The following is a 71,136-nucleotide window of genomic DNA, read 5'->3' on the forward strand; positions in this document are numbered from 1 at the left end:
ATTTACCCTAACCAAGGCCAAGGATTTGGAAAGAACTGGGGTTGAATGAGTACACGCTCCGTTATCGGTTTCCATCCCAGTAAAAGAAGCTCTGGTGACCAAAGACCCAAGGAAAACTGTTTGTTTGTACAACTCACTGATTACAGATCCTAAGCATGCCAGGGTTAGATTGAGAACAATCATCCTTCACCATTTGGATCCAAAGAGAGAGAGTGCTTCATAGGACATTCCCTCCTCGTGGATTCCAAACTGGGTGCCTGATTGGGTAATGTCAAAGTCAGATTCAGGACTCACATAATTTGTCAGACCACTCTGTTTATTAGCAAAGCACTTTGCCAATGCACCCAGATATGGGAGCCCCCTGCAAAGGCTCAAGCTAACTTATTTATACAGATAAGCCAATTTAACATAAGAGACAAAAGGAAGCAGAAACTGACAAATATACATACATATCTTACTTGCATACTAATGTTTACCAATCTCCCAGCTCAGTAGGAGCTCTAAGTTAATTAGTTTGAGGACCCATTGTCTCACACTCCTTAATGTTTCTCTTCTTGACAACTATATTTCAACAAACCCTTCAAGTAGCATTTCTTTAATGAATTCTAATTTCAATATAATTCATTCTATTTTCACAGAAACAAGGACTTTCAGGCTGTGGAAATGATGGTAACCAATGAGGCAACGAACGTGTCCGGTTCCAATTTCAGACGTCCAGATACTCGCATGTTGAGTCCTGATTCTCTGGTTTTGTGTCTGATGCTCCAGCTTCACAATAAAGCTGATGTTGGCACAGCTGCCCCAATGTAGCTGCACTGGTGTAGCATGCTATTACAGATGCTCTAAGCCAATGGGAGAGATCTCTCCCGTCGGACTTCATTAGTCCAGCCCCCTCAAGCTATATGTCCTGCTGACGTAGCGCTATCTACACAGGGCGTTAGGGCTGTGTAACTACATTGCTCAACTCTGGATTTTTCACACCCCTGAGCAATATAGTTATACCGATAAATGCCTTTAGTGTAGGACAGTTTTCTCTTGTGTTTTATGCATTTACATCCCTTCTCCTCTACCTCCTCCTACTTTGAAAGATTAAAAAGTGTGAAAAGAGAGATTTTTTTTTTCCTCGTGATGCAAACATTCCCACATAGGAGACCCCTTCCACCAACACACATGGCAGAAGAGCCAGCGATATATGAACTCAGAGAATTGGTTGGGACCTACGTTGGGACAAACCAGAACTAGAGCCAAGGTTCAGTTGTTGGCAACGGGGATTAAAAGAAAATGAACTCATATGACAAGAATTTGAGCTCTTTGAATATGTTACTGTTTCCAATGAAAATGAATTGATTGGTTAAAGAGTAGGAGACTAATTGTGTGATAATCTGAATCACTTTGTAAAACAAAGTGTCTTGTTTTTTGTTTTGTTAGTCATCCAGGAAGTGACAGCTGATCTTGAAAAGTTAATTTGCTTTAATTTACCCCCTGTAGTGTAAGGAGTTCTGGTAGAAAACCTCACTCCAATGGTTGGGGTGGAAGAATGTGTGTGAGAGTGTATAAGTGAATATTGGCCCAGGATAGATTTTAAATTTTTGTGTTTCAAATAGAACTTATTTTGCTTAGTTTCAAAGTCTATTTCTAGTGAAAGCAAAATTATTCAAAGAGACAATTTGTAGAAGTTTTTACAAGTTCTTACACTTAGACTGTAAGGGTCACTGACTTCCCCACTTCCCTAATTTGCAAAGGAAAGTCATCTGTCATAGGATGTGTTCAGCAGGTAGGAAAGTTGCAGTCCTCAACCACCAAGGAAAAGGCTGAAGTCCATTACCTTTTAGGTCAAGAAGCTATCTAAAGTCTGGTCTATGCTGAAAAGCGATGTTGACGTAGCCACCTCTCTCAGGGGTGTGAAAGGTCCACTCCACTGAGAGAAGTAGTTAATGTGACCTGAGCCCCAGCGTAGACAGTGTTAGGTTGTCAGAAGAATACTTCCAGTGTTTGAAGTATAGACAGAGCCTGAGACAGACTGATCCCCTATGGGAAGTGAGTCATGACATGAATTCCAATTTTGACCCATTTCCCTATATGTGAGAGAGGTACTAGTATGGAGGGCTGGGCCAGCTGTCCGATCGCCTGGTTCCTCAACTGTAGCTACAGCTCTTAGTACCCATCCACCCAAAGACTGAGAGAAACGGAGAGTTCCAACTGTTGTTATTTTAGTATCTTATTGTTCCTTTCTCTGTTTTTTTGTGCTGGCCTTTCTATTATATCAGGGGGTGAGGGTATAGCTCAGTTCATGTTGTGACAAAGCTCTGTCCTTGTCTCTATGGGTCCCACGTTTCCTGGTGGATTTTGCTAGCCTCAGAGGCTCACTGTGACCCTCCACATAGCCCTTCTCTCTCTCTAGAGGCAAGGGCCACAGCTTACTGAGCCATCATAAGCCAGCAAGGGAGGTGAGGAGAGGCAACCCTCCCTCGCAAAATCTCTGTTTCCCAGTATCCATGATTAATCAGGGAGGGGAGCGGGGAGCCCGGGCCCGCCCTCTACTCTGGGCTCCAGCCCAGGGACCCTAATAGTAGCAGCTATGGTAGCTGACTTTTGGGAAATAGGACGTGTACAATTCCCTGGGCCGCTTCCCCACAGCAGCCCCCACTCAGTATCTCCTTCGCTGTTACCTGAGGGCCTCCTTCCTTGCAGCTGATGTGGATTTGCACTGCTTGGTTCCTCCAACAGCACGGCTTCCTCCTACAGATCCTGACACGTGCGCCTCACTGACGAACTGGGAGGCTTTTCACTAGTTCCAGCCAGGCCTTGATGGGCTTCAGGTATTCCAATCAACCTAGCTATCTCCGCTGCTTTCTAGAAGGATCTTAATTGGCCCAAGGTGTCTTGATTAACCTGAAACAACTGCCGTTTGGTTACCATGGTACCAAGGATTTGTTTAGCCTGGGGCTAACATACGTGTTCCTCACTACTTTACTATAGCCGTCTTGCCTTGCCCCGTCGCAATGTGTGACAAAAGCTTATTGGTGCCAATTGGCAAAGGGGTCACTGTCATTCACAAGCAACTCCTGTCTCAGACCTGACAAATTCACCACACCTAGGACCCAGAGCAGGGGTGGTGGAATCTTCCTTACAGTGGGGGGGCCACCGGCGTCCGAACTGTGACGCCCCCATGACACCCCTTTCCCCCCAGCCCTCACTCACTCCGCCCCTTCTCCCTGAGGCCCCAATCTCACACCGCCCCTTCTCCCTGATGCCACCTCTCCCTCCGAGGCCACACCCACAGAACGCCTCTTCCCCCAAGGCTCCACCTGGTTCCCCCCTCCGTCGTCCGTTCTTAGGGCTACTAAAAAGTGCTGGGCCCATGGCCCTCTGAACCCCCCTTGTCCTGCACCCTGACACACAGCCAGGCAGGCAGCAGTGTGTGTGAGTGTGTGTATGTGACAGAAACTGCTGGGCCGTGCTGAGCCAGTGTGGGAAGTGGGGGCTGATGTCGGGGCTGTCCCGCTCCCCCTGACTCAGGACTGGGGTGTCCCCCCTCCCCCTGACTCAGGACTGGGCTGTCCCCCCTCCCCCTGACTCAGGACTGGGGTATCCCGCTCCCCGTGACTCTGGACTGGGGTGTCCCGCTCCCCCTGACTCAGGACTGGTTGCTTCCAGCAGCTGTCTGAACTTAGGGACAGCGTGCCAACACACTCACTCTTCCACAACACACACGCTCCCCGAACACACACACTGTCTGTCCCCAACACACACAGACTCTCTGCCCACCACGCCCATGGCAGCTGAAAAGCAGCTGGCAATCGAGTCGGATGCCCATGGAACAATGGGATAGAGAAACCTGCCTCGTGTGGCTGCCCACGAGGCATTGCAAACCCTTCCCAAAGCACCCTGCGGCCAGTTGCACAGTGGGATAGCGTCCCACAATGCACTGCTCTCTGTGGCGATCCAAGAGCTGCTAGCCTGGATGCGCTCCGGTGACACAAGCAGCCTAGTGTGGACATGCAACAGCGGCTTAATTAAAACGCTTTAACTAAAGCAGCATAACTCTGTCGTGTAGACGTAGCCTGGCTCCCACTGGGGCCAAGGATGCTCAGGCACTGAAACTGAAGAGCCACAACTTCCTCCGTAGTTGGCAGGATTCAAACCTGCACAGGGAGACCCCCCCAAGGGGTTTCGAGTCCACCACCTTAACAACTCAGCCACAACTACTTGCTTTATAGAGCGCTCTCACGACACTCTAGTTCTTTTCTCACTGAGTGATCGTTTCCAATTGTTTCCTCAGACCAGCGTCCACAACACACTCACTGCTGTGCTGTTGTGTAAGTGTGCCCAGGGCTGAACAAGAATTCCTGCTCGTTTCCCTTCTGGCTGGAGCATGAGGAGAGTGTGTTTGTGGCCAGTGATGTTGCTGTAGATTGTTGTAAAATTCCTGCCTCGATAATTCAGACAGTCCCTTTCCCGTCATATCCCCAGTACATCAGTGACTGTAATAGCAGGGGGCAGGTTTTCTGTGGGGCACAGAGCTTTGCCAGGGGGTTGGTGTCTCCTTCCTTTCCTCACCCTGGAGGAAACTCAGCTTTTCATTCCATCTTTAATGTGTCATGGAATAACAACAGCAGCATGAAGAAAGAGGTGGGCAGGGTGGGCCTCAGGGGAGGGGCACAGAGGTGCAAGTGGTGGGCAGGGCAGGATGGAGAGCCACGGGTGGCAGGCTGGGTGGGTCTCATGGGTGGGGCTGAGAGGTGGGAGCGGCGGCCATGGTGGGTCTCAGGGGAGGGGTCAGAGAGGTGTGGGTGGCGGGCAGACCTTGGGGTAGGGGGCGGAGAGGAATGAGCAGCCGGCAATGAGGCCTCGGGGAGAGAGGAGCGAGCGAAGGGTGGACCAGCAGGCCTCAGCCGAAGAGGCAGAGTGGGGTGGGAAGAAGTCCTCCTGTTAACCCAGTGCTATCTACACCGGGATTAGGCTGATATAACTGCATTGCTCAGGGAAGGTAAAATTTTTAACACCCCAAAGTAATGTTGTTACTGACTTAATTTTGTAGGATAGACCTGTCCAAAGAATCACACACACACCTTGGGAGTAAAACTTCACCCGCTTCTCTGCTTTACAGAATCGAAACACAAGAAACGCTTGTCAGGGCCCAGTGCGGGTTGGCAGGGAGTCAGGTGTGGGCAGACACCATACGTTAGCCAGAGGAAAGCACCATGGATTAGCTGGTTTAAGGCACCTGTCTTCTAAACAGGAGATCCTGGGTTCAACTCCCAGTAGTGGCTTTTAAGGCACCTGATACTGGCTCCTATCAGAAGACAAATAACAGAGTTAGATGGACCTTTGGTCTAGCCCATTGTAGCCATTCTTGTTGTTTAAATTACACTCATAGGCACAGATAATAGAGTGACTGAAAGTTTGGGTGTGAAGGGCTGATAGGTCAGTGTTCCAGTCCCCTCGCAAACGACCCCCTCCCTCTGGGACAAGGGCAGGTCCGAGCTCTCACACCAAGTGGCTCATTGGGGCTGCCAGAATCTGTGGGCGGCTCATTCAGTTTATGCTGAGGGTTGAGTCCTGCTTTGTGCACCGTGTCTGAGAATGAAAATCCTAAACCTCCCTTTGAAATAAAGAATACAGCAGCACCTGTTTTGTCACTGCCCCGAAACAGACAGAGAAATGGAGAAATGCCATTGAGTCCAGGGGAACACTTCACTGCGGTTTTACCTTTTTCACTTGCCAAACTCCCGCCCAACCTTCTGGGCTCCTAGAGCAGGGTCCTGAGCCTGAGCCGAGACACGTACCCTGCTACTTTACAACCCAAGCCGCTGTCCTGGATTAATGTGACACAGGCCACCCATGGGTGAATCATTGCACTGTAGACATATCCCAACGTTATGTCTCCACAGCGATTAAAACACCCAGGGCACCTGTCCCAGAGCCCGGGGCAGTTAACTCAGGCTTATGGGGCTGGGGCTGCAGGGCTATAAAATGACAGTGGAGACAGATGGGCTTGAGCCCAATCTCTGAGGCCCACAAGGGGTGAGGGTTTCTGACCCCAGGCTTCAGCATGAACACCAATATCTGCACCCCAGTTTTGAGCCCCACAGCTTGAGCTCCAGGAGCCCAAGTCAGGTGACCCAGGCCAGCCCTGCTGCCATCTTTATCCCAGGAGAGAGGGACTCTAAGGGTACGTCTCCATTGCAATGTCAGCCCAGGGGTGGCAGGCTGTGCTCAAAGCAGCACCCTGGAAGCCCCATAGTCACCACTCATAGAATTAAGGTACGATTTGTACAGAGTCGGCCTGGTGAGCTATCATTGTAAAAGTCGTGATCTGTTGAAGGCTAGTGGCTGGGTGGATGGTGTGTGCTAGGCTTGTCTGGGAAGTGGTGGAGTTTTGCTCTGGGTGCGTCACTGAAATATGTGATGAGGCTGGGAAATGGCCACCGCCAGCCTTTCCAGTGTGATGCTGGAGGAGCCAGACTCGCTGCTGGCTCAGTGAAGGTATCCACGCTCCCAAGGACTCTCCCAGGAACCGTGTAAAATGCGGACTCCTCCGAGACAGCCCAGAGACAATGGACACTGCTTGACTCACATCAAGGCAGAGGAACTTTCTAGCAAGTTGGAAGAGGGGAAGAGACGTCATGACTTGGCCTCTCTCCCCTGCAATTCAACACCTGGCAACACATCTGGAGGACAAAGACTGAACTGAAATAATTCAGAGATCAGAAGAGAATAATAATAATCCATTCAAATGAAAGTCCCCAAACAGACTAGAATTGGTATCCCAGCAGAAAATTTTCAATTTTGTTTTCCCAGTCAGACCTCGCCAAGGGAAGCAGAGAGAAAATGTTTGAGTTGCTTCCTCCAGAGCACCTTGACCTAGACACGCTAGCTGTGGGTCACTGTCATGGCTGAGGTGGGGGCATTTTAATAATTTGGGCAGGTCCCAGGGTGTTTGGGGGACATTATGAGGCTGTTACCTTTTGAGATAAATACTAAGAAACAAAGAACTCTTTGAGAAATCTGGGATTTAGACGTGTTTTATTGACAGCAAGGGAGGTCTGAGTTCCTGAGAAGGTTTTTGTTTACAGGAAGCAATGTGGCTTGTACCAAAGGGGAGATTGTTGTTTGTGAAGGAGGGGAGAAGACAAAATGCACACAATGAGGATGGGATTCAAACCCATGCATGCAAAGCACAATGATTAGCAGCCCACCACTTTAACCACTTGGCCACCTCATATGAGCTGCCAAAGAAGGGACAGGAGAAATCTAAGGCCAGCAGAGGTAGGAACAATAAGGAGTTTTTAAATACAAAGTGTAAGGAAGGCCTGAATGACCTCCCCCCTCACATCTAGTGATGAGCTGGGGGAAAGACTTCAGGAACAGACCGTCTTTACATAGACAGGCCTCCTCTGCCTAGGTATGCAGCAAGTATCCTTTGAATAAAAAAACAAACAAACAAAATAGAAAGGTAATTTTTTGGTTTTCCTGAAGTCAGCCAAAAAAAATGTGAAAAGAAAGGGGCATTTTTAAGCAATCATCTGTCCCCACCCAGGGGCTGGGGAATGCTTATTTTCTTTTTCAGACACTTTCTGGGCAAGCTGGTGCCAGTGGAAGAAAACCCAGAACGCCGTGGGTCCCCTGTCGCAACAAAACATTGTGTTCTGTGTTTGTCTTGTTGTTACTGTTATTTTGGTGGATATTGTAAATTCTTCAGGCGTGGCACCCCCTTTTAATTGGGCATGTCGTGCTGCCCCTTTCGGGGCCAAGGGAAAATGTACCCTAATTCAACCTCTTCCACCCTCTACTCCGCCACCTCCCTCCAAATTCTCTGTGACACCCCCATTCCCACGGTGGTCTACCCCCATCCAGAGACCTGTGGTTCTTAATGCAACTTGTTTACAAATGACTATCGCTCTGTTCCCCACTGACTGGTCTCTCAGTACAACATTTGATAACTGTTCTGTTTACCAAAGTAGGTGAAAGAATGTTGCCATAAGTAATTTCAAACTCATTTGAATTGGATGGAGGGGAAATAAACAAGAACATCCGAAAATGGCGAGCCCCCACAAATTACCTCTGGGAAGGCTGAAACTCACTGCAGGAAGCTGACTCAGTGTCTCAAATCCAACGCTTGGAACGTGCCTGGGGCTACTGGACGGAGTGGGATTACGTCAGGGATTTGAATCATAGACTCATAGAATCATAGAATAACAGAGTTGGAAGGGACCTCAGGAGGCCATCTAGTCCAACCCCCTGCCCAGAGCAGGACCAATCCCCACTAAATCATCCCAGCCAGGGCTTTGTCAAGCCTGACCTTAAAAACTTCTAAGGAAGGGGATTCCACCACCTCCCTAAGTAACGCATTCCAGTGTTTCACCACCCTCTTAGTAAAAAAGTTTTTCCTAATATCCAACCTAAACCTCCCCCACTGCAACTTGAGACCATTCCTCCTTGTCCTGTCATCTGCTATCACTGAGAATAGTCTAGATCCATCCTCTTTGGGTCCACCTTTCAGGTAGTTTAAAGCAGCTATCAAATCCCCCCTCATTCTTCTCTTCCGTAGACTAAACAATCCCAGTTCCCGCAGCCTCTCCTCATAACTCATGTGTTCCAGTCCCCTAATCATTTTTGTTGCCCTTCGCTGGACTCTCTCCAATTTTTCCACATCCTTCTTGTAGCGTGGGGCCCAAAACTGGACACAGTACTCCAGATGAGGCCTCACCAATGTCGAATAGAGGGGAACGATCACGTCCCTTGATCTGCTGGCGATGCCCCTACTTATACAGCCCAAAATGCCATTGGCTTTCTTGGCAACAAGGGCACACTGTTGACTCATATCCAGCTTCTCATCCACTGTCACTCCTAGGTCCTTTTCTGCAGAACTGCTGCCAAGCCATTCAGTCCGTAGTCTATAGCGGTGCATTGGATTTTTCTGTCCTAAGTGCAGGACTCTGCACTTGTCCTTGTTGAACCTCCTCAGATTTCTTTTGGCCCAATCCTCTCATTTGTCTAGGTCCCTCTCTTTCCGATCCCTACCCTCCAGCGTATCTACCACTCCTCCCAGTTTAGTGTCATCCGCAAACTTGCTGAGGGTGCAATCCACACCATCCTCCAGATCATTTATGAAGATATTGAACAAAACCAGCCCCAGGACCGACCCTTGGGGCACTCCGCTAGATACCGGCTGCCAACTAGACATGGAGCCATTGATCACTACCCATTGAGCCTGACAATCTAGCCAACTTTCTACCCACCTTGTAGTGCATCCATCCAGCCCATACTTCTTTAACTTGCTGACAAGAATACTGTGGGAGACCGTGTCAAAAGTTTTGCTAAAGTCGAGGAATAACACGTCCACTGCTTTCCCTTCGTCCACAGAACCAGTTATCTCATCATAGAAGGCAATTAGATTAGTCAGGCACGACTTTCCCTTGGTGAATCCATGCTGACTATTCCTGATCACTTTCCTCTCCTCTAAGTGCTTCAGTATTGATTTCTTGAGGACATGCTCCATGATTTTTCCGGGGACTGAGGTGAGGCTGACTGGCCTGTAGTTCCCAGGATCCTCCTTCTTCCCTTTTTTAAAGATGGGTACTACATTAGCCTTTTTCCAATCTTCCGGGACTTCGCCCGATCACCATGAGTTTTCAAAGATAATGGCCAATGGCTCCGCAATCACATCCGCCAACTCCTTTAGCACTCTCGGATGCAACGCATCCGGCCTCATGGACTTGTGCACGTCCAGCTTTTCTAAATAGTCCAGAACCAATTCTTTCTCCACAGAGGGCTGGTCACCTCCTCCCCATGCTGTGCTGCCCAGTGCAGCAGTCTGGGAGCTGACCTTGTTTGTGAAGACAGAGGCAAAAAAAGTATTGAGTACATGAGCTTTTTCCACATCCTCTGTCACCAGGTTGCCTCCCTCATTTAGTAAGGGGCCCACACTTTCCTTGGCTTTCTTCTTATTGCCAGCATACCTGAAGAAACCCTTCTTGATTTGCGCTTAGCTCAACTGATGGTTGGTTGGGAAATGTTATTCTAACCCTCGATCAGGGTTGGAAGGGACCTCAGAAGGTATCTAGTCCAACCCCCTGCTCAAAGCAAGACCAACCCCAACTAAATCATTCCAGCCAGGGCTTTGTCAAGCCAGGCCATATAAACCTCTAAGGATAGAGATTCCTCACCTCCCTAGGTAACCCTTTCCAATCTTCACCACCCTCCTAGGGAAATAGTGTTTCCTAATATCCAACCTAGACCTCTCCCACTGCATCTTGAGACCATTACTCCTTATTCTGTCATCTGGTACCCTGAGAACAGGCTAGATCCATCCTCTTTGGAACCTCCTTTCAGGTAGTTGAAAGCAGCTATAAAATCCTTCTCACTCTTCTCTTCTGCAGACGAAATAATCCCAGTTCCCTCGGCCTCTCCTCGTAAGTCATGTGTTCCAGTCCCCTAATCATTTTTGTTGCCCTCCCCTGGACTCTCTCCAATTTCTTTCTGTAGTGGGAGGGGGCTCTGAAAACTGGGCGCAATGCTCCAGATGTGGCCTCATCAGTGCCGAATAGAGGGGAATAATCACTTCCCTCAATCTGTTGGCAGTGCTCCTCCTAATGCAGCCCAATATGACCAGTTACCCATATTGAATGCAGGCTCAGCAATATTTGATGAATTGGTTGCTGTCCATTCAGTCGGTTATTTCCTACTTATTCATAACTAATGAAGATGCTCTAAGGGGATGGGAGAGAGCTGTCCCGTCCGTGTAGTTAATCCACCTCCCCAAGAGATGGGAGCTGTGTCAGTGGGAGAAGCTGTGTTGGTGGGTGGGCAAGCTGTGGGGTATAGATAAAGTTTAATCAAACCCCATTTTTAAAACCACCCATCGTCTGGGAATGGAAAAGGAGCTCTCTGAGCAGGGCCTGTCCTTCAAAATCCTTAAGATCACTGACTTGCCTATGCCAATGCCATGGGGGGTGTAGCTCAGTGGTCGAGTGTTTGACTGCAGCTTAAGTGATCCTTGGTTTAAATCCAAGTGCCCCCTTACAAACCTGTTCCCTTAACAAAAATAAGCACATTTCCATTATGTTCGGGAGCTCCACTGAATAGGGATGAATGGAAACATTCAGTGTTTTCCTGTGCAAATCCATAGAAACCTAGCAAACAGGTCCCTCATCTGAAATCAGTTCCAATCCTCTGAGTGTCTAGTTTATGTTTTCATCAATGAAACAAAGACACATGAAGGCACATTTGCAGATCCTTGGTCTCCGTGGGCTACAATGTGCAGAAGAACAAGAACCCCCTCCCCTTGGGAGGAATGGACTAGTCTGTGTTACATTCCAATGGCAGCTGTTTAAAGGGAACGTGCTTCGAGTTCATGATCACCCGCAGCGTCTCTGTAAGGTTACCAACCACAGAGCCGGTTGTGGCTGCATCTAAGTAACCGCAGAGTTAGTGTAGTACCAGATCGTTAATTGCACAGCGTCACTTTCGGTCTCGTTGATCATTTGGGTAGAAACAGCCATTTCCTGCCTCTCTTTCACTCAGAAGGACAATTTTCTTTGTGCAGACGCAGGAACACCAAGATCTTTCTCTGTCCCTTGTGCAAAGTAGGGTGTCAAATTCCAAGGAACCTTCCTCTTCTGCGATGGAAACAATGGAGAAGCAGGGGGCCCTGGGCACCTCCAGCCCTGGCCGGGAGATGTTCCCTCCTTGCTTTCTTTACACTGCTTGTTGTTATTTCATGGAGTGTCTGGGATGGGTAAAAAGCTGAGTTCACTCCAGGTGGAGGGAAAAACGGACCCTGAGAATCTCAGGGCCTCAGGGAAAACCTAATCCCTGCTACCGGGATCATTGAGGTGCTGGGGATTTGACCAGGAAAGGGACTGTGTGAATTGTCCAGGTGGGGAATGAATAACCACCGACAACTAGTTCCACCTCATTAACCACCGACACAGGCTAATCGTGCTGCAGATAGAAGGGAAACTGGGAGCAATTCTTTGCTGTCAGCCATGGAAACAGTGACCCGAGTGCACTGCAGTGAATGTGCTGGGGAAAGCTGGACTTTACAGGCAGGTGGAAATAGCAGATCCGAGAAAAGCCTGGAGCCCCCCCCCCCCCCCCCAACTTCTTCCACTGGGGTGAGGTGTTGAGCGACTCACAGCGCCCCCCAGCGCCGTTACCTTTCAGCAGGGGCTGGCAGCTCCAGCCAGTCAATGCAGGGGAGAGGGCCGAGTGTATCTCTGCACCCTGAGTCCAGGGCAGGCCCTCTCTCTCCCCCACATAGAGAAACTGGCCCTGCTGCAAAGTGACCCCTGAGAACCAGCAACCTCCAGGACAGAGGGTTTGGCCCTCAGAGCAGGGAATGTGTCCCCCAGGCTGCCGTTAGGCCCCTGGAGGCTCTGGAAACAGGAGGGCTGTGAGCGTAACCCATCCCAAACAGCCCCCGTCTGGGGATGTAGCTCAGTGGCAGAGCGCATGCTTTGCATGTATGAGGCCCCGGGTTCGATCCCCAGCATCTCCGAGTTCTCTTTTCACCCTGCTGCTTTGCTCAGGCCCAGAGGGGATGTGGCCCAGCAGTCTCCCTGCAGGAGTTTCAGTCCTGCTCAGTGCGTGGCAGGTGCCCATTGCACAGAAGGTCTGTGGGGGTTTCTGCTCCTAAGTCACCTTGGTACATTTAAGATTCCCACCCAAGGGGTGGCTTGGGACAGTAGCGGATGAGAAGGGGGAATCCTCCAGCCCTGGAGGGAAAGGTCCCGTCTGCCCAGACTGAGGGGCAAGGAGACGGAGGGGCAGTCAGTGCTCAGAGAGGAGAGAGCTCAGTGATTTACACCCATCAGGGGACACTGTCTTTTTGAGGCGGGTGCAGCTGGCTTGGGATGGTGCTGACGATGGATAGAAAACAGGCTGGAGTCAATGAAAGATGGGACACAGAAGGGGAAGGAGAAGGGCATCTCCATAGAAGGTCCTGGGTGCTCAGATACCCCAGTTCTAGGTACCCTGGCCTGTCCCAGAGAGAAAAGACAAAGAGGGGCCCAGCCCCCCGACAGTCATCCCATGGATAAGAATCTGGTTGGGAGTGGGGTGAAGGTTCCCGCTGGACAAAGGGGAGCTGAAGTCCCCCAGCGTCCTGGAATTTAAGCAATGCAAGCTTCAAACCCTGCACGGGTGGGGCCTGAGGGGCACCCGCAGAAGGTTGGGCTGGACAGGGGCGGCAGGTTTCTACAATTTTTGGTGGTTTCCAGAATGGGACCAAGTCCTGCCTCCCCGTCCACCTCCCCCCACATCTGCCTAAGACTCTGGGAGGGAGTTTGGGTATGGGAGGGAGAGGGAAAGGGGTTGGGCTCTGGGAGGGAGTTTGGGTGTGGGCTGTGGGTTGCGGCAGGGGGTTGGGGTGCAGGAGGGAATGCAGGGTGCGGGGTCTGGGCTGGGGCAGGGGGTTGGGGTGCAGGAGCAGGTGTGGGGGCAGGCTCTGGGAAGGAATTGTGTGTGTGGTGTGGGCTCTGGGCTGGGGCAAGGGGTTAGGGTGTGGGAGGGGGTGAGGGGTACAGGCTCTGGGAGGCAGTTTGGGTGCAGGTGCGGGCTCTGGGCTGGGGGTTGGGGTGCAGGAGAGGGTGCAGATTGGGCTCTGGGAGGGAGTTTGGGTGTGGGGTGTGGGCTCTGGGCTGGGGGAGGGGGTTGGGGTGCAGGAGAGGGTGCAGGTCGGGCTCTGGGAGGGAGTTTGGGTGTGGGGTGTGGGCTCTGGGCTGGGGAAGAGGGTTGGGGTGCGAGAGCAGGTGTGGGGGGAGGCCTGTGGGAGGAAGTTTGGGTGCGGGATCTGGGTTGGGATTGGGGTGCAGGAGGGGGTGCGGGCGCAGGCTCTGGGAGGAAGTTTGGGTGTGGGGTGTGGGCTCTGGGCTGGGGCATGGGGGTAGGGTGCAGGAGGGAGTGCAGGGGGTGGACTCTGGGAGGGAGTTTGGGTGCAGGGGGTTGGGGTCTGGGCTGGGGCTTGGGGTGCGGGAGAGAGTGAGGGTGCAGCTCTTACCTCAGGCATCTCCCAAAAGCGACCCACACCCCCCTCTGGCAGCAGCTCCTAGGTGGGGTGTCTCTGCCCATCGCTGCCCACGGACACCACCCCAGCAGCTCCCATTGCCACAGATGGCAGAGTCGGCCCTCGGGGCGGGGGCAGCGTGTGGAGATCCCCCCACCCCCGTGGCTGCAGGGACGCGCCAGCCGCTTCCGAGACTGGCAGGCCACACGGAGTGTAAGCAGTGTCAGGGTGAGCCTCACCCTGACATCTGGTGGTGAAGTCTGGCAAGTTGTGGAAAAGAACTTCAGGGGCCGATCTCATTTGCATAGGCACACCCACCCCGCCTAGAACGCGGCCATAGCTGCCCAAATGGTCACTTTGGCTGCTGTGGGATCCCCAGTGTCTCTGTTATTGGGGCAGGAAGAATAAATTGTTATTACCCTGATTATGGGAACTGTGCTGGGAACTGTACTTGGCCTTTTGTTATGATGGAGGGACTCACCATCAACTAAGTAGCACTCGCTAGGCAAGGGTCATGGGTTCCAAAACTCTGTGAATTGAGAGAGGGTGGGAACAAGTATTAATACTTTGTGGCATGGGTTCCTTGATGAGGGCCTTGCATGCTAATTGTCTTTCCTTTTGTCTCTCCACTGTGGAATCTCAGAGCTAATCTGGATTCCATTAGGAGTCTCGTTACAGACTGCTGAGCTCACTTTGGGCTAATGGTGGACCAGCACTGAGGCTCCCCTACTACAAGCTGACTTCACTAAAAAGCTGGGCTGACTAAAAGCTGAAATCACTGAGTGTTGTGTTAAGTAGTGGGGGAGCCTGAAAATATATTGTGGAGAAGTTTGTGGGACGGCTGGAGTGCCTCGTGAACAGGCTGGTGGAGCAGTTCATGGGACGGCAGGAGCTGCTGGTGGGCTGCGGAGCGGAGCTGAGCGAAGCAGTTTGTGGGGCGGCTGGTGGAGTGGAGGCCTATGGAGCTGTGGGGCGGTCAGCTTCAGATCATGTAAGGTGCCTTTTACCCCTACCCCCATCTCCACCCAGGTTGGGAGGTAAAGCTCTGCAGATAAACTTTTGAACTTTGGGGCTGCCCTGACCAGGGACAGAGACTTTTGGGTCATTGGACTTTTGGGACGTTGGACGATTTGGGGTTGCTGGACTCAAGAACCAAAGGGAAAGGGCACGCCCCAATTTGCTTGGGGTGGGTTTGTTTTTTTTGCTCGTGGGTTGTGTTATGAATCCTGTTGGTGGTGTTTCCCCAACATAATGCCACATTGTTTCTCTCTGTTTTTAAAAGGCTTTTTGATACACTCAGACTAGGTGCTTGCAAGAGGGGAAGTATTGCCTCTGGGAGGCGCTCAGCGGGGGTGGTACATATTTGTCCCAGGTCACTGGGTGGGGGCTCGAGCCGGTTTGCATTGTGTTATTGGGATGGATCCCCTAGATATTGAACCCGGCCCTTGTTGCTGCCAACTCTGACGGGCAGAAGGGTTACATGGAGCGAGGGTGGGCAGGAAGCCGCCTTAGCCCCCTTGTGCTGCCGGTGATGGCGGTGGGGGTTCCCGGGCCCTTTTAAATTGCCCGGGGGCAGCAGGCGGGGCTGGGGGAGACACCGGGCCCCGGACTTTGGTGGAGCCAGGCCCCCGTGGTCTTATGTTGCTGGAGCATGGGCACCAGGGGCCCAGATGAGGCGCCTCCCCTGCGGCTGGAGGAGCATGGGTGCTAATCCACGTTTCGGCAGGTTGGTTTTTGGAAAGTTAAATGAAGGCAGCCTCTGCTCTGGGCTCGCCCAGTTTCAGGGCCTGACGCTGCTTTGCACAACGACGAATCTCGGAACAGGCCAGCACTGAAATGACGGCAGAACCTGAGGAAGGAAAAGCCTCCGGGTTCGTCTGTGGGCCTTGACGCTGAATGGGAGCCGTAATTTGACTCACTTTGTGGCTGCGGCCGGTAAAATGTCAGGACAAAGTCGTCCCAGTGATTGTGACACTGGGTTTGAGGCGGCTTTGGTCTTATTACAATGTAACTAGCATGGAACACTTGTGTTTTTAAAGGTGGCTTCCCCAAGCAATCCCAAGTTGTTCTTCCCAGAGCTGAGTGATGGTGGGCAGCAGGGGATCTCCCCAGTCTGTGGGGGAATCTCTCTGGGCCCCACTGTTAGTTCTCCAGCCTTTCTCCCCCTAAACACGCACACCTCTCCCCCACCCATTATCAATGCTTTACAGCGACCCCTCCCTCCCCTTATGGGATACAGACTCTCGGTGACAGAGACTGACTGGGGCTCCCCTCTGCATGGCCCCAATGGGGAAGGAAAGAGTCTGACGGGGGAGAGGAGGGAGAGAGGCCGAAGGAGTCAAATGGGGCTAGACGAGAATAGAGAATAGAGGAGATTTTCTTCCTATTAAAATGGACTGGAGTCTCATTGCTGGAAAGCCACACCTTGAGTGAGGTTTGAACCGGCAGCCTTTCAATTGGCAGGCAAAGGTGCAAAGCACAGAGACGGATCACGGCCGACTTCCCAACGCTGTCCAAGGAGCCCCTGCAGGGGTGCAAGTGGTTAGTGCAAAGGGCAATGTTGCTGGGGTTGTGAATTCAAGCCTTCCCTGCAGGCCTGGTTTCTGTTACCCCATGGAGCTTCCCCAGCTTGCTTGTCCTAATTCACATGGAAAGTGCCATGAGAGGAAGGTCTGAAATGTGGACGTTGGTGCAAAGCTTGGGACCCCCCACCAATGCTGGCCCTAGCTCCGGGTGGGTTGCTCAGGGGCAGGGAGAATTGATTTCTTTGCTGCTGAGAAAGCTGCCAGGACAGGTCTGTGGGCACCAGAGCTCCCCGCTTCTTCCAGCACACGCCAGGCTCTGTCACTCCTGGAGGAGGGTCATAGAATCATAGAAGATCAGGGTTGGAAGGGACCTCAGGAGGTATCTAGACCAACCCCCTGCCCAGAGCAGGACCAACCCCAACTAAATCATCCCAGCCAGGGCTTTGTCAAGCCTGACCTTAGAAACTTCTAAGAAAGGGGATTCCACCACTTCCCTAGGTAACGCATTCCAGTGTTTCACCACCCTCCTTGTCAAAAAGTTTTTCCAAATATCCAACCTAAATCTCCCCCACTGCAACTTGAGACCATTCCTCCTTGTCCTGTCATCTGCTATCACTGAGACATCCTCTTTGGATCCACCTTTCAGGTAGTTAAAAGCAGCTATCAAATCCCCCTTCATTCTTCTCTTCCGTAGACTAAACAATCCCAGTTCCCGCAGCCTCTCCTCATAACTCATGTGTTCCAGTCCCCTAATCATTTTTGTTGCCCTTTGCTGGACTCTCTCCAATTTCTCCACATCCTTCTTGAAGTGTGGGGCCCAAAACTGGACACAGTACTCCAGATGAGGCCTCACCAATGTCGAATAGAGGGGAACGATCACGTCCCTCGATCTGCTTGCAATGCCCCTACTTATACACCCCAAAATGCCATTGGCCTTCTTGGCAACAAGGGCACACTGTTGACTCATCTCCAGCCTCTCGTCCACTGTCACCCTAGGTCCTTCTCTGCAGAACTGCTGCCTAGCCATTCGGTCCCTAGTCTGTAGCGGTGCATGGGATTCTTCCGTCCTACATGCAGGACTCTGCACTTGTCCTTGTTGAACCTCCTCAGATTTCTTTTGGCCCAATCCTCCAATTTGTCTAGGGCCCTCTGTATCCTATCCCTACCCTCCAGCGTATCTACCACTCCTCCCAATTTAGTGTCATCCACAGATTTGCTGAGAGTGCAATCCACACCATCCTCCAGATCATTAATGAAGATATTGAACAAAACCAGCCCCAGGACCGACCCTTGGGGCACTCCGCTAGATACCAGCTGCCAACTAGACATGGAGCCATTGATCACTACCCGTTGAGCCCGACAATCTAGCCAGCTTTCTATCCACCTTATAGTGCATTCATCCAGACCATACTTCTTTAACTTGCTGGCAAGAATACTGTGGGAGACCGTGTCAAAAGCTTTGCTAAAGTCAAGGAACAACATGTCCACTGCTTTCCCCTCATCCACAGAGCCAGTTATCTCGTCATAGAAGGCAATTAGATTAGTCAGGAATGACTTGCCCTTGGTGAATCCATGCTGACTGTTCCTGATCACTTTCCTCTCCTCTAAGTGCTTCAGAATTGATTCCTTGAGGACATGCTCCATGATTTTTCCAGGGACTGAGGTGAGGCTGACTGGCCTGTAGTTCCCAGGATCCTCCTTCTTCCCTTTTTTAAAGATGGGCACTACATTAGCCTTTTTCCAATCTTCCGGGACTTCCCCCGATCGCCATGAGTTTTCAAAGATAATGGCCAATGGCTCCGCAATCACATCCGTCAATTCCTTTAGCACTCTCGGATGCAGCTCATCTGGCCCCATGGACTTGTGCATGTCCACTTTTTCTAAATAGTCCCGAACCACTTCTTTCTTCACAGAGGGCTTGCCACCTCCTCCGAATGCTGTGCTGCCCAGTGCAGTCATCTGGGAGCTGACCTTGTTCGTGAAGATGGAGGCAAAAAAAGCATTGAGTATGTTAGCTTTTTCCACATCCTCTGTCACTAGGTTGCCTCTCTCATTTAGTAATGGGCCCACAGGTTCCTTGGCTTTCTTCTTATTGCCAAAATACCTGAAGAAACCCTTTTTGTTACTCTTAACTTCGCTCGCTAGCTGCAACTCCAGGTGTGATTTGGCCTTCCTGATTTCACTTCTGCATGCCTGAGCAATATTTATATACTCATCCGTGGTCATTTGTCCAATCTTCCACTTCTTGTAAGCCTCTTTTTTGTGTTTAAAATCAGCAAGGATTTCTCTGTTAAGCCAAGCTGGTCGCCTACCATATTTACTATTCTTTCTACACATCGGGATGGTTTGTCTCTGTAAGCTCAATAAGGATTCTTTAAAATACAGCCAGCTCTACTGGACTGCTTTCCCCCTCATGTTATTCTCCCAGGGGATCTTTCCCATCAGTTCCCTGAGGGAGTCAAAGTCTGCTTTTCTGAAGTTCAGAGTCCGTATTTTGCTGCTTTCCTTTCCTCCTTGTGTCAGGATCCTGAACTCGACCATCTCATGGTCACTGCCTCCCAGGTTCCCATCCACTTTTGCTTCCCCTACTAATTCTTCCCGGTTTGTGAGCAGCAGGTCAAGAAGAGCTCTGCCCCTCGTCGGTTCCTCCAGCACTTGCACCAGGAAATTGTCCCCTACAGTTTCCAAAAACTTCCTGGATTGTCTGTGCACCGCTGTATTGCTCTCCCAGCTGATATCAGGATGATTGAAGTCGCCCATGAGAACCAGGGCGTGCCATCTTGTAGCTTCTGCGAGTTGCCGGAAGAAAGCCTCATCCACCTCATCCCCCTGGTCTGGTGGTCTACAGGAGACTCCCACCACGACATCACTCTTGTTGCTCAGGCTTCTAAACTTAATCCAGAGACTCTCAGGTTTTTCTACAGTTTCATACTTGAGCTCTGAGCAGTCATACTGCTCCCTTACATACAGTGCAACTCCCCCACCTTTTCTGGCCTCCCTGTCCTTCCTGAACAGTTTATATCCATCCATGACAGCACTCCAGTCATGCGAGTTATCCCACCAAGTCTCCGTTATTCCAATCACATCATAATTCCCTGACTTTGCCAGGATCTCCAGTTCTCCCTGCTTGTGTCCCAGGCTTTGTGCATTTGTATATAGGCACTTGAGAGAACCCGCTGATCGCCCCTTGTTCTCAGTATGAGGCAGGAGCCCTCCCCTCTCACACGCTCCAGCTCGTGCTTCCTCCCGGTATCCCACTTCCCCACTTACCTCAGGGCTTTGGTCTCCTTTCCCTGGTGAACCTAGTTTAAAGCCCTCCTCACTAGGTTAGCCAGCCTGCTCACGAAGATGCTCTTCCCTCTCTTCGTTAAGTGGAGCCTGTCTCTGCCTAGCACTCCTCCTACTTGGAACACCATCCCATGGTTGAAGAATCCAAAGCCTTCTCTCCGACACCACCTGTGTAGCCATTCCTTGACTTCCACGATTTGACGGTCTCTACCCAGGCCTTTTCCTTCCACGGCGAGGATGGACGAGAACACCACTTGCACCTCAAACTCCTTTATCCTTCTTCCCAGAGCCACGTAGTCTGCAGTGATCCGCTCAAGGTAATTCTTGGCAGTATCATTGGTGCCCACGTGGAAAAGCAGGAAGGGGTAGCGGTCCGAGGGCTTGATGAGTCTCGGCAGTCTCTCCGTCACATCACGAATCTAAGCTCCTGGCAAGCAGCAGACTTCTCTGTTTTCCCGGTCAGGGCGGCAGATAGATGACTCAGTCTTCCTGAGGAGAGAGTCCCCGACCACCACCACCCACCTCCTTCTCTTGGGAGTGATGGTCGTGGAACCCCCAACCCTAGGACAGTGCATCTCATGCCTTTCAACTGGTGGAGTCTCCTTCTGCTCCCTTCCCCCAGACATATCATCTGGGTCACTCCCCGCAATGGTACCTGTGGAGAGAACATGAAAATGGTTACTTACCTGTGTCCGCTTTGCTGGTACATGGACTTTCCCCCTTCTTCTTCTGGAGGTCACATGTTGCCAGATTTCTTCACAGTCCTCCTCTCCCTGCTGCACAGCCTGCTCTGAATCTTCAGAACCTTGTGCCCATAGAAGCATATCCTGACGTCTGTCCAGGAAATCTTCAGTTTCTCTTATGCAACGCAGGGTCGATACCTGTTGCTCCAGACCTTGAACCTTCTCTTCCAATATGGAGACCAGCTTGCACTTTGTACAGACAAAGTCGCTTCTGTCCTCTGGAAGAAAGACAAACATGGCACATCCAGTGCAGGTCACAACAGTTGAACACTCCCCATCCATATTACCTTCCTACTATGAGCTTCCTCCGGAGATGCAGTAATTCCTCAGAGAAGTCGTTAGGGTGAAAGCCTCAGTGGGCTCACTCCAGGTGAACTCCCAGGCAAACTCCTGCTGTTTGCTGCTCTGCTGTTCCCCACTGCTCAGCTGGTTCTATAAGCACCGAGCCTAAAGCTCTTCCAAGCCTTCTTAGCGCAGCGGGCAGCGCATCAGTCTCAAAATCTGAAGGTCCTGAGTTCAAGCCTCAGAGAAGGCAACTCTTCTTGCTCCCTGCTTTAGATTTTCTAACGGAAATCAGAGAAAAAAATACTAGAGCTGAGTGGTTTCTAGACACCCTCCCATCCATCTAACACACACACAAAGACTTTTCTAACGGTACGTGTACAGTACGAGATTAGTTCAAAATTATTCGATTCGAAATTTCGGGAGCTATTTTAGACATTCAGTCTTCGGTGTCCCCACTAAAGCGCGTGAATTCGGCAGAGTGCATCCACAGTCCCGAGGCTAGCATCGAACGTCGGAGCGGGTGCACCGTGGGTCGCTATCCCACAGTTCCTGCAGTTCCCGCCGCCCACTGGAACTCGGGGTTACGCTCCCAGTGCACGATGGGGCAAAAACATTCTTGCGGGTGTTTCTGGTGCGTGTCATCAGGAAGCTCTGGCAGACAATCGTTTCACGCCTTTTTGGCATGCAGACGCCATACTGCTTTCAGCAGACGGTGCACCGCTTGCTCTCCTGCAACTATGAATCCGCCTCTCATTTCCTCTCCCCTCCCGATGTAATCTCTACTATCTACTCTTTCTCTTCCTCATCGAACTCTTCTGCCTCCAACTCTGCTCTCCCGCTGGTGCCACGCTTCCGAGCTTCTCCGGGTTGTCTGTCCTGGGCTCCCACCTCCGTGAAAGCCACAGAAGACCACCATTTCCCGCCTTTCTTCGGCTGCCACGAACCAAACAGCACTTCTTCCCCTGCCACAGTTTTGACCATTGTAAATACCTCGCACATTATCCAGCAGTATGTGCAGTCCCTGCAAAATGGGGCGAGGAAACGACGACGGTGCGATTACTATACTGATGAGGACATGGACAAAGATGGCACGGCGTGTGGCAATTGGGAGATCAGGGTGGTGCTGGGCCAGGTTCATGCCGTGGCAGGCCAATTCTGGGCCCAGAAAACAAGCAGAGACTGCTGGGGCCTCATTGCGTTGCAGGTGTGGGATGATTCCCAGTGGCTGAGAAACTTTTGTATGCGTAAGGGCCACTTTCATGGAGCTTTGCGACTTGCTGTCCCCTGCCCTGAAGCGCAAAGACACCAAAATGAGAGCCACCCTCACAGTTGGGAAGGGAGTGGCCATAGCCCTGAGGAAGCTTGCAACGCCCGACAGCTACCAGTCAGTTGGGAATCAGTTTGGAGTGGGGAAATCTACTGTGGGGGCTGCTGTGATCTAAGTAGCCAACACAATCATTGACCAGCTGCTATCAAGGGTCATGACTTTGGGAAATGTGCGGACCATTGTGGATGGCTTTAATGCGCTGGGGTTCCCTGACTGCGGCGGGGCAATAGACATAACGCATATCCCTCTCTTGGCCCCGGAACAGCGGGGCGGCCACTACATAAACCGCAAGGGGTACTCTTCCATGGTGCTGCAAGCCCTGGTGGATCACAAGGGACGTGGCGAAAGGGATGCACAAACAATCCAGTTGGGCCATTGCCCACAAGCTCACCCCAAGCAGCTTGGACTCCTGATGACTGTGATGCTGAGGTTCCTTAGACCCCTGTTCATATTTCAGACCTCAGCCGGTGCAGCATCCCTGCCCAACCACTCACCATCTGCCCCAGGAGAACCAGCTGGTGGGCTGCATCCACAGGCAGGTAGTTTATGCCACTCCCCTCAGAGCAGCAGCCACAGCTGTGCAGCTAATCCCCACATCTGGTTGCCGGGGATCCAGCTGGATTGTTTGTGCATCCCTTTCAAGACTTGCCCTCAACAACCTGGCAGCCCCTAGCTTTCTCATTGCTCTGTGGTTGTTTGCTCTGTGAAAGGGGCCTCTAGGAATTGGTATTTCCAGAGGCATTAAAGAATCATAAAGGAGAAGGAAAAGTTAATGCCTTAGAAAAGTCTGTGTGTCTGTGTTAGATGGATGGGAGGGTGTCGAGAGCAGAGTGGTTTCTAGTCTTTTTTCTCGGATTTCCAGTGGTAATCAAGGTCAGCGATTGCCAGCAGTTGACAAGAACATGTGAGAACAGTGGGGGCGGGAAATAAACATGGGGAAATAGTTTTACTTTGTGTAATGACCCATCCACTCCCAGTCTTTATTCAAGCCTAAGTTTGTATCCAGTTTGCAAATTAATTCCAATGATCACTACAAAAGGTTATCCCCACCCCACCCGGCTCTCCTCCTGGTAATAGCTCACCTTACCTGATCACTCTCGTTACAGTGTGTAGGGTAACCCCCATTGTTTCATGTTCTCTGTGTATAGGAGTCTCCCCACTGTATTTTCCACTGCATGCATCTGATGAAGTGAACTGTTGCTCACGAAAGCTTATGCTCCAATAAATTTGTTCGTCTCTAAGGTGCCACAAGTCCTCCTGTTCTTACTCATGGTGTTGTATCCCCATAGTGTGGCCATTTGGTGTCAGTCCTTTTAAATAAACAATGAGTTTTTTTCATAGAAACCATATTTTCCTCAAACAGACACAGGAGTAGATTAATCTACAAAGGGAAGGTGATTCCAAGGCAGTTCCGGAGGGAGAAGGGAACGTTTTCAGCATCACTAAATTATTGTGTTGTACCTCACACACACACAGAGTGACAATAAACTCAATTAACTGAGCTACCAACACACTGCACAGGAATGAAATAAACAACTTTATGTTCAAGGAGTGCATTTAAATAATATTAAAAATATGTTTTGGGCAACGCATGGAAAATTCATTGTATTGTACAACGCACTTGATATAGTTAATACACCACATAATATTTAATGAAGTTAAGAACGATGTGCTTATAAATTAACATGTTGTGCCATTTACACACGCACAAGACCTAGAAAAAACTGAATTATTTGAGCTTCCAACATTTCTACTTTCTCACAGCATGTTAGACCCCCTGCTTTAAATGAAATATGTCTAAAGGCCAGATGTATGAAAGAATTGTCTCGTTCTGTATTTCTTAGCTTTTATCTCAAAAGGTAATAGCCTCATAATCTCCCCCAAACACCCTGGGACCTCTGCAAATTATTAAAATGCCCCTGTTCTCAGCAAGGCCACGACAGTGACCCACAGCTAGAGTGTCTAGGCCAAGCGTTCTGAAAGAGGCAAGTCAAAGATTTTCTCTTTGCTTCCCTTGGCAAGGTCTGAGTGGGAAAACAAAATCCCCCACATGGAAAGTTTTCTGCTGAGAAACCAATACTAGTCTGTTTGGGGACTTTGATTTGAATGGATTATTATTATTCTCTTCTGATCTCTGAATTATTTCAGTTCAGTCTTTGTCCTCCAGATGTGTTGCAAGGTGTTGAATTGCGGGGGAGAGAGGCCAAGTCATGACGTCTCTTCCCCTCTTTCATAGTTTCTTCCAACTTCTTAGGAAGTTCCTCTGCTATGATGTGAGTCAAGCAGTGTCCATTGTCTCTGAGCTGTCTCGGAGGAGTCCGCATTGTACACGGTTCCTGGGAGAGTCCTTGGGAGCGTGGATACCTTCACTGAGCCAGCAGCGAGTCTGGCTCCTCCAGCGTCACACCGGAAAGGCTGGCGGTGGCCATTTCCCAGCCTCATCACATATTTCAGTGACGCACCCAGAGCAAAACTCCACCACTTCCCAGACAAGCCTAGCACACACCATCCACTCAGCCACTAGCCTTCAACAGATCACGACTTTTACAATGATAGCTCACCAGGCCGACTCTGTACAAATCGTACCTTGATTCTATGAGAGTGGTGACTATGGGGCTTCCAGGGTGCTGCTTTGAGCACAGCCTGCCACCCCTGGGCTGACACTGCAATGGAGACGTCCCCATAGAGTCCCTCTCTCCCGGGATAAAGATGGCAGCAGGGCTGGCCTGGGTCACCTGATGTGGGCTTCTGGAGCTCAAGCTGTGGGGCTGAAAAGTGGGGTGCAGATACTGGTGTTCCTGCTGAAGCCTGGGTTTGGAAACCCTCACCCCTCATGGGACCTCAGAGATTGAGCTCAAGCCCATCTGTCTCCACTGTCATTTTATAGCCCTGCAGCTGCAGCCCCAGAAGTCTGAGTCAGCTGCCCTGGGATCTGAGACAGGTGCCCTGGGTGTTTTAATCGCTGTGGAGACATAACGTTGGGATATGTCTACAGTGCAATGAATCACCCATGGCTGGCTGGTGTCACATTAATCAGGGTCATGTGGCTTGGGCTGAAAAGTTGCAGTGTACAAATACAAAGAAACAAGAGCAAAAACCGGTTGCCTTTACAGCTAGATAGCTATAGATACATGGCAAATAGCAACAAGAATCAGCATAGAGCTGGATCAAAAAAAATGAAAGATTAATCTTTGCTCTACAAATAACTACTGATAAATGGTAATATAAAAAAGGACCTGGAATTCCTTCATAATTTGACGGTTCTTGGAAGTTCCAGGCATATTGGCTAGAATTTTCGAGACACAGATTGTCAGAAAAACGTTAACACGCTGAGTGCTCCACCTGAAACAACAGCAAATACTGTTGCCTAGATAGATAGATACATTGCAAAGAGCAACAAGAATCAATGTGGAGCTGAATCTGCAAAACGGAAAGATTAATCTTGCAATACAAATAATAATGTATTAATTATTATTATTATTATTATGTCATATAGGACCATGAATTCCTTCATACTTTTATCATCCTCAGGATGTTGCTGTGAATTCAGAGACATGATTGTTTTCTGGAGCAGCCATTGCAGTTTCAAAAGGAAATGCAGGCAGAAAACAAAGCAGGGAGGGTTGTGATGGGGGCGCATGAAAGGAGAGGAGGCTTGTTCCTCTTGAGTTTTCTTTCAGTTTCTCTTGTGATCGTGATGGAGGAAGCAGAAGCTTAATTTGAGTTTGTCCCCACTCCCCTTCTTCTGTCGTCGGAGTGTGTCTTCACCAGGAGTGCTTCCACCGAATGAAGAGGGGCAGTGTGGGGGGGCTGAGAAACAGGGCTCTTCACTCTGCGCAGCTGCCCACTGGGAGCCCAGCTGCCCCCTGGGCTCTTGACTCCCCACCTCCTCCCTGCAGTGGGAGCCGGCCACCTGGGCTTCTTGCCTGCCTTCTCCCAGCCAGGAGTGGGGGCGGGGGCCAAGTGTTCACGCTTCTCGGCTCCCTGCGCTGGGAGCCAGGAGCTTTCGTGCAGCAGCCCCGCGAGGAGCCAGGCAGGTGCAGCCCCGCTGGGATCAGGGAGTGGAGGGCAGCCATGAAGGGAGCCAGCCGGAAGCCATGACATTGGCAAGACAGCCAGCAGCCCCTGTGAGTAAGGCAGTGTCTACACAGACACTGTGTTGTCCTAACGACCCCAACGTAATCCCCGTGCCTCTTGAGGAGCTGGAGTTACTATGTGGGTGTAGCACGGCACTTACATGGATGGGACAAGGCTGTAGTGTGCACCGTGAGGTAATTAGGACAACGTAAAATGCTGTCGGCGGGCCTAACTGTGTAGTGTAGCCCAGGTTTTAATCTCCTGCTGATGGGATATATGCTGGGTGCCTTATTTCCTTTGCTTAGGAGTGCTTGTTCTCACACCTATCTCCTTGCTTTCCATTCCAGTTCAGGGAAGGAGAGAATAACCAAGTCTTCAGGTATGAAAAGGCAAAACATTTCTACATGACCCTTCGCAGTCAGTGAAACCTGTGGTGGGAAACGTGCCCTTGATTTTACTGCATTTTTGGTTTCTTGTCTTGTTGGTTGCTCCCGAGGAGCTGGCAGGGAAATGTCCATGGAGAAGTGGAGTGGATGTGAGGTTTCTTGCTTACGAGATTTGCCTGCGTTTTGGCCTCATTGTGAGAAGGGCAAATTGGATGAGACATTGCAGCTTTTCTGATGCCTGTCTGAGTTTGGAAAGTAAGTTTTTTGTTGTCCTGTTCTTCAAAGGAAACTGAGGGAGTGGATATACACTGGCAGCTGAGAAAGCCTTAGAGGGGGAAATCCAAATCTGGGCACAATTGGTTTCTGTCGTAAATTGTAGTGTAGTGTGGTGGTTATCATGTTTGCTTGACACGCAAAATATCCCTGGTTTAAAACTAGGCAGAAACAGTGCCTTTTCCCCTGACTGATCACTTTTGGTCTTCCTCCATTCCAAGCGCTTTGCTGAAATACACCCGTATTTCCCACACTTTTTGTTCGTTATTCTGTCCTTTTACGGTATTTTAGGGTTGTAATTTAATTGCCACACAATTTTGCTCATGAATTAAAGTTTAACACAACATTTGACAGCCTTTTCCCATGCCCTCCTTTCTGTCACTTACAGGAGTTTACTTATGGGAATATTCACTGATTTACTGCACCGAGCATTTCAAAGGAAAGGTCAGAATCATCTACCTTGGATTCACTTTCCTTACTTCTTTCTAATTCTTTCTCTCACATAGATGGGGAAATCTGTGTTGGAGCAATTTAGCTTACCACTCTCTCTTTCTAGACGGAAGCTGACACAATTTAAAACTTGCCAATTTGCAAATATCTATGTGAAAATATTTCTTAAACCAATGCAGAGATCCTGGGCAGGGCTAGGGGTAAGGCAGATTAATAATTGGCTGTTCTTTATTTTGGTGCTTGCTAATTGGCCATTTGGAATTTTAATACAGGATGGCATTACAGCCAAAAGATAATCTCAACATGTGGAGAAGAAACGGTTATACGGGATAATGAATAATTTCTTGGTGTCACACCAAAAGTGATGCATTCGAGTATGAAAGAAGAACTAATTAATATCTTATGAGCATTTGTTATTAGTTGTAGCCATGCAGGTCCCAGAAAAGCTTGTCTTTGTCCCCAACAGAAGCTGGCCCAGTCAAAGATATTATCTCACCCACCTGTGCGTTTGCTCGCCACACTACCTGAGAAAAGCGGGAAGAGACTCAAAGCAGAGAAAATGGAACAAAGAAGTTTAATTCCTAGCTGAAAAATGGACCTCTTTGTCAGCTAGAGCCAATTTCAGATGATTCTGGGACCTCTTGTGGCTATTGCTGGTTTTGAAAAAAGCCAGGTATTATTTAGACAATATTGCTTCTAGTATATCCACTGAAGCAGATTTATGCTTCACGATTGCTGTGTATCCAAAGAGATTCATTCAATTCAGCACACAAGTGAATAGAGATAGGCAGCTGGAGTCAGCCAGTTCGACCCCTTCTCAAAGTCTTTGGTTTTTAAAAATGCCCCTTTTTGTGTTTATAAGGGACAGGGCACAAAATGGCCAGATAATAAGCTATTGGGGTGAAAGTTCTGAGGTTTTTTTAATTTGCAGTGAAGACTGAATGGAGAATTGTGTCGAGAAGTTTCTTTCCCTGACTGAGGGTGGAACCAAGGCAGCATCAACGAGACTCCTAACCAGTAGACCAAGGGTACTCAACAGGTGTACCACGGGCCAACTCTAGACAGCCAGAAATTTTTAATGGACCCTGAAATCTTTTTATTTACTTATTATTATTTTTTTTTTAAACTTATTTTCTCTGGAGTCTGGACCTTGATTATATCTCGACCAAGGAATTTGGACCTTGACAAAAAATAGTTGACTACCCCTGCAGTAGACCATAATGGGGGGTAATGTAGGGTTTTTTGGTTCAGCTTCTCTATGCTTTCTAAGGCTACTTTCTCTCCAATTTAGGAAATGGTCCATTCCCCATTTCAGAGGGGACAAGAACAGAGAGTGAAGGAACCCCTGTGCTCATAACCTGAGCTCAAGCAAAAGCATTGAAACAAGCTCAAATTATGATTTAGGTTCCTCCATCAGACTCCCAAGAGCAACACAAAAGAGGAACAATCCTCCTCTGCTTTCATTTACCCCACCGCATCCCTCTCCGCTTCTTCTTCTGCCTACCTAGTGGCTTGTCCAGGGAAACCACACCGCTGATTATAATTTTGGCATAGAAAGCCAGGGAGGGGATTTGCTTCCACTTGACATGAGCAGATAGCATTCTGACTCAGTGTCTAGAATCAGGTTTCTCAGTTTCGGCTGCCTCCAGTTTGTTACCTCTGTGCAGGCAGGAAGCAGCCAAAGTGCTGACCCTCGCGTCACATTGGGTCTGGGATCATGATGTTTTGCAGAGCATCGGAAAGTCCATGTTTTATCTCTTTGTCCTTCTCGGTAAGCCGGACCCTTCCCCACAAATGGTTTCGTCTGACGCTGGAGGGATCGAAGTACCTGCAGCTTTCCTTCACTCATCTTTATTTTCCTGCATTTCTTGTGTCTTGTATTTCTGTGCCAGGGAGCTGGCAGGGAAATGCCCATGGGAAAGTGAAGTGAAAGTGAGCTTTCTTGGTTTGGAGCTTTCCTGTTGTCATAAATATAAAGGGAAGGGTAAACCCCTTTAAAATCCCTCCTGGCCAGAGGAAAAATCCTCTCACCTGGAAAGGGGTAAGAAGCTAAAGGTAACCTCACTGCCACCTGACCAAAATGACCAATGAGGAGACAAGATACTTTCAAAAGCTGAGAGGAGGGAGAAAAACAAAGGGTCTGTGTCTCTCTGTGTGATGCTTTTGCCTGGGACAGAACAGGAATGGAGTCTTAGAACTTAGTAAGTAATCTAGCTAGGTAGGCGTTAGATTATGATTCCTCTAAATGGCTGACAAAATAGCTGTGCTGAATAGAATGAATATTCCTGTCTGTGTGTCTTTTTTGTAACTTAAGGTTTTGCTTAGAGGGATTCTCTATGTTTTGAATCTAATTACCCTGTAAGGTATCTACCATCCTGATTTTACAGAGGTGATTCCTTTACTTCTATTAAAAGTCTTCTTGTAAGAAAACTGAATGCTTTTTCATTGTTCTAAGATCCAAGGGTTTGGGTCTGTGGCCAGGAAGTGGGGTGCAAGGGTTGGGAGGATTTGGGGGGGAAGGACATGTCCAAACTACATTTCCCAGTAAACCCAGATAAAGTTTGGTGGCGGTAGTGGAAAATCAAGGGTAAAATAATTTTGTACCTTGGGGAAGTTTTAACCTAAGTTGGTAAAAGTAAGCTTAGGAGGTTTTCATGCAGGTCCCCACATCTGTACCCTAGAGCTCAGAGTGGGGAAGGAACTTGACATGGTGGCAGAGTGGTGGGATTATCCTGAAATCCTTTTGAGATCAATTTGAGATTTTTTGAACCAGAAAAACAGATTTTAAAACGGAAATATTTTTTTTTCCTTTGGGGCTGCTGGAAAGGAAGTCCAACTGAAAGCAGCTAATTTTTTCTCTGTTTTGGAGCAGAGACAAAAGGGAATAACCTTTGTGAATTGCAGGTTTTCTTTGCCTGGAGAAAGTAAACATGTGTCAAGCAAACATGATAACCACTACACTACAATCTACGACAGAAACCAATTGTGCCCAGATTTGGATTTCCCCCTCTAAGGCTTTCTCAGCTGCCAGTGTATATCCACTCCCTCAGTTTCCTTTGAAGAACAGGACAACAAAGAACTTACTTTCCAAACTCAGACAGGCATCAGAAAAGCTGCAATGTCTCATCCAATTTGCCCTTCTCACAATGAGGCCAAAACGCAGGTAAATCTCATAAGCAAGAAACCTCACATCCACTCCACTTCTCCATGGACATTTCCCTGCCAGCTCCTCGGGAGCAACCAACAAGACAAGAAACCAAAATGCAGTAAAATCAAGGGCACGTTTCCCACCACGGGTTTCACTGACTGCGAAGGGTCATGTAGAAATGTTTTGCCTTTTCATACCTGAAGACTTGGTTATTCTCTCCTTCCCTGAACTGGAATGGAAAGCAAGGAGATAGGTGTGAGAACAAGCACTCCTAAGCAAAGGAAACAAGGCACCCAGCATATAACCCATCAGCAGGAGATTAAAACCTGGGCTACACTACACAGTTAGGCCCGCCGACAGCATTTTACGTTGTCCTAATTACCTCACGGTGCACACTACAGCCTTGTCCCATCCATGTAAGTGCCCTGCTACACCCACATAGTAACTCCAGCTCCTCAAGAGGCACGGGGATTGCGTTGGGGTCGTTAGGACAACACAGTGTCTGTGTAGACACTGCCTTACTCACAGGGGCTGCTGGCTGTCTTGCCAATGTCATGGCTTCCGGCTGGCTCCCTTCATGGCTGCCCTCTGCTATCCTACCATGTTTTTCTCTGTCTCTCCTCTAGTATGTTGGTCATCACACACACTCTGTCTCTGTCTCTGTCTCTGTCTCCTCTCCTCTCCTGGTGCCAACGATGACCAGGCCCCGGGTGCCTGGGCCCCATTTCCCCCCTGTGCTCCATCTCTTCCTGTATCTGCCTCGCCCCTTCTCCCAGCCCACACTGCCCACCGCTGCCTGGATGATTTCCCCCTCTCCTCCACTGCACCCCCCTCTGTGGGGTCCCTGCCACTCACCGTCTGCCTCCTCTCCTCCACCCCCTCCCCCGCTTCCCCACGGGTCACTCTGGGGGCCGGTTTTCTTCACCATCTTTGTGCGTGATCTGGAGGATGGGATGGATTGCACCCTCAGCAAGTTCGCAGATGACACTAAGCTGGGCGGAGAGGGAGATACGCTGGAGGGTCGGGATAGGGTTCAGAGTGACCCAGACCAATTAGAGGATTGGGCCAAAAGAAATCTGATGAGGTTCAGCAAGGACAAGTGCTGAGCCCTGCACTTAGGAGAGAAGAATCCCATGCACTGCCCCAAGTATGGCATGTCCCCACCCCGAACCGACCCTCCCGGAGCATCCTCAATTCCACGAAACAGCTGTTCTGGGGTGGGCAGGAAGTGCTGGGAAGGAGAGTGGGGAGTTGCTCAGTGGGGGTGTGTCTCTCTGGGTGGGGTCTGTGTGTGTTTATGCACAAGCTGATTGTGATGTCACGGATGCCAACAGCCTTTATCTGGGTCGCTTGAACGAGGCCCGCTTTGACAAAGGGGTTTAGGCACCTAAAGAAGTCCAGAGGTGCTTTGTGGGACTGGCAGAAGTGCCTGACTCAGGTGCCCAATTCTGATGCACTTTCCATGGCACACGGGCACGGCTGAAAACCAGACCAGGCCCATCCCTGCCCCAAGGGCCACCCCGTTTCCTCCCTCGCTAGCCCCTCCTTGCAGGAAACCCCGCTTTTGCTGAGAAAGCCTCAATGTCCTGCAAAGCCCATTCGAGTTGCTCCTTGAGTGTCGCCGAAGGGTCACTGGAGAACCTGCCCCATGTCCCATCCCACCCCGAGCACATGAGGAGATTGGCTCAGCAATTCTGACAGCCCACAGTGTCTGCGAGGAAGGGACTGAGAATAGGGCTCAAACGGAAACGCCCTCTTCCTTCCCCACCTCACAGCTTGTGGGGCTGCCAGAAAACAGGCAGGAATCGCCGTCAGGACAGAAAGTAACTGAGACTTAAGAAGCAAGTTTGCCTGGCTGAGGAGAAGCCCAAAGCGTGGGCCTCTGGGGCCAGAGCCCTGGGGGTGAGAACTCACTGGGCACAATGTTACTCCAGGGGGCCTGGTTCCAGGATCACCTAAACCCAGGGCTTGGGGTGCTGGAGGCCTTTGCCCTGGTGTCTCAGGGCAACCCCTGGGGATTACTGCAGCTGGCCTGCATTGTGCTGGATTAGCACCGTCTGTCCTGGTTGCCAACAGCTGAGGGGTAGCTCAGTGGTTTGAGCATTCGCTAAACCCAGGGTTGTGAGTTCAATCCTTGAGGGGACCATTTCGAGATCTCGGGTAAAAATTGGGGTTTGGTCCTGCTTTGAGCAAGGGGGTGGACTGGATGACCTCTTGAGGTCCCTTCCAACCCTGATATCCTAGGATGCAGTAGAGCACAGCGGAGTGGTACACTCGCCTCCATACTCCAGACCCCCGGCGGGTCAGAAGCTCCCAGAATTGCAGCCTTTTGTATGCGCTGCAGGGTGCTCTGTCCCGAAGAGGAAGAGTTACAAAGGTGTCTAGAGGCTTTTGTAACTCGGACAGAGCCCAGATGTTGGCAGGCGAGAGGGAACCTGGGACCTCTGGAGCTTAGTGCAGGAGCCTCGACCACAGGAGCGAAAAGCCAAGAGGCTGTTAGCTAAGGCTCTCGAGCAGACTCCTTTTCTCTGTGTCTCCAAGTGGTCCTGGTGCCACGAGATGGGCCAGAACCCCACAGCCAGGACATATGTGGGTTCCCCCGACCAGGGCAGGGATGGGCCTGGTCTGGTTTTCAGCCGTGCCCGTGTGCCATGGAAAGTGCATCAGAATTGGGCACCTGAGTCAGGCACTTCTGCCAGTCCCACAAAGCACCTCTGGACTTCTTTAGGTGCCTAAACCCCTTTGTCAAAGCGGGCCTCATTCAAGTGACCCAGATAAAGGCTGGCTGGAGTTGATCACCCTTGACGAGTGTTTCTTTTCAGCCCCTGGGAGATATTCCTACACACAGCAAGGGATGCTTTCCATGAGCACGGCCAACCAGCATCATTACCATCGTCATATGGGAGCTGCTTGTTAATGAGGGGCTGGGAGTGCGCTCTTCTTCCTGCTCTTCTGGGCTTCCTTTTTCCCACTTCCCCTTCGTGTCAGACGGCTCCTTCTTCGTCCCTGCAGCAGAAAGAAACATTCTTAACATTTTGTTTACAGAGGATGGAAGTTGGGCCCAGAGCCCTGAAGCGAATTGCCCAGGGTCAGACTGAAGGTTGTTGGTTTTTATTATCTTTTTTGGTTTTATCTTCCCTTTTGGTTCTATCCCTGGAAATTGCCCCCGACTAGTCTGCTGAAAGATAAAATCATCTAAATCTGCCTCCAAAGAACCTGACAGGCTGAAGCAGGAGGAGACCTGAGAGATGGCCACTTTCAAATCAAAAGGGAACGCTGAGACCTGCCTCTTGCCACACCCGCCCCCACCCGTCCCGAGGAGAAGGAGGCGCCGACCTGTCGTGTGCGATCTAATGAGCAGGGAAAGAATCTGGGAATTACCTTCTGTAAAAACTCATCCTTTTGTTCCTCAAACACCTGTGGAAATAGCTGATTCAAGAAGTTGCTGACAGAGATATGGTCCACGTCTCTCAGCAGCTCCTTGGGTCACCAGCCGTTGTCAACCAAGCCAGTTGGCAGACTGACGGCAGGGCAAGAATGCTGACGCCGAACACTCTTTGCTGTTGGCCTCCGTGACATCACAATCAGCTTGTGCATAAACACACACAGACCCCACCCAGAGAGACACACCCCCACTGAGCAACTCCCCACCCTCCTTCCCAGCACTTCCTGCCCACCGCAGAACAGCTGTTTCATGGAATTGAGGATGCTCCGGGAGGGTCGGTTCGGGGCGGGGACATGGCATACTTGGGGCAGTGCATGGGATTCTTCTCTCCTAAGTGCAGGGCTCAGCACTTGTCCTTGCTGAACCTCATCAGATTTCTTTTGGCCCAATCCTCTAATTGGTCTGGGTCACTCTGAACCCTATCCCGACCCTCCAGCGTATCTCCCTCTCCGCCCAGCTTAGTGTCATCTGCGAACTTGCTGAGGGTGCAATCCATCCCATCCTCCAGATCACGCACAAAGATGGTGAAGAAAACCGGCCCCCAGAGTGACCCGTGGGGAAGCGGGGGAGGGGGGGGAGGAGAGGAGGCAGACGGTGAGTGGCAGGGACCCCACAGAGGGGGGTGCAGTGGAGGAGAGGGGGAAATCATCCAGGCAGCGGTGGGCAGTGTGGGCTGGGAGAAGGGGCGAGGCAGATACAGGAAGAGATGGAGCACAGGGGGGAAATGGGGCCCAGGCACCCGGGGCCTGGTCATCGTTGGCACCAGGAGAGGAGAGGAGATAGAGACAGAGACAGAGTGTGTGTGATGGCCAACATACTAGAGGAGAGACAGAGAAAAACATGGTAGGATAGCAAGCAACTCACCTCCTGGAGTCATCTGTCATGAAGCAGGACTTCATGTTTCCTCTGAATTGTGTGGGGGTGCCTCAGTTTCCCCTATGCAGTTCTTAAGGATCTAGGGGGTGGGGTAAGGGTGTATGATCATTGCAGAGCTCTGGAGGGCAGGTGTGTGCAGGGGTCTGGACACAGAGAATGGCCGACACCCTCTTTCCTGGCACCTGATGCCCTGGGCCGTTCCCCCCTGCAAGGTGAGAGCTAAAGGGTTGGAGAACAAAGGAATCGGGTGCCCTCCTGGCCGGGGACAGGGACAAAGCCCAGAGGAGGAGGGGCTGGGGGGAGTTTCAGTTGGGGGCTGGCTGGGACATGGAGTGAAGGGCAGACGGGGTTGTCTGGCTCACTGCCCCCCAAAATGGACCCGGCTGAGGGGTCCGGTTCTCTGCACCTACAGGCTCTGTGTTAGACCATGTCCCTGTCGTCTAATAAACCTCTGTTTTCCTGGCTGGCTGAGAGTCCCGTCTGACTGCGGAGTTGGGGGGCAGGACCCTCTGGCTTCCCCAGGACCCCGCCTGGGCGGACTGGCTGTGGGAAGCGCAGGGAGGGGCAGAGGAGGCTGAAGTCTGAAGGAGGCTGAAGACGTGTTGTGCGTGTCGTGTTGCATGTGTCGTGTGACGTGTTGTGTGTGTGACTTGTGTGTCGTTTTGTGTGTGTGTGACGTGTTTATGTGTGCGTGTTGTGGTCCATGTTGAGTGTGTGTGTGCCATGTTGTATGCCGTGTTGTGTGCATGTGACGGTGTGTGCCGTATTGTGTGCCGTTTTGTGTGCATGTTGTGTGTGTCGGTGTCATGTGTTGTGTGAGATATTTGTGTCTCGTGTTGTGTCTCGTGTTGTCTGTGTGTGTGTCGTGTTGTGTGTGTGTGAGTGATATTTTGTGTGCGATGTTTTGTGCATCGTGTTGTGTGTGTGTGTCACGTGTGCCGTTTTGTGTGTCATGTGAGGGGTTGTGTGTCGTATTGTGTGTGGGTGTCGGTGTCATGTGTGATTTCTGTGTCACGTTGTCTGCCGTTTTGTGCGTCTCGTGTGTGTGTGTGTATGTGTCGGTGTCGTGTATTGTGTGTGATTTTTGTGTGTCGTGTTGTGTGCTGTTTTGTGTGTCATTTTATTTGTGTGTCATGTTGTTTGTGTGTCGGTGTCCTGTGTTGTGTGTGTGTGAGAGACGTGTTTCTGTATGTGTGACGTGTTCTCTCTGTGTGTGTCGGTGTCGTGTTTTGTGTGTGTGATGTTTTGTGTGTGATGTGTATGTTGTCTTGGGTGTCCACACAGGGTAATGCACAAAGCATTCCCCTCATGGAGGAAGAGTGACACAACGTGGCCACTCAGGAGTAACACACAAACAATCCCTCCCTCCCCGGAGCAACAGTGATGTGTGTGGCCAATTCAGGTCATGCCCAAACCATTTCCATCATGGAGAAAGAGTGACACCAGGTGGCCAATCCAGATAATGCACAAACCATTTCCCTCACAGAGCAACAGTGACACCGGGTGGCTAATCCAGGTATTGCACAAAGCATTTCCCTCATGGAGCAACAGTGACACTCGGTGGCCACTCACGGTAGTGCACAAATAATTTCCTTAACGGAGCAACAGTGACACCGGGTGGCCAGTCAGTGTAATGCACAAATCATTTCCCTCCCGGCCCAACAGTGACACCGGGCGGCCCCTTGGAGTAACACACAAATCATTTCCTCACGGAGCACCCGTTGCACAAACTGAGTTTAATAATAATAATAATAATAATAATAAAGAAAAAATAGTTTCACTAGAAAAGGTAGATTTTCAGTGATTATAAGGGATAGCAAACAGAAGAAGGCAGATTACTAAGCAAATACAAATACACACACATACTAAGCCTAAGATCTTAAAGAGACTGGATTCAAGAAGTCATTTCCCATCCTAAATGTCTTTTGGCAACTTGAAGAGTTTCTGTAGCTTAGACTTCCCGTTGTTTCTCTTTACAGACTAGACTCCTGTCTTAGTCTGGACTCCCCCCTTCTCGTTTCCTTTGTCTCTTCAGGTACTTTCAGCAGCCTTTCTACTGCCCTGCATGATTTCCGTCCGCTCCGACTTCTCCATGGCTCCCGAGACCTCACCTGTGGGAATGCACACCTACCCGGGTCCTACAAAGGGAGACGGCACCAGGAGAGCAGAGGAGAGAGAGCGAGTTGGCGAACACACGAGAAGACGGCGAGTGCGGACGAGGAACTGGAAGCGCCGACCTGGCAGCCGGGTCTGCAGCGGGCAGAGAGCGGAGGCCTGGTTCCGCCTCCGTGGAAAGAGGCCCAAGCGGCTCAGGCCCCTCCGGCCGCGTTCCCCTCCGGCGAGAGCTCCGGCACCATTCCTCGCCAGAGCCGCTGCGAGAGCCGAGCCGGAGCCCTCGCTCCCCAGCGCTCGACGGGGGCTAGGAATCTCGCCCTCGGCCCTGCCGCCCTCTTCCCTCCCGCCCACACCGGCCCCACGCGCCGCCCAGAGACCGAGTTCCCCCGACCGTCCCCGCTCCGCTCTCGCCCCCGCGGGGGGTCGTCTCCGGGGTGGGATTTCGGTGTCGTGTCCTCTGCCGTCTTGTGTGTCGTGTGACGTGTCGTATGTCATGTCGTGGGTGTGTGAGACGTCGTGTGTGTCAGTGCCGTGTGTGAGAGCCGCCGTGTGCTGTGCGTGTGTGCGTGAGTGTGTGTCGGCGTGTGTGAGAGACGTGATTGTGTGTGTGAGACGTTGTTTGTCATGTTTTGTCGTGTATGTGTGAGACGTGGTTGTGTGTTTTCTTGAGTGTTTTGTTGAGTGTGTGATGTGTTGTGTGTCCGTGTTGCTGTGATTTTTGTGTGTGTGACAGGTTGTGTGTCATGTTGTGCATGTGCGCGTGCGACGTGCAGTGTAGCCGTGACATGCTGTATACGTGCAACGCGCAACGTGCCTGCGATGCGCACTGTGTTGTGTGTGCAACATGTGACGTGCTGTCTACAACGTGCAACAGGCTGTGTGTGATGTGTTGTGCATGTGACATGTAAAGTGTGACGTGCAACATGCTGTGTGTTCCACATGCAACGTGTCAGTGTCATATGTGTGTCTCAATGTCGTGTGCCATTTTGTGTCGTGTGCCATTTTGTGTCACGTGTCATGTTGTGTGCGTCGTGTCTGTGACATGTCGTGTGTGTGCGTGCGACGTGTTGTGCATGTGCATGTGCATAGTCAGACAAGTGCGTGACGTGATATGTGCGACATGCGACAAACTGTGTGTGCGAAGTTGTGTGTATGCGACGTATGTGCAACATGCTGTGTGTCTTTGAGTGTGTGTGAGACGTGTTGTGAGATGTGTTGTGGGTCATGTTGAGTGTGAGACGTGTTATGGGTCGTGTTGAGTGTGTGAGTGTGTGAGTGTGACGTGTTGTGGGTTGTTGAGTGTGTTTTTGTGACATGTTGTGGGTCGTGTTGTGTTGAGTGTGTGTGTGTGACATGTTGTGGGTCGTGTGTGTAATGTTTTGTGTGTGATGCTTTCTGTGTCGTGTTGTGTGTGTGTTTGCATCGTGTGTATTTTTGTTTGTCTTGTTGTGTGCCATTTTGTGTCATCGTGTGTGTGTGACGTGTGTGCGTCCACGCCTTCGATGTATTGTGCGTGTCCGTGTGGGAAGTGCGAAGTGGGATGGGTCAACTTGCCACCCCCTTCCCCAACACTTTAGCCCCCTGTCGTAAACATGACCCTACCCCCACTCCAGGGTGCTACTGACACTGAAACGACCTAAAAGACCCCCGACTGATCACTATTGGCTGCACCCCATTGCCACCCGCACTTCTATGCTGCTGCTGGCCAAACCCTCCAACCAAAATCTAAACCCCACCCCCTACCCGGAACCCAACTGGAACCCTGACCCCATAACCTGCCCCCCAACTCGAAACCCCTGAACCAAAACTGTAGCCCAACCCTCACCCCAACCCGAACCTCCAGCTCTGAACCCAGCCCCCCGAAGCCTGACACCGCTTTAAGCCAGAGCCCACTTCCCCATTCCCACCCTGGGCAACAACAGTGCAAACCACACCCTCCTGCCCCCCGCCCAGGGATCCTGCTTCTTACCACCCCTTCTTTGGAAATGAACCTTTTCTTCACTTGCATCCCACACACCTTCATTCTCCTTTGAGGGCTTATTTAGTGACAGGGGTCTACACAAGGCAACTCTTTGCTATCACAGCGTAACAGGACACAGAGACGTGAAAACAGTGCAAACAACATTCCACGAGTTTTCAGGAGGTTTAAACACCCAATACATTTGAACATTTAACAGTCGCTTTGATCTCTACTAACACACACATCCATGGTTGGTAGGCTCTGTTTGCTGCGGTGGATCCACTGGGGGTTGATGTCATGGGGGTTGAGTGAAAACCCACTAAATTGACAGCAGAGCGCTCTCCAGTCGCCGTTGGGACTGCGCCAGGAACGGCAGGAAAAAGGTAAATTGACCGAAGAGCGTCTCCCATCGACCCAGCCCAGTATAGACAGAGCAGTAAGTCGACCGAAGCGACGTCAAATCCAGCTCTGTTATTCACGCAGCGGGAGCAGCGTAACTTAGGACGACTTCCTGCGGTAGGATAGAGTCATAAATAGAAAGGGAAGGCTAACCACCTTTAAATCCCTCCTGGCCAGAGGAACTGGGATTGTTTACTCTACAGAAGAGAAGAATGAGGGGGGATGTCATAGCTGCTTTGAACTAAATGAGGGTGGATCCAAAGAGGACGGATCTAGACTATTCTCAGTGACAGCAGATGACAGGACAAGGAGTAATGGTCAAGTTGCAGTGGGGGAGATTTAGGTTGGATATTAGGAAAAACTTTTTCACTAGGAGGGTGGTGAAATACTGGAATGGGTTACCTTGGGAGGTGGTGGAATCTGCTTCCTTAGAAGTTTTTAAGATCAGGCTTGAGAAAGCCCTGGCTGGGATGATTTAGTTGGGGATTGGTCCTCCTCTGGGCAAGGGGTTGAACTAGATACCTCCTGAGGTCCCTTCCAACACCGATATCCTAGGATTCTATGATCATTTGGCCAACAACATGCAGCAAAGCACCCAACTCAGTTGCATGAATGCTCTATAAACCACTCCTCAATTATACAGAGACACCAGCATATCTCCCCAGCTCTCAGCCTTGCACCTCAGAAATGTACCATCTTACACGGCTCACGGCCTTCTCTTGAAAAGTGTAAGCTCATTAATTAGTTCGCCACTTCATCAAAAATAAAGGGGACATGCACCAGCCTTTGTCATGTGAGCAACTTTCCCAAGCACTTTGGACAAACTCAGGAGTAAGTATAAAATAGTAAAATAACTTTATTAACTCCAGAAAGTTAGATTTTAACTGAGTATAAGTATTGGTCACAGAGGTCAAAAGTGTTTACATAACAAATGAAAACAGACTCCCAGTCTAAACTCTAATTTGAATATACTAAGCAAGAATTGGATCAAACAGCTTTTCTCACTCACTGGTTGCTCCAGGCAATGTTGAGATCTGAATACACAGACTGAATTCCCTCTCAGCCTGGGACAAATCTCCGCAGCTCAAATTCTGAGTCTTCCAGACAATCTTCCAGGTGTTGAGATTGGGGAAGAGACAGGCCACGTGGGGGTGTCTTTGACTCTCATACATATTTTTTCTCCAGCTGCTACGTAGATTCTTGCCGTGATGCTGGGGTTAGTTAGCCCCCAATATGGAGCAGCAGTTTGCCTCCTGCACCTTGTGGTAGGCATGTCACAGCTCCTTCACTTTCACCCCGCACGGCAGTGTGTCCCTGTCATGGCCCCTTTCTATCATGCATCACAAAATCTGCGTGCGCACCTCGGGAGTTACACCGCAGAAAGCTGCTTTCCTGTGCAGAAACTTGCCCGTGTAGACAAGGCCGCAGAGGGCTTCCATAAGAACGCACGACAGGTCATAGACTGGGTCAGACCAATGGTCCGTCAAGCCCAGTGTGCTACCTGAGAGCGACCAGTGCCGGATGCATTGGAGGGAAAGAACAGAACAGGCTTGTTGACCTGCAAGGTGAGGGTCTTTCACCTTTATATTTAACTTCATTGTTGTCAATTCCTACTTATCCTATATCTAACTACCCCTCCTCTGACGTCTCTAGGCAAATCAGGTGTGAACCACTCCTTTGACACAGACGTGTCCCAATCCAGCTGAATTGAGGCAGAATTTGGGCCAATGTCAGTTTGGAAAAGGCCTGCTTCACCCAGCAGGTTTCTCAAAGTATCCGCTGCTGTGAACCGCATGTCGTCTGGATGTGCGAACTCCAAAGATAGCAAACATGAAAAAAAAAATGCAAAGCCGGTTCTGAGGTTTCCAGAGCCAGGCCTGAGGGTTAAAGAGCTGTGCTCAAAAGGACAAGGGTCTCAGCAGCTATAAAAAGAACTAGTTGCAAAAACAAAACAAAAATTACATGGAAAAAAAACAACCAAACAACAACCACCCAGAAAAACTCCTATCACTCGCCCATCACCATTGTAGATCTTGACATCTCCTGCCTAATGTGACATCTTTGCTTTGCGAACAAGAGCCCTGGGGAACTCCTGCGAACTCCAAAGATAGCAAACATGAAAAAAAAAACGCAAAGCCGGTTCTGAGGTTTCCAGAGCCAGGCCTGAGGGTTAAGGAGCTGTGCTCAAAAGGACAAGGGTCTCAGCAGCTATAAAAAGAACTAGTTGCAAAAACAAAACAAAAATTACATGGAAAAAAAACAACTAAACAACAACCACCCAGAAAAGCTCCCATCACTCGCCCATCACCATTGTAGATCTTGACATCTCCTGCCTAATGTGACATCTTTGCTTTGCGAACAAGAGCCCTGGGGAACTCTCTGGCTCACCTGTGTGGGTGGAAGGGGTCTCACACTACGTGGGAAGGCTGCATCACGAGAAAAACCACCTGTGCTCTACTTTCACACTTTCTAATCTTTCAGAGTAGCAGGCGGCGGAAAAGTGAGACACATGCATTAGACTCAAGAGCAAAACTAAGAGACCAAACCACAGACTCTGGACTCAGCATTCATGTATCCTGCAGTCTGAACTTGGAATCTGTTACATTCCCTCATTGGCTACCATCATTTAACCAACACGGAAGTGCTTCTTGTCCAGCAAGGCAGCCAGTTTGGGACCCATAGGCATGGCATGGCTCTGAAGGAATCAGCTGTTTCTCTCTGTGCTTCAGGAAACTTGGGATCCAAATGGTAAAAGACAGTTGTTCCCAGTTTCATCATGGCATCCTTTAGAAGTGTGAGCAATTCTAAAAACAGTTTACCTTGGCCACAGGTCACCATAGCGTCCATCTCTGGGGTGAAAATCAACCACTCAAACCTCTCATTTCTACCTGAGTTCTTGTCAAATCTTTGACCTTAGTTGTAGCAATTTTACACGGCTCTGGCGTAGAATTCTTCACCAACCACACAACATACCAGTAGCGATACTGAGGTAGAACTCCCCCAAATATGCCCTTTTGTTTCTTTAATCTGGTGGCACAGATTTAAATAAGGGACTAAATTCAGGTGCGGCTTAGAATCCCTCTAAGACACCAAATGTCAGGTATCTACTCAAAATGGGTGTCTTTCTGCAGCTCTATCACATTCCTCATGGATGTCATTTCCTACACATTTACAGCATTTCCCAGGAGTGAGCTGAACAGAAATGTCACTTCCATTTTTCCCATCTCTACCTAGGAAGGGATTGCATTTCCCAAATAAGAGGCAACATGCACCTGATTAGGAAGGGAAGATCTTCAGGAGCAACCTCCTGCAGGGCATGGGCCACAACTGCTTTGGGAGGCAAATGAATGGGTCTTTTGCTTAGTTCCAAATCCTTTACTAGAGAATCCTCTTCCCAGCCCCTTCGGGAAATATTGACCTTACCAATTGAAGAACAGGGGGATAGAGATGGTGATGGAGAATCCCTCTGATTTACCCTATGTTCTTCTGTTGTTACAGAGGGGAAAAGACATTTTTCCCTATCCCTTCCCTATTCCTGCTCTTTGTTATACTTCAATATATTTTAAGGGAGGAAAACGGGAGTAAAAATATCTGCCTTCAGGAAAACCTGAAGCAACAGCGCTCTGATGAACTGTGACAACTGGGAATGAAACAATATGATCCTGGTGGGGGAACTTGATGACTAACAATGGTTTTTAAATGGGGGAACAGTATAACTGTGATGCTCAGGCTTTGTTTAAACTAGGACATGTGATGGAGTTTAGGTCAGGTCAAGGGGGGGAAAGCTAATGCCAACCACTGCACCTCGGCTGCATCTGCACGACAACTGTAATTGTCTTTTAACACCAAGATCACTAACTTGAGCAGCCAACGCCATGTACAGTCCTAGTGGATGTAAGGCACGGGTAGTTTTTGCCTCAGTGTAGCTTGTTGGGAACAAACCTCTCTCCCCCACCTGGAGCTGATGAACATTCCTGGCTGGAGGGACACACGCTCCTTTGACCCAAAAGGAAAGGAGTTGATAGAAAACATCACAGGACTGACCCCAAAGAAGGGTGAGCTGCAAAAGGCAGGAGCAGGCAACTCATCTGGGGGAGCTGAGTAACCACGGTGAAGATGGGGCACAGATCACTAAGTGGGAATTAGCAAATGTGATTTAAAAGAAAAAAATACCTTTGGCCAGCCCTAGTTAAGGCATTTGTTACAGATGACTCCTATGTGGATTTTCTGATGTCTAATAAGGGTTGAGCGCTGATTGAAGCTTCTCCCACACTCAGAGCATCCATAAGGCTTCTCACCTGTGTGGATTCTTCTATGTGTGGTCAGTACAGAGCTCCGATTAAAGCTTTTCCCGCACTCAGAGCATATGTAGGGCCTCTCTCCTGTGTGGATTCGCTGATGTGTGATAAGGTGTGAGCTCTGCTTGAAGTGTTTGCCACACTCACGGCATCCATAAGGTTTCTCACCCGTATGGATTCTTCTATGTGTGGTCAGTACAGAGCTCCGATTAAATCTTTTCCCGCACTCAGAGCACATGTAGGGGGTCTCTCCTGTGTGGATTCGCTGATGTGAGAGGAGGGATGAACTGTCAATGAAGTGCTTCCCACACTCAGGGCATCCATAAGGTTTCTCACCCGTGTGGATTTTCCGATGTGTAATTAGGTGTGAGCTCTGCTTGAAGTGTTTCCCACACTCAGGGCATCCATAAGGTTTCTCACCCGTGTGGATTTTCCGATGTGTAATAAGGTCTGAGCTCTGCTTGAAGTGTTTCCCACACTCAGGGCAGCCATAAGGTTTCTCATCTATGTGGATTCTCTTATGTGCAATGAGATGCGAGCTCTGCCTGAAGGATTTCCCACACACACAGCATGCGTAAGGTTTCTCACCCGTGTGGATTCTCTGATGTCTGAGAAGGTCCGAGCTCCCTTTGAAGCTTTTCCCACACTCGAGGCATGTGTAGCGTGTTCCTTCCAAGTTCATTCTCTCACGTGTAATAAGGTCTGACTGGCTACCGAAGTTTTCCTCTGGCCTCTGCTGACTCTCACAGGCTTTTGTTTTTTCTGGGCGTGCACAGCTCCCAGAATCATTCCCTTTGGACCTTCCTGACAACATCCCATGGGCTTCTACTCGCTCAGCATCTTCCTGCTGGGGTTCCTCCTCATTTTCACTCACCATCCCAAAACCTGACGGGAGACCGAGAGAATCCAGACGTAAGTCTCTGCCTGCGCCAGAGAGAAAGGAAATCTCAGAGAGAAGAACGGAAAAAGGGATGAAGGAACGAAAACGTGTACAGGACAGATCAAACCTATCAGGAGCTGATTTTCCCTTCAACCTTCCCCAGACGAGAGAAAGGAAGGGATCAGTTCTGGGTCCGTATCTCAGAAGAAATCTCAGGGGACAGCGAGATTGGGGAGGGACCTGCTGCCAGTTGTCAGTCAGGATAGGTGGGAAGCCATGAGTGACCTCTGCCTAACGATTCCACATCTGCAGGGAACAATCCTGAACTTGGAGAGCTCACAAGATCTTTGTAGGGCATCCCAAATGTTTCCTGTATTCACCGACAGTTTTGGGGTTGGTTTAACCAATGCCTCACCTATGCAGGCAGCTCTCGGGAGCACTTTTTTCTTAGAGCCATGAAGGTCTGGGACGCACGACTCCTCCCCTCGTTCCAGCTGCGAGATCACATCAGTTCTGGAAACTGGAAACCCTGCTCAAGACAAAGAAAACAAGGGAGGTCAGTGGAATTTGTGGGATACTTGTCACAAAGAATATTCCATGCTTTTAAGCCCAGCTCACTTTTAAGTAGTAACGTCCCAAGGCCGGCTTCCTTGGCTCAAAGTGCCAGGAGATGATTATTATAAATCATATTCATTACCTTAGTGCCTAAGGGCCAACTAACAGTGGGTCCTCATTTTGCTAGGCACAGTACAAACCGAGAAGCATTGATGGCCCGTGCCCTGAAGAAGTTACAATCTAAATAGACAAGGCAGACACAGAATGGGGGAAGGGGTACAACCCACCAGCAGAGTGAACTCCGTGAAGGCAGAGTGACAGATCTGATCAACACAGGCCTAGATCTTGAGACTATCGGATTTAATGTTACAACCAGGGCCAGCGTTTTCTGGAAATTGTAGCTAGGACTGCATTTTTTCCCAAAATTACTCTTTGTTTCTGGAATCACCGTTAATATCCGGAATTGCTGATCAGAGGGTGGGTGGGGCATGCAGGGTCACAATCCCCCAGATTTCTCCCTGGAGACACCCGTCTCCTCCCCAGGGCACAGGCTGGCTGCGGTTGAGACTTGATGCCAATTTCTTCCCTCTTCATACAAGTCTGGGATCGGCAGTGGGACGCCAGGCTCTCTCATCATGCTGCAGAGAGGACGGCACTCACAGCTGCTCGCGGCCGTGTCCACAGCACCTCTCCCCTGCTCATCTCCCCTGTACACAGCTGGTTCATGCCCCGTCTCCCCAGCGCACAGCTGGCTCTAGGCTTTCAATGCCCAGTATCTGAGCCCCACCGCCCCCACACAGCCGGCTCCTGTCCCCTCCCCCCAAGGCACTTTCAGGCTTTAAAGGATTAGATATTGCTCACGTTTGTCAATTACTCTCTTTTCATTGCCTGCAAACTCTTGCCCTAATTATGACTGTTATCTGTATATCTAAGCCAGCCCTTGAAAGCATGAATTCTTCACAGACTATGATGCCGAGATGCGCCACATGATACCAGGAAGGGCTGCGGGTTGGGTTTCCTGTGCAAGCTGGTATCACTACAGGGTGATGAATGCCAGATCTCAAGGCTGGTTATGCAGAGCTCCACCTTTTGAAGCTTTAACCAACGCAGAAAGGGGTAGGGACGGATTTCCCCTCATTCAGGAGACTGAAGACGACAGACTTTTGGGGGATAAACAGCTGAGTTTGAGCTGACTGAGGGGGGTCTTTCTGGGCTACAAACTCACAGGACCTGATAACCAGCAGGAGGTAACCCTTTAAGAAAGGTTTAAATACACTTTGGAACCGATCAGGGATTCCCATGAGGACTGCTGAGGGAATGAAGGTAAACACGCATTTGGATGCTCTTCTTGTTTTATGAGAATGGGAACAGGAAGGGCAGGGATATCACTGAATGCAGGATCTCAGCAGTACTAGATGTCAGGATAGCACCATATTGCAGCCCATTGGAAAACATAATCCCAACTACACATATAAAATGATGGGCTCTAAATGAGCTGTTTCCACTCAACAGAGGGATCTTGGAGTCACTGGGCACAGTTCTCTGAAAACATCAACTCAGTGTCCAACGGCAGTCAAAAAGCAAAGAGAATATTGGGAATCATTCTGAAATGGATAGATAAGAAGACAGAAAATATCATATCGCCTCTATATAAACCCATGGTACACCCACATCTCGAATACTGCCTGCAGATGTGGCTGCCCCATCTCAAAAAAAGATATATTGGAATTGGAAAAGGTTCAGAAAAGGGCAACCCAAATGATTACAGGTATGAAACTCTTCTGTACGGGGAAAGATTAAAAAGACCGGGACTATTCAGCTTGGAAAAGAGACAAAGGGGGGATATGAGAGAGGTCTATAAAATCAAAACTGCCGAGGAGAAAGTAAATAAGGACGTGTCATTTACTCCTTCTCATAACACAAGGACGAGGAATCACCCAATCAAATTAATAGGCAGCAGGTTTATAAGAAACAAAAGGAAGTATTTCTTCACACAATGCACAGTCAACCTGGGGAACTCCTTGCCAGAGGACGTTGTGAAGGCCAAGATTATAATAGGGTTACAAAAAAAAAACAAACACACACCATGAGAAATCTATTGAGGACAGGTCCGTGAATGGTTATTAGCCAGGATGGGCAGGGATGGTGTCCCTAACTTCTGTTTGTCATAAGCTGTGAATGGGTGACAGGAGATGAATCACTTCATGATTCCCTGTTCTGTTCATTCCCTCTGGGACACCCGGCGCTGGTCACTGTCGGAAGACAGGACACTGGGCTAGATGGACCTTTGGTCTGTCCCAGTGTGGCCATTCTTAAATACCAGGGAACCTAGTGAGTCCAGTGCAATGGGAGGGAGTAGGAAAATCCCTGGGTGTGGAGAACACTGGGAAATTAGAAACTATCATTCAGAAGCAACAGACTCTAAATAGTCTAGAAAAGCAGAATGTGAAAAATAAGAATCGGGGTCATGTGACTTCAGGAATGAGGGACTCAAAAAACCAAGTCTGCAGAGGAGAAAGATTGTGGCGAGTGCACATGGGGATGGGGGGAGCAACTCTCCAGGTCTCAAGGATTTTCACCAGCAACCGAGGCCATTGTCCCATGCACGGGGCAATCCGGAGCAGTGAGGAGTTGTGTCATCTGTAATCCTGGCTGAGTTTCAATGTTCTGCTGCTGGAGCTCCCTTGTCTGGATTCCCCCAGCCAGCACTCAAGGTCTGTGTGATCAGTAACCCTGGACCAGCCACTCTGACCCCAGCAGCCTGCTTCTTACACCCCAAGCACATTCTGGTCTGGGTGGAGAAGGCTCAGGGTTTGAGAGAAGGCCAGGGGTAGGAAGCTTCTGTTCGTTATGCTAGACCTAACCCCCCGTTTTACTTGTGCAAACAGGAGATATTTGACACTGTGCGATTCTGCTCCTGTGCTCTCTTCCCACAGCGTTCAGCAGCAGGGGAGGGTCTCTGGTCGTGTGTGTGTCACGGGCATGCTGGGGTGATGCTGGAACAGGACAGAGCAGAGTTGGCATTGTGGGGGTGGCATGAACCTCATCTCTTCCGTTCCCCTTCCAAGAACCGAGGGGACAGGAACCCTTACCCAGCGAGGTCACAGTCTCATAGGTCTCCTGCATGACGTCTCTGTAGAGGGCTCTCTGAGCAGGGTCCAGCAGAGCCCACTCTTCCCTGGTGAAATACACAGCCACCTCCTCGAAGGTCACCGGCCCCTGAAAGAGCCAGAGCCCCACACTCAGGACCTGCTGCCCCACTCACAGCCCCACTATTCGTGGGGGAGAGGAGCCAATCAAACGGAAACTCTGGGTGGACCGCAGTCAACAGAGTCCCACCCCCACCCCGCTCAGAGCACCCAGGAAACACCAGGGTGAGGGGGCGAAGAGACACCCCTCCTCTCTCCCAGCAGATCCATCACACACCTACTCGCCACAGACTGATACAGGAGATGCTGCCCCGAGCAGGGTCTAGGGAGAGATCTCTTGTAGGAAGCCCAACACCCTCCTCCTTGTGAAAAGAAAAGGAGGACTTGTGGCACCTTAGAAACTATCCAATTTATTTGAGCATAAGCTTTCGTGAGCTACAGCTCACTTCATCGGATGCAAACTGTGGAAAGTGAAGAAGAGCTTTTTATATACACACAAATCATGAAAAAAATACCTCCTCCCACCCCACTCTCCTGCTGGTAATAGCTTATCTAAAGTGATCACTCTCCTTACAATGTGTATGACAATGAAGGTGGCCCATTTCCAGCACAAATCCAGGGTTTAACAAGAACGTCGGAGGGGTGGGGGGGCAGGAAAAAACAAGGGGAAATAGGTTACCTTGCATAATGATTAACCACTCCTAGAGCTGGATATGAAGCAGGGGAATCTCCCCTAAGCCTGACTGGTGGCTTCCCCCTTCGTATTTCAAGGCACCCGCTGGTTAGTTGGGTCAGGCTCCAGCACTACGAGTCTGGTCCTTTTTCCCAGCCCTATCTAGGTAGGTTATTTTCTGTTCACCAGACTGGAGCATTTCTACCTCCGAACCTCATGGGTCTCTTCCTAGAATCTAGGCCACTTATTAAACAACTCCCAGCAGGTCTGCCACCCTCTGGCCTCCTCCCTTTCTCCACCCTGTGCATTTCCTGCCCCGCTCCAACCTCCAAACCAGACGGTGCAAACCTTCCCCTCTCCCGTGTATTTGCTGTCCCTCTCCCTCCTGCAGGAACAGATCAGAACCCCCCCACAATAATCCCCACCTGAGCTGGCTCCTCTGCAGCCATGTCGCTCCCTTGTCCCATGGGAGGACGGGATGAACCGGAAAGAAACATGAGCTTCGTTCTGCAACCTGGCTGGGCAAGAAGGGCTGTTGTGGAAGTTTAGGAATGGGCATTAGTTCATTTCACATCACGCTTCCCCCAGGCTCTTTCCCTGCAGAGCGAGATCCGAGATTCTGCCGTGCTGAGAAAATGCTCAGTCTCTGGATTACAGCAGAGACCTGGCCCCTCCTGCCAGGCTAGGCCCACAGACACACTTTTAACCTCCTTTCTCCCTCCCGCATCCCAAAACAAAGTCTCTGAATGCAATCCTAGAAAAAAGCAGAACCAAAGGAGTCCCTTTCGAGGATTCCCTCTGACACTGACCCCACGGCAGCCACACCCCAGCAGGAGGGACATGGAGTCAGGAACTGGGTTTTCCTCTCTCTCATCCTCGCCTTGTCCACAGGAAAGTGATTCTCCCCACAGTGCAGTAAGACATCTGTCTGGGCAGATGAGAGAGCTGGAAATCTCTTTCAAAACTCTTTTATCCCACGGACCCTGTCAGTCTCTCTATCTCCTTTTCCCTGTGCCCTCTCCATGCCTGTCTGCTAGGAAACTCTCATTCCTGGGTTGTTTGCTCCCCCATGGCTGGATTTGCTCCTGCAAATGGCAGGAGAAATGGGGTGGGGGGCTGTTTGTGGAGAGTCATTTTATAGTCCTTCACTGCCTGCCTGGGATTTCCCCATTGCCTGCCTAGGACCCCCACCTGCCCTCCACCAGGATCTGCCAGCCCATTTGCCTGGGACCCCCTCCTCCTCCCAGCACGACCCCCTGACGCTTTACAGGAGGACCCCTCACTCTGCGCCAGGGACCGCCCCACCACAGCTCTGTGCACTGGGCATGGCAATGGTCCCAGGAGCCAGCTGGGCAATCCCAGACAGAGCCCCTGGCACAGCACCAGGCAGCGTCTAATCCCCTGCCCCACCTGCCCAAGAGACCCCCACACCCACTGGTCTGCAGCCAACAGGCCCCCAGCGATACCCACCTCCAGGACCCATAGCCTTAGGGCTGGGCACTTCAGAACTACCCCCCGAAACCCCAAACCCTCCAGAACCCACCAACCTGACTCGGGTCCCCCCTGCCCAGCCACCCAGAGGCCTCCCCCTACCACAATGTCCCTTCAGCTCCCGCTGCAATCTCCCCACACAGACACCTGCCGCCCCAGCAACAATGTTCCCTCACAGTGTCTGGTAAGTGGATAGAAAGTTATCACCACCCCCTGCTGGCCAGTCACACAGGCAGAGGGAGCCCGGGGGGACGCCTCTTTAACAGGAGAAAGGAAGCCATGGAGGGCCAAAATAACTAAGAAATTTCCATACTCTGTCACTAGCAAATAATGGCCACCGTGGATCCACCCCAGAGTTGGCTACATCTTTGCACTGTGGGAAGCCGCCCCCCCCTCACGGAGACCCATGGAGGGCGATAGGTTCCCCCCAAGGAAGGACAAGTTGCTAGGATTTAGAGACATGGGGAACAGCCCCAAACCCAAGAGGATTTTTAATTGACATTTGATGATGACATCGTAAGAGGGAAACCTGAGATTTGAGATCAGTGTTCAGAAATGGAAGAGAAAGGGTGGAAATCTGAGGGATTTTGGATCCATTTATGCAAATTATAGAGAGGAAAGTGGAAAATGAGTGGGATTTTATAGCAGTTGTTGATAGGAGGTAAAAGCTGAGTGTATTTCCCACCACTATTTGGTCAATGAATAGAGCGGAAATGGGCAACATTGGCAAACGTTTTAGATCCATATTCAGGAATCTGAGAAAAGGTGTAAATCTGAGTTTTTCGTCGTAATTTATAATCACAGAGACAGGGAAAGCTCTCAGGGGCATATTCAATTAGAAGTAGACAACTCGAGTAAAAGTGGGGAAACGTTGAGGGTATTTTTTAGGAATCTTTGAGACGTACAGAGAAAACGTGTCACAAACTACGCAACTGAGAACATGGGATAAACGCCAAGACCGGGGGGGATTTTATGTGGCTATTAAAGAACTAGCTGGAAAAGGGGGACCGTTTGTCATATAAAATCCAGCCTGTCCAATACATAAACAGAAAGTGATGGTCCCCCCCCCACCCCCACTGCCCCTGTTCACCTGGGGAGCAGGGAGCCCTCTGAGGGGCTGACTGAAGGGGGCGGGGGGGGAGCTGGAGGGCTCCCTGGGGGCGGGGAGGGGGCGGCAGTGGGGGATGGGCAGGTGGGGGGCAGAGAGTCACTTTCCTGCCCCCCCCCGCCAGCGCTCCCCCCCCCCGGGGTCTCCCACTCACCGGGGCGGGTCCCAGCTGGACAAAGCCCCCCCCACGGCCGGGCACGGGGGGATTAATGACGGGCCCCACCCCGCACAGACCCCGGAGGGGAGCCGCAGCTGCTCCTCGTACAGATGCGACACGAGGCAGCGCCTGGTCTGCTCCGGGCTCCGCCCCCAGACGCTGCCCCGCCCCCGGTCTGCTCCAGGCCCCGCCCCCAGACGCTGCCCCGCCCCCGGTCTGCTCCAGGCCCCGCCCCCCGGCGCTGCCTCGTCTCGGGTCTCTGGGAGGAGCAGCTGCGGCTCCGCTCCGGGGTCTGTGCTGGGGGGGCCCGTCATTAACCCCCCCGTGCCCGGCCGGGGGGGGCTTTCTCCAGCTGGGACCAGCCCCTGGCTCTGCCCGCCCCCGACCCGGTGAGTGGGAGACCCCGCGGGGGGGGGAGCGCTGGTGGGGGGGGCAGGAAAGTGACTCTCTGCCCCCGGCACGGCTGGGATTGGGGGGGGCAGAGACTGGGGCCCGGCGCGCGGGGTCCCTTGGGGCGTGTTGGGGGGAGAAGCCGGAGTTGCTGGGGGGGTTGAACTGTCTCTGTGCAGCCAGGAAATTCCCGGGGGGGAAGTGGGGGGCGGCGGGGGAGTTAATTGGATCCCCTTCCCCCCCCCCCCCCACGGGCACAAATGCCCCCCAGTTTTCCCCTTTTCCCTCTCGGTAGCTCCCACGTGGTTGTAAACTCCCCCCCACCCCCCCATTGATCCGCTCTCTCGTCTCCCCTGATCCCCCCCCCGTCTCTCCCTCCTCCTCACATGTCCATTGAAACTCCCCTCCCGTGGGGGGGCGGGATTTTCTCCCCCTCCCCTCCGTTTTATCCGCAGCGATTTGTCCCGGTGTCGGTGGGAAGTTGGAGCCCGGAGCCATCCCCCAACCTGGCTGCCCCGGCATGGGGGTGGGAGGAGACGCCGGGTCTCTGCCGGGGCGGGGAAGGGAGGGGCCGTGTCCCCCATGGGGCTGCCCCCGATCCCCACTTCCGAGTCCCACTTGCCCCCCAACTGCAGCACCGTTGCCCCCAGCCCCCACCTACCCCCCACCTGCCCATCCCCCACTACCGCCCTCTCCCCTCCCCCAGGGAGCCCTCCAGCTCCCCCCCCCCGCCCCCTTCTGTCAGCCCCTCAGAGGGCTCCCTGCTGCCCAGGGGAACGGGGGCAGTGGGGGGGGGGGCATCACTTTCTGTTTATGTGTTGGACAGGCTGGATTTTATATCACAAACGGTCCCCCTTTTCCAGCTCGTTCTTTAATAGCCACATAAAATCCCCCCCGGTCTTGGCGTTTATCCCATGTTCTCAGTTGCCTAGTTTGTGACACGTTTTCTCTGTACGTCTCAAAGATTGATAAAAAAGTTTCGGGGGACTTGTGGCACCTTAGAGACGAGCCAATTTATTTGAGCATGAGCTTTCGTGAGCTACAGCCCACTTCATCGGATGCAAACTGTGGAAACTGCAGCAGACATTATATACACAGAGACCATGAAACAATACCCCCTCCACCCCACTGTCCTGCTGGTAATAGCTTATCCAAAGTGATCATCAAGTTCGGCCACTTCCAGCACAAATCCAGGTTTTCTCACCCCCCCCCCCCCCCAAACTCACTCTCCTGCTGGCAATAGCTTATCCAAAGCGACCACTCTCCTTACAATGTGCATGATAATCAAGGTGGGCCATTTCCAGCATAAATCCAAGTTTAACCAGAACGTCGCCCTGAGTCCTTCTCCATCCTGGTTGGGAAATTAACCCCCTGCAACAATGATCATCTTTCCCTCTCCTTTGAGAATCATTTGTTCCCTCCTTTCTCTCTGTTAAAAATGTTTGCTGATAAAAGAGACTAGCCATGTATTCAATACCCATCAAAGCCAGGGGCCTCCCCCTGTTTCGGGGATGGGTGGTTCCCAGTTGGTAACAGGAGAGTTGGCTGGACCCTTTTCTTTTCTGCAGCTGGCACGGGATGAGGAGGTCCCTCTGAGTGCAGCGTGGTCCGGAAGTATCCCAAACCCCATGACAAAGGGTCTCTGTGAGGGGGGGCTTCCCGCAGTGCAAAGATGTAGCCAACTCTGGGGTGGATCCACGGTGGCCATTATTTGCTAGTGACAGAGTATGGAAATGTCTTACTTATTTTGGCCCTCCATGGCTTCCCTTCTCCTGTTAAAGAGGCGTCCCCCCGGGCTCCCCCTGCCTGTGTCACTGGCCAGCAGGGGGTGGTGATAACTTTCTGTCCACTTGTCAGACACTGTGAGGGAACACTGTTGCTGGGGGGGCAGGTGTCTGTGTGGGGAGATTGCAGCGGGAGCTGAAGGGGCATTGTGGTAGGGGGAGGTCTCTGGGTGGCTGGGCAGGGGGGGCCCTAGACAGGTTAGTGGGTTCTGGAGGGTTTGGGGTTTCGGGGGGTAGTTCTGAAGTTCCCAGCCCTAAGGCTATGGGTCCTGGAGGTGGGTATCGCTGGGGGCCTGTTGGCTGCAGACCAGTGGGGGTGGGTGTCTCTTGGGCAGGTGGGGCAGGGGATTAGACGCTGCCTGGTGCTGTGCCAGGGGCTCTGTCTGGGATTGCCCAGCTGGCTCCTGGGACCATTGCCATGCCCAGTGCACAGAGCTGTGGTGGGGCGGTCCCTGGCGCAGAGTGAGGGGTCCTCCTGTAAAGTGTCAGGGGGTCCTGCTGGCCAGAGGAGGGGGTCCCAGGCAAATGGGCTGGCAGATCCTGGTGGAGGGCAGGTGGGGGTCCTAGGCAGGCAATGGGGAAATCCTAGGCAGGCAGTGAGGGACTATAAAATGACTCTACACAAACAGCCCCCCACCCCATTTCTCCTGCCATTTGCAGGAGCAAATCCAGCCATGGGGGAGCAAACAACCCAGGAATGAGAGTTTCCTAGCAGACAGGCATGGAGAGGGCACAGGGAAAAGGAGATAGAGAGACTGACAGGGTCCGTGGGATAAGAGTTTTGAAAGAGATTTCCAGCTCTCTCATCTGCCCAGACAGATGTATTACTGCACTGTGGGGAGAATCACTTTCCTGTGGATAAGATGAGGATGAGAGAGAGGAAAACCCAGTTCCTGACTCCATGTCCCTCCTGCTGGGGTGTGGTTGCCGTGGGGTCAGTGTCTGAGGGAATCCTCGAAAGGGACTCCTTTGGTTCTGCTTTTTTCTAGGATTGCGTTCAGAGACTTTGTTTTGGGATGCGGGAGGGAGAAAGGAGGTTAAAAGTGTGTCTGTGGGCCGAGCCTGGCAGGAGGGGCCAGGTCTCTGCTGTAATAAAGAGATTGAGCATTTTCTCAGCACGGCAGAATCTCGGATCTCGCTCTGCAAGGAAAGAGCCTGGGGGAAGCGTGATGTGAAATGAACTAATGCCTGTTTCTAAACTTCCACAACAGCCCTTCTTGCCCGGCCAGGTTGCAGAACGACGCTCATGTTTCTTTCCGGTTCATCCCGTCTTCCCATGGGACAAGGGAGCGACATGGCTGCAGAGGAGCCAGCTCAGGTGGGGATTATTGTGGGGGGGTTCTGATCTGTTCCTGCAGGAGGGAGAGGGACAGCAAATACACGGGAGAGGGGAAGGTTTGCACCGTCTGGTTTGGAGGTTGGAGCGGGGCAGGAAATGCACAGGGTGGAGAAAGGGAGGAGGCCGGGGGTGGCAGACCTGCTGGGAGTTGTTTAATAAGTGGCCTAGATTCTAGGAAGAGACCCATGAGGTTCGGAGGTGGAAATGCTCCAATCTGGTGAAGAGAAAATAACCTACCTAGATGGGGCTGGGAAAAAGGACCAGACTCGTAGTGCTGGAGCCTGACCCAACTAACCAGCGGGTGCCTTGAAATACGAAGGGGGAAGCCACCAGTCAGGCTTAGGGGAGATTCCCCTGCTTCATATCCAGCTCTAGGAGTGGCTAAGTCATTATGCAAGGTAACCTATTTCCCCTTGTTTTTTCCTGCCCCCCCACCCCCCCGACGTTCTTGTTAAACCCTGGATTTGTGCTGGAAATGGGCCACCTTGATTATCATACACATAGTAAGGAGAGTGATCACTTTAGATAAGCTATTACCAGCAGGAGAGTGGGGTGGGAGGAGGTATTTTTTTCATGATTTGTGTGTATATAAAAAGCTCTTCTTCACTTTCCACAGTTTGCATCCGATGAAGTGAGCTGTAGCTCACGAAAGCTTATGCTCAAATAAATTGGATAGTCTCTAAGGTGCCACAAGTCCTCCTTTTCTTTTCACAAGGAGGAGGGTGTTGGGCTTCCTACAAGAGATCTCTCCCTAGACCCTGCTTGGGGCAGCATCTCCTGTATCAGTCTGTGGCTAGTAGGTGTGTGATGGATCTGCTGGGAGAGAGGAGGGGTGTCTCTTCGCCACCTCACCCTGGTGTTTCCTGGGTGCTCTGAGCGGGGTGGGGGTGGGACTCTGTTGACTGCGGTCCACCCAGAGTTTCCGTTTGATTGGCTCCTCTCCCCCACGAATAGTGGGGCTGTGAGTGGGGCAGCAGGTCCTGAATGTGAGGCTCTTGCTCTTTCAGGGGCCGGTGACCTTCCTGGAGGTGGCTGTGTATTTCACCAGGGAAGAGTGGGCTCTGCTGGACCCTGCTCAGAGAGCCCTCTACAGAGACGTCATGCAGGAGACCTATGAGACTGTGACCTCGCTGGGTAAGGGTTCCTGTCCCCTCGGTTCTTGGAAGGGGAACGGAAGAGATGAGGTTCACGCCACCCCCACAATGCCACCTCTGCTCTGTCCTGTTCCAGCATCACCCCAGCATGCCAGTGACACACACACGACCAGAGACCCTCCCCTGCTGCTGAACGCTGTGGGAAGAGAGCACAGGAGCAGAATCGCACAGTATCAAATATCTCCTGTTTGCAAAAGTAAAATGGGGGGTTAGGTCCAGCATAACGAACAGAAGCTTCCTACCCCTGGCCTTCTCTCAAACCCTGAGCCTTCTCCACCCAGACCAGAAAGTGCTTGGGGTGTAAGAAGCAGGCTGCTGGGGTCAGAGCGGCTGGTCCAGGGTTACTGATCACACAGATCTTGAATGCTGGCTGGGGGAATCCAGACAAGGGAGCTCCAGCAGCAGAGCATTGAAACTCAGCCAGGATTACAGATGACACAACTCCTCACTGCTCCGGATTGCCCCGTGCATGGGACAATGGCCTCGGTTGCTGGCGAAAATCCTTGAGACCTGGAGAGTTGCTCCCCCCATCCCCATGTGCACTAGCCACAATCTACCTTCTCTGCAGACTTGGTTTTTTGAGTCCCTCATTCCTGAAGTCACATGACCCCGATTCTTATTTTTCACATTCTGCTTTTCTAGACTATTTAGAGTCTGTTGCTTCTGAATGATAGTTTCTAATTTCCCAGTGTTCTCCACACCCAGGGATTTTCCTACTCCCTCCCATTGCACTGGACTCATTAGATTCCCTAGTATTTAAGAATGGCCACACTGGGGCAGACCAAAGGTCCATCTAGCCCCGTGTCCTGTCTTCTGACAGTGACCAGCACCAGCTGTCCCAGAGGGAATGAACAGAACAGGGAATCATGAAGTGATTCATCTCCTGTCACCCATTCACGGCTTATGACAAACAGAAGTTAGGGACCCCATCCCTGCCCATCCTGGCTAATAACCATTCACAGACCTGTCCTCAATAGATTTCTCATGGTGTTTTTTGTTTTTTTTTTGTAACCCTATTATAATCTTGGCCTTCACAACGTCCTCTGGCAAGGAGTTCCCCAGGTTGACTGTGCATTGTGTGAAGAAATACTTCCTTTTGTTTCTTATAAACCTGCTGCCTATTAATTTGATTGGGTGATTCCTAGTCCTTGTGTTATGAGAAGGAGTGAATGACACGTCCTTATTTACTTTCTCCACAGCAGTTTTGATTTTATAGACCTCTCTCATATCCCCCCTTTGTCTCTTTTCCAAGCTGAATTGTCCGGGTCTTTTTAATCTTTCCCTGTACAGAAGAGTTTCATACCTGTAATCATTTGGGTTGCCCTTTTCTGAACCTTTTCCAATTCCAATATATCTTTTTTTGAGATGGGGCAACCACATCTGCAGGCAGTATTCGAGATGTGGGTGTACCATGGTTTTATATAGAGGCGATATGATATTTTCTGTCTTCTTATCTATCCATTTCAGAATGATTCCCAACATTCTCTTTGCTTTTTGACTGCCGTGGCACACTGAGTTGATGTTTTCAGAGAACTGTGCCCAGTGACTCCAAGATCCCTCTGTTGAGTGGAAACAGCTCATTTAGAGCCCATCATTTTATATGTGTAGTTGGGATTATGTTTTCCAATGGGCTGCAATATGGTGCTATCCTGACACCTAGTCCTGCTGAGATCCTGCATTCAGTGAGATCCCTGCCCTTCCTGTTCCCGTTCTCATAAAACAAGAAGAGCATCCAAATGTGTGTTTACTTTCATTCCCTCAGCGGTCCTCATGGGAATCCCTGATCGGTTCCAAAGTCTATTAAAACCTTTCTTAAAGGGTTACCTCCTGCTGGTTATCAGGTCCTGTGAGTTTGTAGCCCAGAAAGACCCCCCTCAGTCAGCTCAAACTCAGCTGTTTATCCCCCAAAAGTCTGTCGTCTTCAGTCTCCTGAATGAGGGGAAATCCGTCACTACCCCTTTCTGCGTTGGGTAACGCTTCAAAAGGTGGAGCTCTGCATAACCAGCCTTGAGATCTGGCATTCATCACCCTGTAGTGATACCAGCTTGCACAGGAAACCCATCCCGCAGCCCTTCCTGGTATCATGTGGCGCATCTCGGCATCATAGTCTGTGAAGAATTCATGCTTTCAAGGGCTGGCTTAGATATACAGATAACAGTCATAATTAGGGCAAGAGTTTGCAGGCAATGAAAAGAGAGTAATTGACAAACGTGAGCAATATCTAATCCTTTAAAGCCTGAAAGTGCCTTGGGGGGAGGGGACAGGAGCCGGCTGTGTGTGGGCGGTGGGGCTCAGATACTGGGCATTGAGAGCCTAGAGCCAGCTGTGCGCTGGAGAGACGGGGCATGAACCAGCTGTGTGCAGGGGAGATGAGCAGGGGAGAGGTGCTGTGGACACGGCCGCGAGCAGCTGTGAGTGCCGTCCTCTCTGCAGCATGATGAGAGAGCCTGGCGTCCCACTCCTGATCCCAGACTTGTATGAGGAGGGAAGAAATTGGCATCAAGTCTCAACCGCAGCCAGCCTGTGCCCTGGGGAGGAGACGGGTGTCTCCAGGGAGAAATCTGGGGGATTGTGACCCTGCATGCCCCACCCACCCTCTGATCAGCAATTCCGGATATTAACGGTGATTCCAGAAACAAAGAGTAATTTTGGGAAAAAAAGCAGTCCTAGCGACAATTTCTGGAAAACACTGGCCCTGGTTGTAACATTAAATCCGATAGTCTCAAGATCTAGGCCTGTGTTGATCAGATCTGTCACTCTACCTTCACGGAGTTCACTCTGCTGGTGGGTTGTACCCCTTCCCCCATTCTGTACCTGCCTTGTCTATTTAGATTGTAACTTCTTCAGGACACGGGCCATCAACGCTTCTCGGTTTGTACTGTGCCTAGCAAAATGAGGACCCACTGTTAGTTGGCCCTTAGGCACTAAGGTAATGAATATGATTTATAATAATCATCTCCTGGCACTTTGAGCCAAGGAAGCCGGCCTTGGGACGTTACTACTTAAAAGTGAGCTGGGCTTAAAACTATGGAATATTCTTTGTGACAAGTATCCCACAAATTCCACTGACCTCCCTTGTTTTCTTTGCCTTGAGCAGGGTTTCCAGTTTCCAGAACTGATGTGATCTCGCAGCTGGAACGAGGGGAGGAGTCGTGCGTCCCAGACCTTCATGGCTCTAAGAAAAAAGTGCTCCCGAGAGCTGCCTGCATAGGTGAGGCATTGGTTAAACCAACCCCAAAACTGTCGGTGAATACAGGAAACATTTGGGATGCCCTACAAAGACCTTGTGAGCTCTCCAAGTTCAGGATTGTTCCCTGTAGATGTAGAATCGTTAGGCAGAGGTCACTCATGGCTTCACACCTATCCTGACTGACAACTGGCAGCAGGTCCCTCCCCAATCTCGCTGTCCCCTGAGATTTCTTCTGAGATACGGGCCCAGAACTGATCCCTTCCTTTCTCTCGTCTGGGGAAGGTTGAAGGGAAAATCAGCTCCTGATAGGTTTGATCTGTCCTGTACACATTTTGGTTCCTTCATCCCTTTTTCCATTCTTCTCTCTGAGATTTCCTTTCTCTCTGGCGCAGGCAGGATGCCCTGAGTGTGGGAAACACTTCAAGCAGAGCTCACACCTTATTACACATCGGAAAATCCAAACGGGTGAGAAACCTTACGGATGCCCTGAGTGTGGGAAGCACTTCATTGACAGTTCATCCCTCCTCTCACATCAGCGAATCCACACAGGGGAGAGGCCCTACACATGCTCTGAGTGTGGGAAAAGCTTCAATCAGAGCTCAACCCTAATCACACATCAGAGAACGTACACAGGAGAGACCCCCTACATGTGCTCACACTGGGCTTGACGGACCATTGGTCTGACCCAGTCTATGACCTGTCGTGCGTTCTTATGGAAGCCCTCTGCGGCCTTGTCTACACGGGCAAGTTTCTGCACAGGAAAGCAGCTTTCTGCGGTGTAACTCCCGAGGTGCGCACGCAGATTTCGTGATGCATGATAGAAAGGGGCCATGACAGGGACACACTGCCGTGCGGGGCCAAAGTGAAGGAGCTGTGACACGCCTACCACAAGGTGCAGGAGGCAAACTGCTGCTCCATATTGGGGGCTAACTAACCCCAGCATCACGGCAAGAATCTACCTAGCAGCTGGAGAAAAAATATGTATGAGAGTCAAAGACACCCCCACGTGGCCTGTCTCTTCCCCAATCTCAACACCTGGAAGATTGTCTGGAAGACTCAGAATTTGAACTGCGGAGATTGGTCCCAGGCTGAGAGGGAATTCAGTCTGTGTATTAAGAACTCAACATTGCCTGGAGCAACCAGTGAGTGAGAAAAGCTGTTTGATCCAATTCTTGCTTAGTATATTCAAATTAGAGTTTAGACTGGAAGTCTATTTTCGTTTGTTTTGTAACCACTTTTGACCTCTGTGACCAACACGTATACTCAGTTAAAATCTAACTTTCTGTAGTTAATAAACTTATTTTACTATTTTATACTTACTCCTGAGTTTGTCCAAAGTGCTTGGGAAAGTTGCTCACATGACAAAGGCTGGTGCATGTCCCCTTTATTTTTGATGAAGTGGCGAACTAATTAATGAGCTTACACTTTTCAAGAGAAGGCCGTGGGCCATGTAAGATGGTACATTTCTGAGGTGCAAGGCTGAGAGCTGGGGAGATATGCTGGAGTCTCTGTATAACTGAGGAGTGGTTTATAGAGCATTCATGCAACTGAGTTGGGTGCTTTGCTGCATGTTGTTGGCCAAATGATCATAGAATCCTAGGATATCGGGGTTGGAAGGGACCTCAGGAGGTATCTAGTCCAACCCCCTGCCCAGAGGAGGACCAATCCCCAACTAAATCATCCCAGCCAGGGCTTTCTCAAGCCTGACCTGAAAAACTTCTAAGGAAGGTGATTCCACCACTTTCCTAGGTAACGCATTTCAGTGTTTCACCACCCTCCTAGTGAAAAAGTTTTTCCTAATTTCCAACCTAAACCTCCCCCACTGCAACTTGACCATTACTCCTTGTCCTGTCCTCTTCTACCACTGTGAATAGTCTAGAACCAACAAGTTCTCCCTTCTTGTTTCCCAAGCTTCGTGCATTTATTTATAGGGACTTGAGATAACCCGCTGATCGCCCCTCTTTCTCAGTGTGAGGCAGGAGCCCTCCTCTCTCCTGCACTCCTGCTCGTGCTTCCTCCTGGTATCCCACTTCCCCACTTACCTCAGGGCTTTGGTCTCCTTCCCCTGGTGAACCTCGTTTAAAGCCCTCCTCACTAGCTTAGCCAGCCTGCTTGCAAAGATGCTCTTCCCTCTCTTCGTTAGGTGGAGCCTGTCTCTGCCTAGCACTCCTCCTTCTTGGAACACTATCCCATGGTCAAAGAATCCAAAGCCTTCTCTCCGACACCATCTGCGTAGCCATTAGTTGATTTCCACGATTCGACAGTCCCTACCCCGGCCTTTTCCTTCCACGGGGAGGTTGGACGAGAACACCACTTGCACCTCAAACTCCTTTATCCTTCTTCCCAGGTCCACGAAGTCCGCAGGGATCCGCTCAAGGTCATTCTTGGCAGTATTATTGGTGCCCACGTGGAGGAGCAGGAAGGGGTCGCGATCCGAGGGCTGGATGAGCCTCGGCAGTCTCTCTGTCACATCGCGAATCTTAGCTCCTGGCAAGCAGCAGACTTCTTGGTTTTCCCGGTTTGGATGGCAGATAGATGGCTCAGTCCCTCTGAGCAGAGAGTCCCCGACCACCACCGCCCGCCTTCTCCTCTTGGGAGCGGTGGTCGTGGAACCCCCAACCCTAGCACAGTGCATCTCATGCCTTCCAATTGGCGCAGTCTCCTTCTGCTCCCTTCCCTCAGATGTATCCTCTGGTCCACTCTCCGCATTAGTACCTGTGGAGAGAACATGAAAATGGTTACTTACCTGTACCGGCATTGCTGGTACCTGGACGCTCCCCATTCTTCTTCTGGAGGTCACATGATGCCAAATTTCTTCACCGTCCTCCTGTCCCCGATGTGCAGCCTGCTCTGAATCTGTTATTCTGATTCTCTGTGTGCTATGTGGATTTGTGTGTGGGTCTGATTTTTGTTAATGCCTGCATGGGCCTGTGCAGTGTGTGATTTTCTCTTTCTCTCTCTGTGTTTCTCTCTCTGTTTGTATCTTCATGTGTAAATTCACTGGAATGTTTAAAAATATCCACAGCTTTGCCAATTTTCACCAGGAATTTTTCTCGGTCAACAAATTCTCACTTGTTCCCTACCTAAGGGTTCACTCTTGGATGGCATCAAATTAACCTATGAAATTCTGAACTGAAACCTCACCTGCTTTTCAGGGATTCTTCCTTAGACTCAGAGGATCAAGAGCTGGAAAATTCACCTAATTCAGTTTAAAGGCAAAGCTTCACTGAGGGTTGAAATTCCAAGCCCTTGTTTACAAAATGAGAAAAAGAGCCAGGGGAAGCACTTCTTTTTGGTTCACAGAATAAAGCGTTTGTCATTTAAGGGTTTGTTTCCCATATTTTAAAACCACAAGGGGTCTTCCTAAACACCCAGTCTGACCTCCTGTCTAGCACGGGCCCGACCCCTGCCCCCGAAGAATTCCTTTTCAACTAGAACAGATCTGTTTAAAAAAAAATAGATCCAATATTGATTTGAAAATTTCCAGGAATGGAGACTCCACCAGGACTCTGGGTAAGATTTTCAATGGTTAATTCCCTTCCCTGTCAGAAAGCACGCCTTATTTCCAATCTGAATGTGTCTAGCTTCACTTCCAGCCATTGGCTCACATTATACATTTGTCTGTTAGATTGAAGAGCCTGTTCGTAAGTATTGTTCCCCATGTAGGTACTTAGGGAGTGAGATTGTCATCCCCTAAACTTTTTCTGAGCTCTTTGTGACTAATTTGCACCTGTCTATTTGTGGACATCTAGGTGCACAGTGGAAACATGCCCACATTCTGCTCCTAGTCAGTGGGAAGCTTTGATTTTGATATGGTCTCCAAAGCCCTTGCCAAGATCACGTAGAAGATGGGGGAATCAGGGAAAAACCATCAATTTGTTAAAATTGCAAGTGAAGAATAAATTAAGGTGTTTTGCTGTAAAGTCACTTTTCCCTGACTGGGAATTGAACCCAGGCCGTGGCAGTGAGAGTGCCAAGTCCTAACCACTAGACCACCAGGGAGAGGAGGATAATGCTGTTCTTCTCAGCTGTGCTACACTTTCTTAGGCTATTTTCTGTCCAATTTCTGAAACTGCTTCTTTGTCCATTCCCTGAGCGGCTAAGAGCAGAGCGGGCAGGAACCCCTGTGCTCAGGGTCACAACCTGAGCCCAACCCAAGCCACTGAAACAAACTCAAGTGCTGCGTCAGTTTCCTCCACTAGGATCACAGAGCAACACAAAGAAAACCCAGGAGGAACAATCCTCCTCTGCCTTCATTCACCCCATTGCAACCCTCTCAGCAGCCGACCTGGGCCTTCTTCTGGGAAGGACATTGAGCTGATAGGAACTTTGGCATAGAGAGCAAGGGAGGGAGTTGGCTCTCCCTCGGTGTGAGCTGATTGCATTATGTCTCCATGTAACAGGGCTCTGAGTTTTGCCATCTTCTGAATTCTGTGTCCTCAACAAGCAGCCAAAGTGCTGAACCCCCTGGACCCTTCTGCTGGGAGCATGGGGATTGCACAAGAGCTGCAAGCCCTTTTTACCTCTCCTTGTCCTAGTCAGCTTCCCCAGACTTTCCCCACCAATGGTTTCATCAGACTCTGGAGGAATCTAAGTCCCTGCAGGTTTCCCTCACCCACCTTGTAAGGCAAAGAGTGATTCCCTTCTCTGACACTCCTGGGGCCACATTTTCTTTCAGGAGCTTCTCCCCAGGGGGTGTGATGTCCTGCAAAACTACAAAATCATTTACCGTGGAATTCTCTCCCCAGAACATCTCAGACAATATTGACTTAAACAATGAACTAACTGTGATCATCTGCCCTTCCTTCAGTTACTTTGGGTTCTGCTGTTGTTCACCATTTCTGAGTGGAGATTTTAAATCACAGCTATTTCTTCATTAGCATGTCATGGGCTACTATCAGCAGGAGGAAAAATCACTTTTTGTAGTGGTAATCAGGCTGGCCCATTTCAAAGAGTTCTCTGTGAGTTCAATCCTTGAGGGGGCCATTTAGGGATCTGGGGCAAAAATTGGGGATTGGTCCTGCCTTGAGCAGTGGATTGGACTAGATGACCTCCTGAGGTCCCTTCCAACCCTGATCTTCTATGATTTTAAGGCAACCCCCATCTTTTCATGGACTCTCTATATATCTCTTCCTGCTGTATTTTCCACTCCATGCATGTGATGAAGTGGGTTTTAGCCCAGGAAAGATTACGCCCAAATAAATTTGTTAGTCTCCAAGGTGCCACAAGTCCTCCTCATTGTTTTTGCTGACTAACACGGCTACCACTCTGAAAGGAAATCAGTGTTATTTCAAATGAAATGCGAAGTTGTCTGTTAAAAGGCTGGCTTGGAAATTTCCATTTGTTCTTTTCTCATTCCTCACACCCCGACCCTGCCTAGACAGGAAAGGAGAGGAAATGTGATCATCAGTCAATAGACGTTTCTGACATGAAAAGGGGACATGAGGCTCCTTGTAGTTATCTCAAAAGAAATGAAAGAGGGGAAACCGCTTTCTGGGAGCTAAATCATAGAAGATTAGGGTTGGAAGGGACCTGAGGAAGTCCTCTCGTCAAACCCCCTGCTCAAAGCAGGACCAATCCCCAATCTTTGCCCCAGATGGCCCCCTCAAGGATGGAGCTCACAACCCTGGGTTTAGCAGGCCAATGCTCAAACCACTGAGCTATCCCTCCCCCCTCAATTAAGGTGTTTTGATGTAAAGTCACTTTTCCCTGACCGGGACTTGAACCCAGGCCATGGCAGTGAGAGCTCCAAATCTCCAGGGAGAGGACAAAGGGTTGGGATTCTTCAAGGCTCATATTTGTTAAGTAGCTGGCAATCTCCAAACTTACGGTCTATTCCTTCCCCCAAAATTCAGAGTAATCCCCACCTTCCGACCCTAAAGTTTCATGAAAGGAAAAAATAATGAGGAAGAAAGCTTGATAAACGACTTGAAGGGAATGAAAAGAAAAATAATCAGAAGCAAAACAAGACACTGTTTCTGCCCAATGACCCGGAGGCCTTTCATGCCTGAAGCGAACGTGGTAATAATCTACACTGCAAAAACCAGTCGTGGCGAGCTTTTCGCCTGTTTAGTTGAGCTTTCTCAGTAGCCACTGCGTCAGCTATTTCAGCGTTTCTCTTTGAAGAACAGGAGCACAAAGAACACCAATGGCTTCTTTTTTACCTCAGATATCCGTCAGAAACGCTATGATAGCTCCTCCAGTTTCCCCTTCTCACCAGGAGACAAAACGCAGGAAAGCGCCAAACCAAGAAAGCTCACTTTGACTTCACTTTCCCATGGGCATTTCCCTGCCAGCTCCCTGGCACAGCAATACAAGACACAAGAAATGCAGGAAAATAAAGCTGAGTGAAGCAGAGGAGGATTGTTCCTCTTTTGTGTTGCTCTTGGGATTCTGATGGAGGAACCTAAAGCATAATTTGAGCTTGTTTCAACGCTTTTCCTTGAGCTCAGGTTATGAGCACAGGGGTTCCTTCACTCTCTGTTCTTGTCCCCTCTGAAATGGGGAATGGACCATTTCCTAAACTGGAGAGAAAGGAGCCTTAGAAAGCATAGAGGAGCTGAACCAAAAAACCCTACATTGCCCCCCCTTACGGTCTACTACAGGGGTAGTCAATTATTTTTTGTCAAGGTCTGAATTCCTTGGTCGAGATATAATCAAGGTCCAGACTGCAGAGAAAATAATTTTAAAAAATCATCATAATAAGTACATAAAAAGATTTCAGGGTCCATTAAAAATTTCTGGCGGTCTAGAGTTGGCCCGTGGTACACCTGTTGAGTACCCTTGGTCTACTGGTTAGGAGTCTCGTTGATGCTGCCTTGGTTCCATCCTCAGTCAGGGAAAGAAACTTCTCGACACAATTCTCCATTCAGTCTTCACTGCAAATTAAAAAAACCTCAGAACTTTCACCCCAATAGCTTATTATCATCTGGCCATTTTGTGCCCTGTCCCTTATAAACACAAAAAGGGGCATTTTTAAAAACCAAAGACTTTGAGATGGGGGCGAACTGGCTGACTCCAGCTGCCCATCTCTATTCACTTGTGTGCCGAATTAAATGAATCTCTTTGGATACACAGCAATCGTGAAGCATAAATCTGCTTCAGTGGATATACTGGAAGCGATATTGTCTAAATAACACCTGGCTTTTTTCAAAACCAGCAATAGCCACAAGAGGTCCCAGAATCGTCTGAGATTGCCTCTAGCTGACAAAGGGGCCCATTTTTCAGCTAGGAATTCAACTTCTTTGTTCCCTTTTCTCTGCTTTGAGTCTCTTTCCGCTTGTCTCAGGTAGTGTGGCGAGCAAACGCGCAGGTGGATGAGATAATATCTTTGACTGGGCCAGCTTCTGTTGGGGACAAAGACAAGCTTTTCTGGGACATGCATGGCTACAACTACATAGCAAATGCTCATAAGACATGAATTAGTTCTTCTTTCACACTGGAATGCATCACTTTTGGTGTGACACCAAGAAATTATTTATTAGCCCGTATAACCGTTTCTTCTCCACATGTTGAGATTATCTTTCGGCTGTAATGCCATCCTGTATTAAAATTCCAAATGGCCAATTAGCAAGCACCAAAATAAAGAACAGCCAATTATTAATCTGCCTCACCCCTAGCCCTGCCCAGGATCTCTGCATTGGTTTAGAAAATATTTTCACATAGATATTTGCAAATTGGGAAGTTTTAAACTGTGTCAGCTTCCGTCTAGAAAGAGAGAGTGGTAAGCTAAATTGTTCCAACACAGATTTCCCCATCTACGTGGGAGAAAGAATTAGAAAGAAGTAAGGAAAGTGAATCCAAGGTAAATGATTCTGACCTTTCCTTTGAAATGTTCAGTGCAATAAATCAGTGAATATTCCCATAAGTAAACTCCTGTAAGTGACAGAAAAGAGGGCATGGGAAAAGGCTGTCAAATGTTGTGTTAAACTTTAATTCATGAGCAAAATTGTGTGGCCATTAAATTACAACCCTAAAATATCGTAAAAGGAAAGAAAAAGGAACAAAAAGTGTGGGAAATACGGGTGTATTTCAGCAAAGGGCTTGGAATGGAGGAAGACCAAAAGTGATCAGTTGGGGGAAAAGGCACTGTTTCTGCCTAGTTTTAAACCAGGGATATTTTGTGTGTCAAGCAAACATGATAACCACCACACTACACTACAATCAATTGCAGAAACGAATTGGCCCCAGCTTTGGATGTCCCCTTCTGAGGCTTTCTCAGCTGCCAGCGTATATCCGCTCCCTCAGTTCCCTTTTGAAGAACAGGACAACAAAGAACTTACTTTCCAAACTCAGACAGGCATCAGAAAAGGTGCAATGTCTCATCCAATTTGCCCTTCTCACAATGAGGCCAAAATGCAGGCAAATCTCATAAGCAAGAAACCTCACATCCACTCCACTTCTCCATGGACATTTCCCTGCCAGCTCCTCGGGAGCAACCAACAAGACAAGAAACCAAAATGCAGTAAAATCGAGGGCACGTTTCCCACCACAGGTTTCACTGACTGCGAAGGGTCATGTAGAAATGTTTTGCCTTTTCATACCTGAAGACTTGGTTATTCTCTCCTTCCCTGAACTGGAATGGAAAGCGAGGAGATAGGTGTGAGAACAAGCACTCCTAAGCAAAGGAAACAAGGCACCCAGCATATAAGCCATCAGCAGGAGATTAAAACCTGGGCTACACTACACAGTTAGGCCCGCCGACAGCATTTTACGTTGTCCTAATTACCTCACGGTGCACACTACAGCCTTGTCCCATCTATGTAAGTGCCCCGCTACACCCACATAGTAACTCCAGCTCCTCAAGAGGCACGGGGATTACGTTGGGGTCGTTAGGACAACACAGTGTCTGTGTAGACACTGCCTTACTCACAGGGGCTGCTGGCTGTCTTGCCAATGTCATGGCTTCTGGCTGGCTCCCTTCATGGCTGCCCTCCGCTCCCTGATCCCAGCGGGGCTGCACCTGCCTGGCTCCTCGCGGGGCTGCTGCACAAAAGCTCCTGGCTCCCAGCGCAGGGAGCCGAGAAGCCTGAGCACTTGGCCCCCGCCCCCACTCCTGGTTGGGAGCAGGCAGGCAAGAAGCCCAGGTGGCCGGCTCCCACTGCAGGGAGGAGGTGGGGAGTCAAGAGCCCAGGGGGCAGCTGGGCTCCCAGTGGGCAGCTGCGCGGAGTGAAGAAAACCGTTTCTCAGCCCCCCCCACACTGCCCCTCTTCATTCGGTGGAAGCACTCCTGGTGAAGACACACTCCGCCGACAGAAGGAGACGAGTGGGGACAAACTCAAATTAAGCTTCCGCTTCCTCCATCAGGATCACGAGAGCAATGGAAAGAAAACTCAAGAGGAACAAGCCTCCTCTCCTTTCATGCGCCCCATCACAACCCTCTCTGCTTCGTTTTCTGCCTGCATTTCCTTTTGAAACTGCAACGGCTGCTACAGAAAACAATCATGTCTCTGAATTCACAGCAACATCCTGAGGATGATAAAGGTATGAAGGAATTCATGGTCCTTTATGACATAATAATAAATAAATAAATAATAATACTAATTAATACATTATTATTTGTATTGCAAGATTAATCTTTCCCTTTTGCAGATTCAGCTCCACATTGATTCTTGTTGCTCTTTGCAATGTATCTATCTATCTAGGCAACAGTATTTGCTGCTGTTTCAGGTGGAGTACTCAGCGTGTTAACGTTTTTCTGACAATCTGTGTCTCGAAAATTCTAGCCAATATGCCTGGAACTTCCAAGAACCGTCAAATTATGAAGGAATTCCAGGTCCTTTTTTATATTACCATTTATCAGTAGTTATTATTTGTAGAGCAAAGATTAATCTTTCATTTTTTTTGATCCAGCTCTATGCTGATTCTTGTTGCTATTTGCCATGTATCTATAGCTATCTAGCTATAAAGGCAACCGTTTTTTGCTCTTGTTTCTTTGTATTTGTACACTGCAACTTTTCAGCCCAAGCCACATGACCCTGATTAATGTGACACCAGCCAGCCATGGGTGATTCATTGCACTGTAGACATATCCCAACGTTATGTCTCCACAGCGATTAAAACACCCAGGGCACCTGTCTCAGAGCCCGGGGCAGCTGACTCAGGCTTCTGGGGCTGCAGCTGCAGGGCTATAAAATGACAGTGGAGACAGATGGGCTTGAGCTCAATCTCTGAGGTCCCATGAGGGGTGAGGGTTTCCAAACCCAGGCTTCAGCAGGAACACCAGTATCTGCACCCCACTTTTCAGCCCCACAGCTTGAGCTCCAGAAGCCCACATCAGGTGACCCAGGCCAGCCCTGCTGCCATCTTTATCCCGGGAGAGAGGGACTCTACGGGGACGTCTCCATTGCAGTGTCAGCCCAGGGGTGGCAGGCTGTGCTCAAAGCAGCGCCCTGGAAGCCCCATAGTCACCACTCTCATAGAATTAAGGTACGATTTGTACAGAGTCGGCCTGGTGAGCTATCATTGTAAAAGTCGTGATCTGTTGAAGGCTAATACCTGGGTGGATGGTGTGTGCTAGGCTTGTCTGGGAAGTGGTGGAGTTTTGCTCTGGGTGTGTCACTGAAATATGTGATGAGGCTGGGAAATGGCCACGGCCAGCCTTTCCGGTGTGACGCTGGAGGAGCCAGACTCGCTGCTGGCCCAGTGAAGGTATCCACGCTCCCAAGGACTCTCCCAGGAACCGTGTACAATGCGGACTCCTCCGAGACAGCCCGGAGACAATGGACACTGCTTGACTCACATCATAGTAGAGGAACTTCCTAAGAAGTTGGAAGAAACTATGAAAGAGGGGAAGAGACGTCATGACTGGGCCTCTCTCTCCCGCAATTCAACACCTTGCAACACATCTGGAGGACAAAGACTGAACTGAAATAATTCAGAGATCAGAAGAGAATAATAATAATCCATTCAAATCAAAGTCCCCAAACAGACTAGTATTGGTTTCTCAGCAGAAAACTTTCCATGTGGGGGATTTTGTTTTCCCACTCAGACCTTGCCAAGGGAAGCAGAGAGAAAATCTTTGACTTGCCTCCTTCAGAACGCTTGGCCTAGACACTCTAGCTGTGGGTCACTGTCGTGGCCTTGCTGAGAACAGGGGCATTTTAATAATTTGCAGAGGTCCCAGGGTGTTTGGGGGAGATTATGAGGCTATTACCTTTTGAGATAAAAGCTAAGAAATACAGAACGAGACAATTCTTTCATACATCTGGCCTTTAGACATATTTCATTTAAAGCAGGGGGTCTAACATGCTGTGAGAAAGTGGAAATGTTGGAAGCTCAAATAATTCAGTTTTTTCTAGGCCTTGTGCGTGTGTAAATGGCACAACATGTTAATTTATAAGCACATGGTTCTTAACTTCATTAAATATTATGTGGTGTATTAACTATATCAAGTGGGTCGTACAATACAATGAATTTTCCATGCGTTGCTCAAAACATATTTTTAATATTATTTAAATGCACCGAACTCCTTGAACATAAAGTTGTTTATTTCATTCCTGTACAGTGTGTTGGTAGCTCAGTTAATTGAGTTTATTGTCACTCTGTGTGTGTGTGAGGTACAACACAATAATTTAGTGATGCTGAAAACGTTCCCTTCTCCCTCCGGAACTGCCTTGGAATCACCTTCCCATTGTAGATTAATCTACTCCTGTGTCTGT

The 71,136-nt window shown here is 50.1% G+C and overlaps 1 protein-coding gene and 2 non-coding genes across 3 annotated transcripts; 1 reads left to right on the forward strand and 2 right to left on the reverse strand.

The window, feature by feature from the left end:
- Positions 1-21,029: 21,029 nt before the first annotated feature.
- On the forward strand, positions 21,030-21,102 carry TRNAL-CAA (transfer RNA leucine (anticodon CAA)). The gene has a single exon. It is a non-coding gene; the product is annotated as a tRNA-Leu (tRNA).
- A 21,485-nt stretch (positions 21,103-42,587) lies between these two features.
- On the reverse strand, positions 42,588-44,526 carry LOC142070262 (uncharacterized). Its single transcript, XM_075123831.1, has one exon. It carries the CDS (start codon positions 44,481-44,483, stop codon positions 43,494-43,496), a length of 990 nt encoding a protein of 329 aa, XP_074979932.1. The 5' UTR covers positions 44,484-44,526; the 3' UTR covers positions 42,588-43,493.
- An 18,880-nt stretch (positions 44,527-63,406) lies between these two features.
- Positions 63,407-63,478, reverse strand: TRNAE-CUC (transfer RNA glutamic acid (anticodon CUC)). The gene has a single exon. It is a non-coding gene; the product is annotated as a tRNA-Glu (tRNA).
- Between the last annotated feature and the right edge of the window lie 7,658 nt (positions 63,479-71,136).

This window comes from Caretta caretta, chromosome 28 (genome assembly GCF_965140235.1).
Source record: "Caretta caretta isolate rCarCar2 chromosome 28, rCarCar1.hap1, whole genome shotgun sequence".
Classification (NCBI taxonomy): Eukaryota; Metazoa; Chordata; order Testudines; family Cheloniidae; genus Caretta; species Caretta caretta.

Bases quoted from the DNA above. Each gene is read 5' to 3' on its own strand.
- LOC142070262 (XM_075123831.1), bottom strand. From the start codon at position 44,483: ATGGTGAGTGAAAATGAGGAGGAACCCCAGCAGGAAGATGCTGAGCGA.